At 35.8% G+C, this 65,889-nt stretch overlaps 7 protein-coding genes, 1 long non-coding RNA gene and 1 pseudogene across 9 annotated transcripts; 5 read left to right on the forward strand and 4 right to left on the reverse strand.

Moving 5' to 3' along the window:
* Positions 1 to 476: 476 nt before the first annotated feature.
* Positions 477 to 18,952, forward strand: LOC117212673. The gene is made up of 3 exons (XR_004488510.1): positions 477 to 488; positions 746 to 749; positions 18,918 to 18,952. It is a non-coding gene; the product is annotated as an uncharacterized LOC117212673 (long non-coding RNA).
* An 8,956-nt stretch (positions 18,953 to 27,908) lies between these two features.
* LOC117212674 lies at positions 27,909 to 29,610 on the reverse strand (annotated as a pseudogene).
* A 2,355-nt stretch (positions 29,611 to 31,965) lies between these two features.
* Positions 31,966 to 33,061, forward strand: LOC117212675 (acanthoscurrin-1-like). Its single transcript, XM_033457625.1, has 3 exons — positions 31,966 to 32,227; positions 32,599 to 32,731; positions 32,916 to 33,061. Exons 1-3 carry the CDS (start codon positions 32,216 to 32,218, stop codon positions 33,059 to 33,061), a joined length of 291 nt encoding a protein of 96 aa, XP_033313516.1. The 5' UTR covers positions 31,966 to 32,215.
* Positions 33,062 to 33,416: 355 nt separating this feature from the next.
* LOC117212672 (40S ribosomal protein S12, mitochondrial) lies at positions 33,417 to 38,826 on the forward strand. Its single transcript, XM_033457624.1, has 5 exons — positions 33,417 to 33,586; positions 33,875 to 33,922; positions 34,043 to 34,090; positions 37,759 to 37,977; positions 38,526 to 38,826. Exons 1-5 carry the CDS (start codon positions 33,523 to 33,525, stop codon positions 38,657 to 38,659), a joined length of 513 nt encoding a protein of 170 aa, XP_033313515.1. The 5' UTR covers positions 33,417 to 33,522; the 3' UTR covers positions 38,660 to 38,826.
* Positions 38,827 to 45,455: 6,629 nt separating this feature from the next.
* Positions 45,456 to 47,650, forward strand: LOC117212667 (hepatic leukemia factor). Of its 2 annotated transcripts, none has more exons than XM_033457619.1 (2): positions 45,456 to 46,082; positions 46,707 to 47,650. In XM_033457619.1, the coding sequence occupies exon 2, from the start codon at positions 46,707 to 46,709 to the stop codon at positions 47,631 to 47,633; it is 927 nt and encodes a 308-aa protein (XP_033313510.1). In that variant the 5' UTR covers positions 45,456 to 46,082; the 3' UTR covers positions 47,634 to 47,650. The 2 variants fall into 2 exon arrangements, with proteins under 2 accessions (XP_033313510.1, XP_033313509.1); XM_033457618.1 differs by having other exon boundaries at positions 45,456 to 46,056.
* Positions 47,651 to 48,161: 511 nt separating this feature from the next.
* Positions 48,162 to 49,344, reverse strand: LOC117212669 (zinc finger protein 511). Its single transcript, XM_033457620.1, has 3 exons — positions 49,059 to 49,344; positions 48,769 to 48,970; positions 48,162 to 48,698 (listed from the first exon to the last, which is right to left on the reverse strand). The coding sequence occupies exons 1-3, from the start codon at positions 49,196 to 49,198 to the stop codon at positions 48,249 to 48,251; spliced, it is 792 nt and encodes a 263-aa protein (XP_033313511.1). The 5' UTR covers positions 49,199 to 49,344; the 3' UTR covers positions 48,162 to 48,248.
* Positions 49,345 to 49,471: 127 nt separating this feature from the next.
* LOC117212671 lies at positions 49,472 to 59,454 on the reverse strand. Its single transcript, XM_033457623.1, has 3 exons — positions 59,279 to 59,454; positions 59,148 to 59,213; positions 49,472 to 49,881 (listed from the first exon to the last, which is right to left on the reverse strand). The coding sequence occupies exons 1-3, from the start codon at positions 59,375 to 59,377 to the stop codon at positions 49,789 to 49,791; spliced, it is 258 nt and encodes an 85-aa protein (XP_033313514.1). The 5' UTR covers positions 59,378 to 59,454; the 3' UTR covers positions 49,472 to 49,788.
* LOC117212666 (golgin subfamily A member 6-like protein 22) lies at positions 50,428 to 53,953 on the reverse strand. Its single transcript, XM_033457617.1, has one exon. It carries the CDS (start codon positions 53,498 to 53,500, stop codon positions 50,627 to 50,629), a length of 2,874 nt encoding a protein of 957 aa, XP_033313508.1. The 5' UTR covers positions 53,501 to 53,953; the 3' UTR covers positions 50,428 to 50,626.
* LOC117212670 (cold and drought-regulated protein CORA-like) lies at positions 57,357 to 59,137 on the forward strand. The gene is made up of 3 exons (XM_033457621.1): positions 57,357 to 57,368; positions 57,924 to 58,141; positions 58,619 to 59,137. The coding sequence occupies exons 1-3, from the start codon at positions 57,357 to 57,359 to the stop codon at positions 58,788 to 58,790; spliced, it is 402 nt and encodes a 133-aa protein (XP_033313512.1). The 3' UTR covers positions 58,791 to 59,137.
* Positions 59,455 to 65,889: the final 6,435 nt, after the last annotated feature.

The following is a 65,889-nucleotide window of genomic DNA, read 5'->3' on the forward strand; positions in this document are numbered from 1 at the left end:
ATAGTTGTTTCGTAGCCTAACTGCGAAACACATATCTCCAACGCAGCGCTTACATGAATCTTTACAAACGTAGAACAAAGCCTACGTAACGCAACATCCATCTCCCACACAACGATTACATCGATCAGTACAAATAACGTACAATAATTCGCATCCCTACTGGCATCATTCGGTATCAAACACACATTTATCGAACTTGGAATGAAAGGAAGAAAATGTAGCTACTGACACTGTATATACCATTTCGTGTCTCGCAGAAGGGACATACGAGTCGCTGTACTAAACTAGCTATCGTTCTATTTTTGCGACACTGTAAGATATTGAAGATACTGAAAAGTTATAAACTCTAACGTGATCTCAATAAGTATCCCTTAAAAATGGGTAAACAAGAAAATGCCCGATGAATCAGATGATAAAGGAAAAAATCGCGGCGCGCCCGAAACGAACGAGATCGCGATCTCTCGAAAGAACTAACAAACCTACACGACGTACCCCCGTACACGAGATAACCCCGAGGTTCAGCGGAAAGCCCAAGAATTGACCGTAACTCGATTCCTGTTTCGCCGTTCGAAACTTACACGAGTCGCGGTCGATGCCGCCGACCGATGATGCTAGTGATCCACGGGTAATTCAGCCATGGATCCAGCACATAGGCCAGCAACTTAACACACTCCAACTGAACATGTGGAACCCGGGGATGGACCGCTGAACAGGATTACGAAGGCAAGAGGCCTCAACTGAACAGTGGGGTCCACTCACGGGGAGGGACCGCTGAACAGGATTACGAAGGCATTGACCTCAACTGAACAGTGGGGTCCACTCCCGCGGGCCCGAACAGAATTACGGAGGACGTGAAGTTGCAAGTCCCTGGCCGAGTACCGAAGTACCAATCGGACAGGACTGCAGATTCACGACTGAATCCCCAACAGATTCGCTAGCATCACCGGCGCGACGACAACTCCCGCGATCCGATGCGAACGTCGAGCAGTCGTCGAGCAGTCATCAAGACAGAGGTGTCCTTGGGGCGACTTACGAATCCAAAGAGTTGTCCAGTGTACGTTGACCCGCACGTACCCGGAATACGCACGAGCGAGTACGTCACGCTACGGTTTGAAAGAACTGAGTGATCGCGAACCAATAAATCGCGAGTACAATAAGTACTGTGTGGTAAGCGAGTGAAGGGAGACGAGATTTTTCTTTTTTTCGTTCTAAGGTGGATAAATGTCGTTGTACAGAATGAGTTCACAATGCACTTGACATATGTATCTACCTTACGATTAATTAAGACTAAAACGTACGCATCCCACGGTGTCCCACGATGTCCCACGATGTCCCACGGTGTCCCACGGTGTCCCACGACGTCCCACGGTGTCCCACGATGTCCCACGGCGTCCCACGATGTCCAACGGTGTCCAACGATGTCCCACGTTGTCCAACGTTGTCCAACGGTGTCCAACGGTGTCCAACGGTGTCCAACGGTGTCCAACGTTGTCCAACGTTGTCCAACGGTGTCCAACGGCGTCCAACGGTGTCCAACGTTGTCCAACGGTGTCCAACGTTGTCCAACGACGTCCAACGACGTCCAACGACGTCCAACGCTGTCCAACGTTGTCCAACGGTGTCCAACGATGTCCAACGGTGTCCAACGTTGTCCAACGACGTCCAACGACGTCCAACGATGTCCAACGATGTCCAACGGTGTAAAACGATGTCCAACGACGTCCAACGGTGTCCAACGCTGTCCAACGATGTCCAACGGTGTCCAACGTTGTCCAACGTTGTCCAACGATGTCCCACGGTGCAGTCCAGTCTAGATCATCCAAAATTCTGTTGGAGGCTTTTGGAGACCCAAACTAGACCGACGGTATCCCACGGTGTCCCACGTTGCAGTCCAGTCTAGATCATCCAAAATTCTGTTGGAGGCTTTTGGAGACCCAAACTGGACCGACGGTATCCCACGGTGTCCCACGTTGCAGTCCAGTCTAGATCATCCAAAATTCTGTTGGAGGCTTTTGGAGACCCAAACTGGACCGACGGTATCCCACGGTGTCCCACGTTGCAGTCCAGTCTAGATCATCCAAAATTCTGTTGGAGGCTTTTGGAGACCCAAACTGGACCGACGGTATCCCACGGTGTCCCACGGTGCAGTCCAGTCTAGATCATCCAAAATTCTGTTGGCGGCATTTGGAGATCCAAACTGGACTGGTGCGTAGTTCTTAGCTTGGCATCGTTTTCCAAAGATTAATCAACTGATTAATTTTTGGAAAAGGACGCCAATTACCAGGTCTCACCACGAGGAGGTGACTACGCACGAGACCCGCCCATGAATTATTTAACACTATGCATCGGTCTCGACATTCAACCTATTGGCAAGAATGTCGAGTTCTGACTCTACTTGATCATGGGCCTGCGTAAAGAGATAGTTATTTCGTAGCCTAACCGCGAAACACCTATCTCCAACGCAGCAGGTACACGAATCCTTACAAACGTAAAACAACATACATAACACACCATCCATCTCCCACACAACGATTACATCGATCAGTACAAATATCGTACAATAATTCGCATCCCTACTGGCATCATTCGGTATCAAACGCACATTTATCTAACTTGGAATGAAAAAAGGAAAATGTAGCTACTGACACTGTATATACCATTTCGTGTCTTGCAGAAGGGACATACGAGTCGCTGTACTAGGCTGCTTAACGTTCTACTTTTGCGACGCTATAAGATATTGAAGATACTGAAAAGTTATAAACTCTAACGTAATCTCAATAAGTTTCCCTTAAAAATAGGAAAACAAGAAAATGCCCGATGTATCAGATGATAAAGGAAAAAATCGCGGCGCGCCCGAAACGAACGAGATCGCGATCTCTCGAAAGAACTAACAAACCTACGCGACGTACCCCCGTACACGAGATAACCCCGAGATTCGGCTGAAAGCCCCAGGGTTGACCGTAACTCGATTCCTGTTTCGCCGTTCGAAACTTACACGAGTCGCGGTCGATGGCGCCGACCGATGATGCTAGTGATCCACGGGTAATTCAGCCGTGGATCCAGCACATAGGCCAGCAACTTAACACACTCCAACTGAACGTGTGGAACCCGGGGATGGACCGCTGAACAGGATTACGAAGGCAAGAGGCCTCAACTGAACAGTGGGGTCCACTCACGGGGAGGGACCGCTGAACAGGATTACGAAGGCATTGACCTCAACTGAACAGAGGGGTCCAGTCCCGCGGGCCCGAACAGAATTAGAGAGGACGTGAAATTGCAGGTCCCTGACCGAGTACCAAAGTACCAATCGGACAGGACTGCGGATCCATGACTGAATCCCCAACAGATTCGCAAGCATCACCGGCGCGACGACAACTCCCGCGATCCGATGCGAACGTCGAGCAGTCGTCGAGTAGTCATCAAGACAGAGGTGTGCTTGGGGCGACTTACGAATCCAAGGAGTTGTCCAATGTACGTTGACCCGCACGTACCCGGAATACGCACGAGCGAGTACGTCACGCTACGGTTTGAAAGAACTGAGTGATCGCGAACCGATAAATCGCGAGTACAATAAGTACTGTGTGGTAAGCGAGTGAAGGGAGACGAGATTTTTCTTTTTTTCGTTCTAAGGTGGATAAATGTCGTTGTACAGAATGAGCTCACAATGCACTTAACATAGGTATCTACCTTACGATTAATTAAGACTAAAACGTACGCATCCCACGATGTCCAACGGTGTCCCACGGTGTCCCACGATGTCCCACGGCGTCCCACGATGTCCAACGGTGTCCAACGTTGTCCAACGTTGTCCAACGTTGTCCAACGTTGTCCAACGGTGTCCAACGGCGTCCAACGGTGTCCAACGCTGTCCAACGGCGTCCAACGGTGTCCAACGCTGTCCAACGTTGTCCAACGGTGTCCAACGTTGTCCAACGTTGTCCAACGACGTCCAACGACGTCCAACGACGTCCAACGACGTCCAACGACGTCCAACGACGTCCAACGACGTCCAACGATGTCCAACGGTGTCCAACGATGTCCAACGACGTCCAACGACGTCCAACGATGTCCAACGATGTCCAACGATGTCCAACGATGTCCAACGACGTCCAACGGTGTCCAACGCTGTCCAACGACGTCCAACGGTGTCCAACGCTGTCCACGGTGTCCCACGTTGCAGTCCAGTCTAGATCATCCAAAATTCTGTTGGAGGCTTTTGGAGACCCAAACTGGACCGACGGTATCCCACGGTGTCCCACGGTGCAGTCCAGTCTAGATCATCCAAAATTCTGTTGGAGGCTTTTGGAGACCCAAACTGGACCGACGATATCCCACGGTGTCCCACGGTGCAGTCCAGTCTAGATCATCCAAAATTCTGTTGGAGGCTTTTGGAGACCCAAACTGGACCGACGGTATCCCACGGTGTCCCACGTTGCAGTTCAGTCTAGATCATCCAAAATTCTGTTGGAGGCTTTTGGAGACCCAAACTGGACCGACGGTATCCCACGGTGTCCCACGGTGCAGTCCAGTCTAGATCATTCAAAATTCTTTTGGCGGCTTTTGGAGACCCAAACTGGACCGACGGTATCCCACGGTGTCCCACGTTGCAGTCCAGTCTAGATCATCCAAAATTCTGTTGGAGGCTTTTGGAGACCCAAACTGGACCGACGGTATCCCACGGTGTCCCACGTTGCAGTCCAGTCTAGATCATCCAAAATTCTGTTGGAGGCTTTTGGAGACCCAAACTGGACCGACGGTATCCCACGGTGTCCCACGGTGCAGTCCAGTCTAGATCATCCAAAATTCTGTTGGAGGCTTTTGGAGACCCAAACTTTACCGACGGTATCCCACGGCGTCCAACGGTGTCCAACGGCGTCCAACGGCGTCCAACGGCGTCCAACGGCGTCCAACGGCGTCCCACGTTGCAGTCCAGTTTAGATTATCCAAAATTCTCTTCGTGGCTTTTCGTAATCCAAACTGGACTGTATTAGCGTGGTTCTTAGCTTGGTATTGAATTATTGTGCAATGTTTGTACTTATCGATTTTGTGGTTTTCCAAAAGTTAATCAACTGATTAATTTGCGAAAACGATTACATCGATCAGTACAGACATTGTACAGTAATTCGCATCCGTACTGGCAACATTCGGTATCAAGGATACATTTGTCTAACTTGGAACGAAAGAATGGAAATGAAACTATTGACATTGAGTATACAATTTTGAGTCTTGCAAAAGAGACATACGACTCGTTGTACTATACTTTTGAAAATATCGAAAAGTTATATACTCCAACGTTACCGCAATATGTTTCTTTTTAAAATAGGGGACGGGAAGAAGCCTGAACAATCAGACAATGGAAGAAAAATCATTTGGGTATCTAGCATACATATTTAATATGCTATGAAATTTTCATATATGTAACTGAAATGTACTTTCTGCAAATTGATAAATTTGAAACAAACTCATTTATTTGATTTGGTATATGAAAGAAACAGGTATCTTTAAAACGAGAACATTTTATACATGGAAAATAAACTACTAATAATGGTTAATTATAGATCAAATTACTATTGATTAAATTTTAGCAAATATAGAGAATCATTTGTATCTTTTTAATCGAAACTAGGGTTACGTTGAAAACAAGTATTTTAAGTGATTGAATTTAATCTGAATAAAAAATTCAATATGAAATTCAAATATTTATAAAATTCTACATTACTGTTATAAGATTGAAAATATCGCGGTCGAAAAAATGTTAAAAGTTATGGTTCTAAGAACGAACAATCACCAGCACTAGTACCAATTGCAATGAATTCAATTTTAAAAAATATTTTAAGCCTTCATAGCAACATTAAGATATTTCATTATAATACTTTGTTGCGCATGAAATCCCTCACAGATTCATATATGTAAATATATATATATGTATTATACATTTGTAATAAAGTTCTGTATTTTAGCAGTCATGGTAACGTTAACGCTGACAAAGAAATATGTCTTATAGCAGTATTTTCAGTAATAAACGTGGTAATAAGGGGAGCTGAAAAGGAAACAAAGCAGTAGCCAGAAGGGCTACTAAAATTCAATCGTCTTCCACTCTATATAAACCCGATCAACACGCCGAGAGTGGAACTGAATATTCTTATTTCGCAACACTAATTTACTACTAATATTTATGAAACAGAAAATTCTCAAAATCAAACGCGATGAGTGCTTCGTTATATCTAATCTACCATTAAAAAAAAAAAAGAAAAGTCTGAAAATTCCCGATATTTGATACGCAACTCTAATAAGTATAAATCTACGCACTCGTATTTAAGCAATACGCAACACTAATAGCGAGAGATAGAAGTGCAACCATTTAAGAGGTTGCTGATGAACGATCACACTTGCACAGCTCTTGCAGCTGCACGTGTGATCCAGGAGCAGTGTCCGACAAATGCAGTCGGAGGGTTTGGGCATTTTGTAAACGCAACTCTAGTGAACAAAACGCGATCATTCATTATCGCAACGCTAAAGGGAAAAATTAATAGAACTCGCGATGGACCAATATCGCAACGCTAACTCTTATAGTGAATTTAATAAAAATTACTATTTACTATATAAAAAGCTACTTTAAATATTCTGATATTACTACTTGCAATACCATAAAATTAATTGAAAACTAACACTTTTATAATCTAATTTTAAACAATAGAAAACAGGAAAAATTCTAAAAATTGCAAAAGACAATCGCGATATCGCAATTCGCAACTCTAAAGCAAACGCGATTATCATTTTATCGCAACTCTAATTCAAACCGTAATCATTTTCTCGCCACACTAATGAAAAGCCGCGATGTTATTTCGCAACTCTAATACAACCCGTAATTAATTTATCGCAACACTAATATAAAAATCGCGATTTGCTCAATGGGACGATGGACCGATATATACATCGGCCAAAAAAGCAAACTACTACTACTACTACTACTACTACTACTACTACTACAAATACTAAAAGCGAGCATAGTGACAAAGTAGTAACAATAATGACTTCCCATGCTCTGGATGACCCAGAGGATGGGCAGCCATTAGTAGTTGCCCTCTTGAGTGGCAGTTTGCCGGGCCTCTTCGGCTTATAGCCTCTTCTTTCTTCGGGCGCAATGCCCGCTGAAACTTAAATCTAAGCTCGAGACTTCTAAATCGCAAACAAAAAAAAAACTTGAAAATAAAAATATAAACCGCGGAAGCTGATTGAAGTGCACATGGACTGACCAACGATCGCAGCAGTGATCGTTGCTCACTCGCATGTGCGTGCTCGAGCGATAAACGTTCGTTTCGACCCATTCGCGACCGCGACCGCGAAATTCGAAAAATCGATAGGCAAAACCAGAGGCGAGTGCATGCTCTACTCGTGCCAGTTTCACCGTCGATTTTTCAAATTAGATTTCCAGAAACAGGTTGGTCACACGAAAACGCGCCTACCCGACCAGAGACTGTGCCAACCTGCCCGGCCCTACCTACTTATAATTAACAGACACACCAGAAAGTATACTACCTATCCTACCTAGCGCTATATTTAAAAAATGGCAAAACAGGCACACCAACACACTCGCTCCACGGTTCTCACACAAACGCTCGGGCGCAAAGGTCCTACACTAGAGAGGACGTCCCGGGACGCCTCCGACACCCGAGCTTAACACACACCATGCACACTCTAAGGTACGTACCGTTTTCCTGAAATCGACTGACGAAGGCTAGTGACCATTGCGTAAAACGTGATAAAACACGTCTGAGGAAATGATATCGTTAAAATAAACGTAAGTAAACTTGGAATTATAATTGTAATTTACGGCAATATTTAAAGCGTGGTTACACTTAATCGCGTGGGCGATATTATCACAAATTGTGATTGTATCGAGACGTAAATTGAATCGATATATGTTTCGACATTTTTAATATTTGATGTTTTAACGAATGAAAAAAAGCGACGCAGTTCCACGGCCTAACAACACACACATATAACGTGGAAAATACGTCGTGCACGGTACACTAACACATCGTCAGTCGCTGACAAATTATTACATTACTTAATTCTAGATCATCGTGCCCAGTGTCTTTCTCCCATTCAAGTAGCACCTGGGCACGTGAATGAGATCCTGACAATGGGCACGGAAAGGGTTAAACCTGAAAATCCTGATCTAAAAAGATGATTAGTTTGTGTAATTTTTATTTAACGGACTAACGTTCTTTGACTTTATATTTTACTACTTTGTATCTGATTAAATTTACTTTATTAATTTAATAGTAATCAAGTAACTCTACTTTATTAATTTAATAAATCAGAACAAAATTTTAATATTGCATAAAGGTAGCGTTAATTGAAAAAGACTGTGACTCGATCAAATGGAGTAATTGACTTCAAATATATTACTAAGAAAGAAATAATCTCAGGCGATCTCTTTATCAAAGCATATACTCGAAAGTGCAGAAGCAGTGTTCAAAATTATTGCTTTGATTCAAAAATCTGCCTGTCGCGAAGTGTCTTCTTGCACGTAAAATTTCACATATTCTTGTACGGGAAAAAATGAATTTTAACTCGTATTTTAAATTCTAGCTAAAGTGAAATAAACGAACGTGACTTAATATTGTCACGATTAATTCATTGCTTAAGAACAAGTATATTTATGTCAAACAAGTATATTCGTGTATATATTTGCCATTTGCAAATATTCATACGGAATGTTAACATGCATGCTTATAAATAACACGAATATATTCTCAAGTGTATGTATTTAAACTAATTATTATAATCGCGCTGTGCAAGAAGACCTATCCTAAACTAATAAATTTAAAAAAATAATGTTACTACTCACGGGTATAAAAAATACCCGCGGTCACTATGCTCGCAACAAAATTCTACGTAATACAACCGGTCACCCGTGCCGATTCGGACCTTTCATCCTACGACATGATTGAGTGACCGGAGGAACAAAAATGCATGCGACTCACCGTTCGATGCGGAGAAACAGAGGACGTTACCCTGGATGCTGTGGTATCCCAGCGAATATCATCAGGGAGACTAACATCAGGCAGGAACCGTGTAAAGTCCAGTGGTGGAAATGGTGGTTGTTTAAGGGCGGGTGGGGGGGGGGGGGAAGAAGCGAAACTTCGTTTCGACAATTTTCTTCTTTTTCCTATCGAACGTTTATTTAGAAAATACTGCTATTTTTTTACGCTTAAAAATTATTATTAAGTAATTGGAACAAGTTTGAAAAATATTATTTAGTTGAAAATTGTAAGATATTTCTCGATAGCGAACAAATGCTTACGAATACCGCGAATGCAATGCAATCGTTTGCAAGAATTATACTGTTCGCAATTAGAATATATACTATGAATTTTCGTTATTAGAATACGAAATATATATTCCACTAATACACTATAGTCGCGTGTTATAAATATTGGAAAATATTTGCAAGGATTCAAAAGTTCGCCACTTAAATATACTTAAAGAATACTGCACAAACGCGCGCGAAACCTTGTTTCGAGGTATTTGAATCCAACTGTTACTAAGTTGCAAGTTTATGACGTTATAACTCAATTTGAAACAATAAGATAATTTGTTAAAAATTGGCTTGAAATAAGAGAATGATTTCATACATCGGGATCTTTCAGAAGAATCAATGGACTCGCGCGACGCACTCCTGTGCACAAAATAACCGCAAGATTCAGTGGAAAAAAAGAATAGATTTTTATATCTCGTTCCAAGTCAGATAAGTATATCATTGTACAGAATGGGCTCAGAATGGATTCGACATAGCCAAGACATATCCCACGGTGTCCCACGGTGTCCCACGGTGTCCCACGCTGTCCCACGCTGTCCCACGCTGTCCCACGCTGTCCCACGCTGTCCCACGGTGTCCCACGGTGTCCCGCGGAGTCCCACGGTGTCCAACGGTGTCCAACGGTGTCCAACGATGTTCCACGGTGTCCAACGTTGTCCCACGGCGTCCCACGTAGCAGTCCAGTGTAGATCATCCAAAATTCATTTCGCGGCATTTGGTGACCCACACTGGACCGACGATGTCCCACGTTGCAGTCCAGTGTAAATCATCCAAAATTCTTTTCGCGGCATTTGGTGACCCACACTGGACTGACGATGTCCCACGTTGCAGTCCAGTGTAGATCATCCAAAATTCTTTTCGCGGCATTTGGTGACCCACACTGGACCGACGATGTCCCACGTTGCAGTCCAGTGTAGATCATCCAAAATTCTTTTCGCGGCATTTGGTGACCCACACTGGACCGACGACGTCCCACGGTGTCCAACGATGTCCCACGGTGCAGTCCAGTCTAGATCATCCAAAATTCTCTTAGAGGCTTTTGGTGATCCAAACTGGACTGTTGCGTAGTTCTTAGCTTGGCATCGTTTTCCAAAGACTAATCAACTGATTAATTTTTGGAAAAGGATGCCAATTACCAGGTCTCACCACGAGGAGGTGACTACGCACGAGACCCGCCCATGGGTATATGTAGCACTACACATCGATCTCGACATTCAACCTGTTGGCAGAATGTCGAGTTTTGACTCTACTTGCCATGGGCCTGCGTAAAGAAATAGTTGTTTCGTAGCCTAACTGCGAAACACATATCTCCAACGCAGCGCTTACATGAATCTTTACAAACGTAAAACAAAGCTTACACAACGCAATATCTATCTCCCACGCAACGCAACATTCATCTCCCATACAACGATTACATCGATCAGTACAATAATTCGCAACCCTACTGGCCGCATTCGGTATCAAAGACACATTTGTCTAACTTGGAACGAAAGAAACAATATGAGGCTACTACGGAAAAGGAGCCCCAACAATCAGACGGTGAAAGAAAAACCGCGGCGCGCCCGGAACGAACGAAATCACGATCTCTCGAAAGAACTAACAAACCTACATGACGTACCCCCGTGCACCGGATAACCCTAAGGTTCAGCGGAAAGCCCAAGCATTGACCTTCGCCCGATTCCTGTCACGTCGTCTGGATCTTATCACGGTCGATGGCACCAACCGATGATACTAGCGATCCAGCAAATAGGCCTGCGATTTAACACACTCCAACTGAACATGTGGAACCCGGGGAGGGACCGCTGAACAGGATTACAAAGGCAAGAGGCCTCAACTGAACAGTGGGGTCCACTCACGGGGAGGGACCGCTGAACAGGATTACGAAGGCATTGACCTCAACTGAACAGTGGGGTCCACTCCCGCGGGCCCGAACAGAATTACGGAGGACGTGAAATGCAGGTCTCTGCCCGAGTACCGAAGTACCAATCGGACAGTATTGAGAATCGCAGGTATCACCAGTGCGATGACAACTCCCGTGATTCGAGGCAAACGACGAGCAGTCGTCGAGTAGTCATCAAGACAGAGGTGTGCTTGGGGCGACTTACGAATACAAAGAGTTGCCCAGTGCACGTTGACCCGCACGTACCCGGAATACGTGCGAGCGAGTACGTCACGCTACGGTTTGAAAGAACTGAGCGACCGTGAACCGATAAATCGTGGTAACAATTTTTCCAATGTGGTAAGCGAGGGTATCACGAGAGACGAGAGTTTTATTTTTCGTTCCAAGATAGATAGGTATCTTTGTACAGAATGTGCTTACAATGCACATAACATAGGTATCTATCTTAAGATTAATTAAGGCTAAAACGCTCGCATCCCACGGTGTCCCGCGATGTCCCACGGTGTCCCGCGATGTCCCACGATGTCCCACGGCGCCCCCGCGGGGGGGTCTTAGTCCGGTCTAGATCATCAAAACTATTTTGGATGATCAAGACCAGACTATATTGAAGTAGTTTTTAGCTTGATATCGTTTCTCAAATAATAATACTAATATTCAAAATAGTACTTGGTTTATTATTATTTGGGAAACGATACCAATTACCGGGACCCACCACGAGGAGGTAACTACGCTCGGGTCCCATTTACATAAACAGTTTTTAAGCATTGGGAGCAGAGATGTAAAATTATTTTATAATAAAGCAACATTGTAGCGGCGATATTGTTTTGCGTTATAAATTATAAGACGTTATAAATTAATAGCTTAAATGTTATAAATTAATAGTTTAAATGTTGTAAATTAATAGCTTAAGTGTTATAAATTAATAGTTTAAATGTTATAAATTAATGGCTAAATGTATAAAATAACAGTTTAAATGTTATAAATTAATGGCTTAGATGTTGTAAATTAATAGCTTAACTGTTATTAATTAATAGCATAAATGTTATAAATTAATAGTTTAAATGTTATAAATTAATTGCTTAAATGTTATAAATTAATAATTAAAATGTTATAAATTAATAGTATAATTGTTAAAAATTAATAGCTTAAATGTTGTAAATTAGTGGTTTAGACGTTATAAATTACTGGTTGCAATGTTGTTATTTGATATTTTTTTTTTATTTACCTTATATTTAAATTCTTGTTCGATGTTCACTCTCCGGAATTTCAAGCACAATAGAGCTCGCGCGCGACTTCCGTGTTCCTTATATACCTTGACAAAGTGACAAAATTTCAATCAAACGGCAACCATCTCTTGACATAGCAACGATTTAATACGATATCCATTTTTATCATTTTAATAGTTTCTGCAAACTAAGACTAAATTCACACTTCTTTAATACTAGTTTTCGACTATCAATTAGTTTGAACAAAAAGGGGAAAAAAGCCTAACGGCAATGGATGACGTTACTGTGAAATAAGTTAAGATATTAAATAATCAGGCAGATAAAATTCATACTAAGCGTTATATTATCTTATCTTATATTATATTATATTATATTATATTATATTAGCTAATTAAAAAATAAAATGTTCTTTTTTCTTGAATAACACCTACATCACTGTCTGCGATATTTAAAATTCATACTTAATGCTTACTTAAAAGTCAGGTACTTCTTTGATTCCTCTCAAGTTAAACGAGTAAATTATAGTAATTATCGATATATAAGTAATTTTCGTTACAGTTGTAAGATAAAATGGCTTTTTTTCTTCAATACCGCCTGCATCGCTGTACGTGATACAGTTATTAATTATGTACCGAATAATACGAACTAATTGGCTGTAATCGCGGTTAGGTGTTTCTTCGTTAAATCTATCGATCTATTAGGCTATTAGCGAGAGACTTATTGATTACTTGAAGAATGGTTTGATTCTTATAAATGAATGTTTTAAATTTTATCAATTAATGTTTCAATTGTTATAAATTAATAGCTTAAATGTTAGAAATTAATGGTTTAAATGTATAAATTAATGGCTTAAATGTTATAAATTAACAGTTTAAATGTTAGAAATTAATTGCTAAAATGTTATAAATTAATAGCTTAAATGTATAAAATAACAGTTTAAATGTTGTAAATTAATGGTTTAGATGTTGTAAATTAATAGCTTAAATGTTATAAATTAATAACATAAATGTTATAAATTAATAGTTTAAATGTTAGAAATTAATTGCTGAAATGTTATAAATTAATAGCTTAAGTGTTACAAATAAATGGCTTGAATGTTATAAATTAATAGCTTAAATGTATAAAATAACAGTTTAAATGTTGTAAATTAATGGTTTAGATGTTGTAAATTAATAGCTTAAATGTTATAAATTAATAACATAAATGTTATAAATTAATAGTTTAGACGTTATAAATTAATTCCTTAAATGTTATAAATTAATGGCTTAAGTGTTACAAGTGTTATTAAAATTAATGGCTTAAATGTTATAAATTAATAGCTTAAGTGTTGTAAATTAATGGTTTAGACGTTATAAATTACTGGTTGCAATGTTGTTATTTGATATTTTTTTTATTTACCTTATATTTATGTTCTTCTTCGATGTTCACTCTCCGGAAGTTCAAGCACGAAAAAGTTCACGCGCGACTTGCATGTTCCTTATATAACTTGACAAGGTGTCGGGATGTTAATCAAACGGTAACGATTTTTTGACATAGCAGGAGGCGGTTTTTCCATTATAACAAAATCATATTGTACAATTTCTACTTTCATGATCCATCATAATATTTTATAACACTCTGTCAATTTTCATAACTTAATTCTAAGCATATACCATCGTTCAACAATTAATTATTAAACATATAAATCTAATATGTGCTTACAAGTTTATTTTACTTCCTAATGTAATATATATATATTCGATTAAAACTTCTAGGAAGTACACTTATATACATAAACAACATTTCAAATTATAAGTATTACATCAAAGATTCAAGGATGGGCAGTGGAATTTGGAGTACAGATTGAAAAGTATAAATGAAATATGAATTGATGAGATATGTTTAAACGAGAAAAGCTAAAAATCACGAAGCAGCTTTTCATCCTTATCTGCTGTGAATTATAACTGTAAAATTCTTGTAAAATTCTACTAAACCTTATCCGATTTGAGTTTGTTTCAGATACCATCGGAGAACCAACAAAAAATAGTTTATGCAGAATGGTGCACCACTATATTCTACGAACGCAGTGTAAGAGCGAGCACTCGTCCAGCTGTTTTGGAAACAGATAAAATTTTAAGAGAAGAAAATGCACGACATATTGAACATCTATTGTAATTTGTTATATCTCTTCTGGACACTCGCAGACGGAATAATTTTTTTCTCTCATAAACAAGCAAAATTTCCATCGCAAAAAATTAATAAAATACTTGAAATGCGTGTTTCCTGTTAAATATATCTCAGATATTCAGTGAATATCAGATTTAATCGTCAAACCTGAAATAAATCAGCAATCTCTAAAAAGTCCTCTGTATTTTTACCTTCACCTTTTATCGACATTACAATGAACATAACGAAAATTGAATAATTCTATTCTCCCTGTTATATCCACGAACGAAATTTATATTCTATAAATTTACATTCGATCGTCGTTTTATATTTTCCAATATTGTTGAAATATTAAATATTCGTAGTAAAATATAAAGTACTCATTTATTCATGTTACAGTAAAAACTCATTCTTTACTATTAGCTCTTCTAATACATTTTTCCATTTCATGCACGTTACTGATGATACAAATGATCTTACGAAATAGTTTCAGGTCTTAGTCAGAACTTCGAGAAACATAGTGGATACAAAACTAGATATTAATATTCAAATTTCAAATCAGCAAGTCACCATCAAATTCTCAATACATATAAATACGAATATATCTCATACAAATGCAAAAGGATTAAAAAATACGATTTCAACGAATCGTTCACATAAGTAAAAAATCCTCAAGTTAAGAATACTTACACCGAATAAAGTGAGAAGATAGGTATAAATCCTGGCATATCTTTATCATCACGTGACTCTACCAACACAACGTAAGGGTTAACTATCCGAGTTTACCACCCTCCAAACACGAGCCATTTACGTCGACGTAAAAAATTCTCGAGATAAGGGACCTACTTACCCCGAACAGGTGTCATAGTGAAGCGTTTCATTGTAAGAATTTCTGGCAGGAAGGCATCGAATTCAGAACAAATGTCTCGCTTCGGAGTGTCCCTTTAAGAATCGCGCTCGAGGGGCTTCCGTTAAGTAGCGAAGTTGAAAAGAAACACACCGCCCATGCTCGTGCTAAACGTACCCTATCTGCATCTGTGTACGTTTACATACAGGCTGTTTCATAGAATTGGAAGCAATTTTCAGTAGCACGTAGTACAAATTCAAATAAATAAAAACTCTTAGTAAAAGTAGATAAAAATATCTCCAACTTAGAAAGTGTGCGGACGGTTACCATAGACAACTTTTATATATGAACCTCTCAGAAGCCAATGATTAACTCTACTTTTTAGTGGCTTTTTAATTTCTTTACATATCTTTCATAATTTCAATACATAATTAATATTCAATCCTTAAAAAACAAATAATTTACCACTATACTTCGTTAATTGGCAGAAGACATAGGATAACACCAAGATAAATTTGAGAAACAGTGTTCGTAACGTCATTTTTTATTCAATTTTCAATTTACAGACTTGACTCATGTGACTCCTGAAAGGCTCGCATATCGTTTGTTGTTGACATTATACAAAAACCTTTTGAAATTTCAAATCTAAAAATGTACACCCCCGACCATAAATATTAAAATACGTAATACACATACTCAAAAAAGTTTCTACACGCGTTCATATTTTCATGAACAACTGTATATCGTGATTTGTTGTTGAACAAAAATGAAACAATTTCAAAAAGAACTTTCGTGGGATCTACAATTTCATGTAGTTCTACGATATAATTACAGATACTCTCGTATGTATTATGTAAGATTATGTAATATAAGAATTATATATCTATACTATACAGTATACTATACAGTACTGATCAGACTGATGCTACCTTCTTTTAACTCCGAAACTCATGATATTTGATCCCATGTTTATTAAGACACTTTTGTTCCTTTTGATGAGTACTACGTGTTCTTGAAGTTTGACCAACTTTTTGAAGCATCCTGTATGTATGCACACGTGTCTGCAGAGAGAAAACCACGCAACTCGCAAGTGCATCCGCATTCGGCGACAATGCACACGTATACCGGCCACTTGCGCACCTCGCCCCGTAATGTATACGTTCCAACGCACATGACTGCCTCGTGTTCGCATTTTCGCGAGCCAATGGCTGTGAAATCGAGCGTTTTTCCCGGTTCTTTCTCCGTTTCGTCGCAGGACTCACCCCCTATACCCGCGAAATCCTCACAGCCGCCCTGGTTGGATTTCTCCGTGAAACCGTGGCTGATCAATAATAAGCTTCCGCCGGAACCATCGAACGCTTAAATCGATTTTTGAAATCTCCTCTGTATATCAGAGATAAATTTTCGTTAAACTTGTTCGTTTATTGGAACGCGTATACGGGTGATATTATATGACATGGAGTTAAGAGATGATGTTTGCTTGAGCGGTGGCGCAAGAGGTCTTTTAGATTATGGGAGGTGAGAATGGATTCTGAAAGAGATAAGTTTGTTGGAAGTGTGGAATTTTATTGTATACAATGCGAACTATATAATATGCTTATTTAGATTTGAAAGAAAATTGATTAGCTGTAATTTTAAAGAAAGGCTAGATTCTTTTCTTTTAATAATAAATATAATGATACGTATTAATACAATTATTAAAAGAAGCATTCGTCTCATATAATGTAATAGTACGGACTTACTTATTCACTGCTGTGGCACACTGCTGCAACGAAATATTAGAACATGGTATATAATTTATCATGTTAGTTGATAATATTTATTAATAATTCTTGCTGCATCTGTATCATGTATCATAAATCTGTACGATAAACGTGATTCAATATAATAAAGTAAGTCAATTTACGCTTCTACAAAACTTTAGAAACCTCCAAAATTCTCTCGTACATTATTCAAATTACGCTAGACTTTCTAAAATCGCTTGAATATCACTCTTCGATACTCGATACTCCACACATAGACTGTTCGATTGACGACTCATCCCACTCGCTCAGTCAATGTCAGATCTGGCAGACTTTAATAAACGAGATTCGTTACTGCCGAATGAATCACGGCCGATTAACGAGTCGCAATTCTATTTTTCCTTGCTTCGGCTGAATAACAAAATTCACTACAGATCGCTGGAGATCGAAGCAGAGATCCCGTTAATAATTCAGCATGCCGTAGATCGAGCCACACACCGCCCTCCCCCCCCCCCCCGTCGATAAATAACGAAACACTGAAATGTAAGTCCGTCCCCTTTGAGGTGGCGTTTTTCGCTTCGGTTTCGTGCCGGCGCAAATATTTACGCGAACGTCGCCGGCCGTTTATTAATAGAGACGAGCAGAGTCGCAGGAACGAAGTTGGGAAGAAAAGGCAGGAAGAAACGAAGGGAGGAAGAGTATAGCAAGAGAATGGGCTGGGTGGACGTTTGTGAAATATAAAAGCGATGGATGCGAAACGCGAAACGCTGGAAAGAAAGGAAATGCGATTTCTCAGGCAGAGGCCGTGGACGTTCCAACAGCCATTGGAATCCCGTACACGAACCTCGAAGGCGTACGAGAGCATCGGGGAATTTAAAATACGCTAGCCCGTGTTCGGGGGTTATATTTTCAAGCGCCACGCGGATCTCGCCGATTTCGCGATATACACGCCACGGGAGTTTTCTTTGTAAAATATAGCACGCCATCAAATTGCTCGTAGCTAGCCTGAGCCCGTATTGCAGCTCGTATCATGGCTGATTCTTATAAAGCGACTGATAGGATTGTCTGCGTGCAGGGATGTATGGAAAAATTGCTCGCGATGAGAAACTTCGAAGGGATGCGTCTTGTGATGCTTATGCTTTGTACGGGGGCGGTAGGACAGGGGTTCCCTTTCCTTTCTTTCCTGATTTATTAAACCGGGGTCGAAAGTAACGATTTCACTTTGCAATATGATTTCAAGTTCCCTATACCTATTATTTTTGTAACATCGCACGAGGTCAATGATGGCATAATTGCAATTTTAAAAGATTAGAATATTAAATTATGATGAATGAAGATAAAATAAGTAGAAACGTAAGCGTGTCATCGAGTCAGTTTTTCTGCTGATTCTTAGGGGTGGAAATGGGGAAGCAGTGTTAGTGTGCGCGTCTGACACAGTCTTTCCACGGGTATAATTTTCGACTAAAATGACGTATTGAAAATCCAGTTGCGTCCAAAGATGATAAAAATTGTATTTTTTTGAAATGTCTATTGACATTCACAACTTAAAGGATTAAATTAAATGCCCAACAATCTGTTTGTCTTCAATTGAAGGCATTGACTGCAAAAAGTGATCAGCAATTACACATAAACGAGTGCACTCAGCGCGGTATGGGCGTTGGACAAAATTTTTTTTTTTTTTACGTGGAGGAAATCTTCATAGACACCTTCCCACCCTTGTACAGGCGAGCAGAAGGTAGTGCCGGATTCTTACCGGCTAAAACCTCCACGGACGGGACGGTAGAACCAGTGCGCGAGTTGATCGTCGGGCCCTTGTGTGCTTAAAACACACCAAACACCTTAACCAAGCACTCCCAGAAAGTACATCCCCACAACACACGCAAGGGAGGATTTTTGGCCTCTTGCCTGTTGTATATGACATTTAAGAGAAATTTAACGTCCGGATCGTTAAACATTTCCATATGCCGAGGATTGGAACTCGCGACGCGTCGTCTTCAGTGCTGGGCCTTAACGAGCGTAGCTAGCTGCCCCGCCATAATTCTACTTTTTAACAAACATCTTTTACCAATACAGTAGGAAATTGAGAAAATATTTATAATATCCTACCTATATCTATTATTAGTAATTTATAATTACCAATTATTAAAATTTATTAATATCCATAAATATTTAAAATATTTTAATTCTCTTCGTTTAAAATATAATTACCTTTCAAAATGAAATATTTTTAAATAGATAGTTAGAATACCGAGATAATCTACTCACCCTCTTTATGACAATCGTTTCATAGTACAGAAGAAACAGCGGAAAAGAAAGACAACGTACACAGTAATATTTCAACTTTGCATTTAAAGATACGAATTGGTCCTCCAATAATTTTTTTGCCATTGTCTACGCAGTAATAATCCACATAAATTTCCCGTCGTTCGTTACGTTGCGCAAAGAATAATTATCGTGTAATCTCCGAAGGAGTTTATTGTTCACGGTTTAATTGCTCTGACAAACGACGCGTGAAGTTAAATCTTTTTCGCTGGGTACTTCTAGGTATAGACCCTTTTCCGCTTAAAGTATGCGTCATCAGAAGAACGCAAGAAAATATTTTACAGAGGCTGCATCGTTTGTTTTCAAACCCTCGGGCTCGCTATTAAGTCGCATATAAGGTACTGAGTCAATTAATTCTTAGCATTTGAGGTCTGTTAACGAAGCGATTAATTACGATAATAACGACAAGTTTAACGAATATCGGATAAATTCATCTTTCATTGTGAAGAAAATAAAGAATGGAAATTATTGGTATTTTTAATGTTTGGGTTTCTGTATATTGAGACATGTTTTCTGAAAATATTAAAAAGCAAAAATTAAAATTCTGTCAATTAAAAAGTGTTAGATTTAAAATCTCCAATTCAAAGACTAAAAGTCATAGATTTAAGATCACGAAATTCCAGATTCAAAATTTCAAATATTTCAACGTTCAAAAGTTCAAAGTTCCAGAGTTCCGAGGTTTCAAATATTCGATACATACAGTAATACATAATTTTGTTTATATCTAATGCATTAAATATTTGAACATTCGATACATGAATTTGAAAAAATGATCACACTGTATGTCGATATAATATACATACATATAGATATATCGTATATAAGTATACGGCCCATCTATACAGATTATTATGCTAGATCATTTTCGCGAGGAAACTCTCGCTGATTACAAATTTCTTCGTTAATAATACCTTAATGTAAATTTATTAAGTTCTCGAATGTTTCATAACTGCATAAGACATTCTACGCGTCGTTTCTTCATTCCCTTCATGGCTGAAATACTTCGCGAAGTATTCCCATTCCAACGTGCTCTAATAATTTCGAACGCAGAACGACGAGAAGACTCGATTTACGTAACAGAAAGAATACACAGTTTTGTTTGAAGAGAACGACAGATGAATTATTGGACTCGTAGAAGAGGTAGAAAAGGTCTCAACTCCTATGGAAGAGTCAGACTTGCCGAAACTACTTAACTTTTTTCTTCTAACATTTCTCCTTATCTTGTGACGAAAAACAGAAAGGTAATTTATTTCGAATGACTTATTGCGTTCCAGTAAATAGACTAAACTGTACTCTAGTACGTGATAACACAGCGAAACAAATACAGAAAATGATCATTCTACCTCGACGTGAAACGTACATCATGGCGGAAGGAAGTCATTCCCAACAATTCGCTTTGAAACGAGAGGAAGAGTAATATCCGCCCCAAGATCGAACCTCTATGAATTTCTAAGAATTTCTGTACATTTTGTTACAGGCGAAAATTATCGTTTAATCTTTCTGTCTAATCTACATAGATAAAGTTACTATTAAAAATTAGATAGCTGCAAGCTTGATCTCTTATTTCTTAAAAAAATTATTTTATTAATCACGTAACACAATTTACAATTTTGGAAACTTTATTCATAAAATGAGATAGAATACGGACCAGAGGTTTAAAGCAAGTATGGTACTAGATAACGAGGAACAAATATTTTGAAAAATGTTACGATTAACGATAAACATTGATCTACACGTATGTACATATAATATTTATAAGAGAAAACGTAATGTACTAGAACAGAAGGAGAATTCTGTGACGTCGATCGTATATAATTATTGTTACAATTAATTTTAAACAATTTCCTTAAAGTTCTTAATGAAATCTTGTTCATACTTTGTTGGGAACAGTTTCTGTAATCCAAGCTCGGCATTTTCCAGTTTCGCATCTTTCAATGCGAAAGTAGCGCGGACAGCTTTATCAAGTTATGAAAGACGTCGACATTCGCCCACAAAAGAGGAATATTCTCATTATCGTCACGTTCACCTAACGCGCTAATTTTCACCATAGCGGTAATGACGTGCACCGAAACAACTACCCCCGGTTAAATAAACCAATCGATACTCGACTAATAATAAATTTGAACGACAGATGCACTCTCTAATAAACCGATACTTCCTCTAAATTATGCACCGTGCTGGAAGAGCAGCGACGTGTGCGGTCGAAACGCGCGAGAAAGACGTCCGATAATTTTCGATACTCGCGCTCGTGCAGAAAACCAGCGAAGTCGATAATGCATGAGGTGTGAATAAGTTATGATCAGATATTTTGCAAACTGACGAAATACATCAGACATAGGGGTTTCCATAGGTGTTAGTTGTTATATAAATATTTTCTTTTTTAAGTTAGGAATCCCGCGTAAATTTTGTATAAAAATCAACCGAAGGCCAAAAGTGAGACATATGATAAAGATTCTGAACCAATTTCACCAATGAAAACTATCTTTTCATTTGATTCTCAGATTAAATACGTGTTTTTATCACGATGTTGAATATCGATGATGTTAGTTACACATATCGATAGATAATAATTAAGTTGAACCATCGCAAGTATTTGATCAATATTGTTCATTTCTTACAAAACATCGTACATTTTTTACGTGCGAAAAAATTTAAAAAATGAACGAGATAGAAAGCAACGAGGTTAAAATTAAGATTTTCTTGGAAAGAAATAGCCATATTTTAATAATAACGAATATATCAAAATAAATGAGCGAAAATTCTTTCCCTAAAAGAGATGTATCTTTGTACTTTTGTATTTAAAGTACTTGTTTTAAATGACAAATTGGACGCCGAGAGACAAGAAGAATAATTTCAGGAGAGAATCGAGTTGGAGAACATACTTGTATGAATTACACCTAAGAGCATCGAATATAGAACTTATTCTTATTCCCAATATTCGGTATATATTGTGGAATATTTTGTAACGCAGATTGTAACGTGCCATAATACGTGGCAAGTTCTGATAAAAAGAATCTAACAATAAGAAATTTACATATCTACATTAATGTTGTAAAATATAAAATATTTGGAAAACGTGTATAAAATCCATTCTCATAGCGATTATTTTAATACTTAGTATTATAATACTTTTATCGCTAACGTGAAAGCATTAAAAATTCCAACAAGCTTTTTTAAACAACTCTGATTAATCTGCCAAAATTCTCAAAAGAATTTAAGTCAATCTCGTGCAAAATTAGCCGTTTCAATCACTCCTAATCACCATACTCGGTTCTTTCACACAAACGAGAAGCCTCGCACACACCCATTTTCCCATCAAATCGCACGAGTTCTCTCATCCAGGTGGTCCAGACACCGCGTAATTCATTAACACCCTGTATGCAAACGTCGCGTTAGAGCGGCTGACGGGTGCTGTGCGAACGGCCGTTTTCCATCCGGCCAGTAATTCGGTCCTTTGTAGGCTAGCCATCAGATTATTAACTATCATCGGAAGGTAAATGTAGCGTGGTGCAGACGATCGATAATTCATGCGCGACTAAGTGTCTCGCTCTCGAAAAGGATTAATTCGGGCATACGAGCCCGCCCGTAACCGGCCATCGATAGACTTCAACGTCCATTGTCGTCTTCCAACTACCCCTTTGCATCCTCTTTCACTATTCAGCCATCCAACTTCGACGTATTTATAAAGTTTTCAACGGGAAAGCCTTTCTCAACCGGTTGAGTGGCCAGTAGATAGGTCTCTTCCTTCTAACGGAAGATTCGCGGAAGAAGAGCAGTGCCGTGAAAAGCGGCGCGATGAAAACTTCTTAATTCCAGGCCTGCTCCAGTTTCCGGGTAGAGAGGCTTCGTGATTGGTCCAGACTGCTTCTTTCTCCCGTAGACCTCTTATACGTGCACAGCGTTATTACGAAGCAAGGAGAAAAGTTCCGCTTCACACTCGACTGGCTATTAATGGTGGCCAACCCCCGCTGTCGTTAGTTCGCGACACGAGAACGTTAAGTCGTGCCGCGCCACGATAAATGCACGCTGCCCCGTCGTAATCGGGAAATAAGTTCACCCGGGGAAACAGTCGCAAGCTGATTTATTTCGATCGCCGCCAGGAAAACAACCGACCGCGGGAGAATGTATCGCGTGACTATGATTTTATTACCCACCGCCACGACGTCACCGGCTTCCGGCTAATTTACCGTGAATCGAGCAATCGCCCCGGGAGCTGAGAAATCCTATCGGCTCATTTTGGCCGGTGAATGCGCCGTGCTTATCGGAGGATAAGTGACGTTGTAATTAAGTTTCGATTTTAGGGTGGGTTTAGATTAGACTGTCGGAGACTCCAGGTATACGATATCGATCTTTGGTAGGTTTGGATCTACCGAAGATGAGAATTAATTTGGACGATCGAGAGTTGTTTGGTGGATTTATTTTGTATACAATTTGGATCAAGAGATTGAAATCATCTTGTGATAGGGTTACAGGTGAGATAGGGAATGAATTGATCGCTCGTGTTATTATTATTCATATTCATACCACATCGTGGTATTGTTACTCGTTACTATGTATCTCTTTTGTTCTATGTTTAGAATGAAATATTAAACTTGTGTTAACAAAGCAGGTTTGGGTTAATGTAATTTTGGTTTTGTGTATGTTCAATGATTTAAAACAGTCGGGTGTGCATGAGAGGTAAGAAGTAAGGAAATAAATTGTCTACGGTATTGCAGCACTGATGTCATGTGTTCTTAGCTAACGTAATCAATTTTATAGTTCAGATCCATTGATTCAAAAAGGTTATTACGTATTACAAAGCTCCAGAAACTTGAGGAAAACACGAGATATATTGTACACGTTATAACGTGTACAGTGCGCAAACGTAAATTAAACAAATCAGAAGCTAACTACGTATCTTCTTCTTCATATGAATGTATAAATTCTCAGATTCTCAAATTTTCAAGTCTTCGAATCGTTAAATCGTCAAATTTTCGAATTCTTAGATTTTAATTTTTTGCAGATTTTAATCTTTTTAATTTTTGAAAATGAACAGAAAATTAATTTTAACCGCCCCGTATATCCTTTAGAAGTATCACCAGCGTTCTCTGTAAAACATTTTTCTGCAAAGTCTAGAATAACGTCTGCGCTTAAGTTAATCGCTCATAATATCTCAGCTTGTCACATCCTGATTATTCCTTATTAATTCTAAGTACAAGCGTACTTCACGATATTAACGTTTAAGCTTTTAACAGCTTTTATATATATTAGATGATGCATTTTTGAAAATACTTTGCTATACTTTCATTAATGAGCCTTGACTAATCGTTTTAATTGTGCTATGTATAATCTATAAAAAATCGTTTGAAATATTACAGGTTTCTACATAGAAGGATTGCTTCTAAAAGATTTTATATAAATTCGTTAATGTGTAGAACTACAGCTTGTTGCTGTCTCGACAGATATAACCGTAGGAGGTTCCCTCTGTAAAAGTTATCGTTTTCATAACTCATCTCGTTCAAGGAGGGTGGTTCACACCAGGGGTTGACCGACCAATGAAAATATGTCCCTGTTACGAGAGGATCAGCAAGGATTAGCTAGAAGATTTAGGACAGTCTCGTGGCTACTGTTCGCTAAACGTCTAATCCGAAAATATGATTATCTTTCTACCGAACGCGCCTTAAGCACATTAGTACTCTATAGCATAATATTTTTAGAATCTACCTTATAACACAACCATAACTGTGAATCACTAGACATCAAATACGTTGAATAATCGCTTCAGCTGTATTTTCTATTCTGAAAATCTTAAAGCTAATAGTATTATGCGGAATGTTTTCGATCTGCCTGTCAACCTACAAGAGAATAATTATACATAAATGAAAATAAGAAAAAAGACGTTATATGAAGCTCTGCTTGATCGTAGAGTTATAAATGAATATTGAACGTAGTTTGAAATACATGTAGCAGCGGATTCTGCATCGTAGGATATGAAAAATCGACCGTGTGTAATATATCTGCATTTACATAATACTATTACGTATAAAATACAGACTGCAATAGATTAAAAATTCACCTATTAATATTCAGCATAATTTTACTATAATCTCTTTCTTAATTTTACTTGTAAATTATGATTCTATACTTTAGCAACAAAAATTGAAGATATTGTGTATACGTATGTCTTGAATAAAAATACGTCATATCTTTTTTACAGTCGTAAAATGTATTTTTTCTTCTTACTTTATGTATATATAAAATAAGAAGAAAAACATACAATTATATATGTATAAACATACAAATATATATATGTATATATACGTTCTTGTATATCTAAATTTATCATAAATGCATAAACATCCGCGGTCTAATACATTAGTATGCATAATTTTTCGTTTCAATGTCATGTTAAACATCTTCCTAAAATATTGCAAATGTTTGAAAGATCGAAACATAAAAATTTAAAAATCACGTCAGGGTTAAAAGTTGTTGCCACAATGAATAAGGAAAACAGTAATAGTATGTGAGCTTTATCCATGCTTTCATTCATGAGAAAATTCAATTTCACTCCATGTCGCCACTCTTTACGGTAAAAAGCTTTCGGATGATTCACTTTTCTCCATATCATTCGAGAAAGAAAAGGATAGCATACGGGGCAAACAAGTGTCTCATCCCCTCTGAAAGAAACATAAGAATGCAAGATAGTACGGATATGCTGAATTCAGCGAATTCGTGGTACACCCTTGGCAATGTAGACGACGATGAACAAGAACGAACTTGTGTTCCGGCTCATCGCGTGCTGAGATTACAAGTTGGCCGAGTTGCCATCCACGCAAAGAAATGGAAACAGCCTTCTTATCTTGGGACAACTACGTAAATCTCATAAGAACGCTTTTCATAATTTCAGTCGAAATAGTTCCAGTTTCTTGTGAAGAAAAAGATTCTCAGCTACAAAGTATCCTCCGTGATTTTCTTCGAGCGATCGTTTAATTAATTCAAAGGACAATAGAAAATTACACGTCTGTTTTATCCAAAAGAAATAACAATTGTTTGGATTTATCTTCTTTTTATCTTGAAACTGGTGCAAAGAACTTTAGAATGTATTACACTATTCCACAACTTAAAATGTTAACAAATACCCAAATGTGAAAGGTTTGTCGTATTTATTATTGAATAATTATTATTATCTTGGTCTTTAAGACCATGTTTCACTTTATCTGTTATTTTAATCTCTTGAATAATATATTCAAAGTTACTGCCGTTAGATCTTCCATTATATTAAACCTTTCACCCTTTATAATCCGTTGAATATTTCGTAATGATCAAAATGAACGAAAATTTATCAATGCTGAGTCCAGAGAACAGAGTAAATAACGTAATAATCTTCAATTACATTCTTTTAAATATTTATCCAATATAATTTTTGTTATTTGTAACCAAGAATTATTGTTAATATATGAAACAGAATTCCTTTCCGATTTATTACTTCCAATCATTTCTGTATTAATGCTACTTGTAATTCTAGTTACTAATTATAAATTTCATTAATTACCGTTCTAATAATTAATTTTAATGTAAAATGAATAAACAGCAGCATTATTATCCCGAAATTCCATGTAAGTATCGTAAAGGTACCCGTGAGATTATACGCACGAATACGAGCAGATTAAACGCCAATTAAGCAGCAAACAACACAACAAAATCGCGTCATTTCGTTATCAGCTTATTCGTAAACAAGCTTTTCGACGTCTGCTGCTGTAGTTAACTTTTGCCATATGCCACGCTAATCTGGATGGTCAAGAATTACTCGAAAATTCAAATACGGCGAAATACAATGAAAGATACGTTTCCGCTACATAGCTTCAGCATTAGTTTACGGTTCCCAGGGGCATGCGAAGGGTTGCGCATCATGCTTATAAGAGCCTGTAACGGGGAGTTGGGCAATGTCGCGCCCTACGGAGGGTGGCTGGCTCCAAGTTATAATTGCTATATGTTAACCAACGTAGACAGGTGGGGAAACGACTCCGTACGTATGGAACGTTCTTGATACCTTTCGTAGGTGGGCTCTGTTACGATTATTAGCACAGCAATTTATGGCAATTTATATTTAAACGATAATTTTCGAGAAGAAGATATTATGTAATAACTTTTGTAACTGATTGGGATATTAATAGGTATTTAACATATTTAAAAGGCACGAGGAATTATTTGGAAAGATAGCGCTTTTTATATAGATATTTAAAAGAAAATTCATAAGAATGAATTTTATTATGAAAATCGTAATTTAATTATATTTTCAAGATTAAATATTATGGGTTGTTTTTTCTGGACATTCTTTTATGCAATTTTGTTAAATAAAGAGAAATTGATTCGCACTAATTTTCATGCAATTTGTTTGAATGACTATTCTACTTTGATATCACAAAAGATTATTTTTTTAAATAATGTTGATAAAAAGTTAGAGAAGTTGTAATATTAAATGGAATTAATATAAATTATTAGGTTTTTTATTTTTGAATAAGATAACAGTACAGAGTATATAGCAAGAAACACCTTTCTCTTTTTCGCTGCAATAAAAGAATTCTCATCTTTTATAATGATTTTATTTATGCAAAAATACTATGAAACTTGTTCAGTGAAATATATAAGTAGTATAATATGTACCATATTTTAATTTACAAATATAAATTAAGTATTTAAACTACCTTTGTAATAACTTGCATGAAACTGTTCCAACTTATTCAACCATTCTCTCCATGCTATTTGTAAGGCATCATCCTTCAATTCATGAATACTTCACCATTTGTATAAGCAACAATAACCAAACCTTTATCTATCTATTAGTGCAATTACATAATTTGCATAAAACTATTTGGATGTCTTTATATATTACTTCTAAAAGGTTAGTTACCTTAAATGAATATTCATTAAAAGCATTAATAGCTCCAATATAAGCAGCAACTTGTATAGGTGCATCATAAGTTGTTGCAAGCAATGTTTGCCGTTTCCCTGACTTTTTCCAGTCGATTAAATATGTCTTACCTCTAAGCAAATACTATTTTAAAGTACAAAAATGTAATTTTCAAATTAAAAACTAGCGTAGTATACTGATGACCACATGATAAGTTATACTTCCTAGTAACGATAAAGGCAATCTCTGTTATACCTAAAGGAAGCAATACAATCTATGACACTTTTGTATCCCAATGTTGGATGTATCACATTTGTCTGAGTTCTATAAAAAATTTTCATATCGTTCAATAATGGTTTTATACTAAGGTATAATGATTTGATAGAAGGTGGAATTTCAATTTCTTTCTTTGAAAGCATCATTTGTATATAAGAATGAAATAATTTACCACTATTCAATATACCTAAAATACATAACAGTCATTAATATCTAAAATTCTCATTTTCATCATACAAATGTTATACCTTTACATTATGATTTAAAACGCTCTTCTCCATATATATCAATCATATTTTTCTTCCACCTCTCTAAAGCAGCTTTTACTTTGGGAAACATGGTTTTGCTAAGAATGTGTGTTACAGTTGGAATTTTTAAATCTTCATTATCTTCAATGCATTGAATCCACAATTCTCAACTGTCTCAGAACCAAAAATAGATACTGATTGTTACCATTGATATGTTTACCATTACTTTAAACTCATTTACAGATTTTAATTTGTTTGTTTTTGATAACTTAGAATCTCTTTGTTACTCTTGTAACATAACTTTCTTATTTTTTATTTGTTTATGCACATCACCCGTCAATATCAGAGTCTATAGTATTCTGTAATTTAGATGTATCTTTTGTTTCTACTGTTCCACTGCTTGTCTTTAAATTATTCATACATTTGGTTAAAAATCTATTTTCGTTGATGTTTAATTTTAAAACTGCTCCATTTACACTTTGTAGAATACCCAATCGTAACATATTTATAGCAAAGTAGTACTCAAAACAAATATAGCTTTATTAATAAAAGAAATATATGTATAATCTTATAAATCAATTTGATAACATTTCATACGTTATAACTATGACTATTATTTCTTTCTGACACTTATTAAGTAACTTCAGAAAGGTTAGCACCAATACTCTAGCACTATTTTCAATACCTTGTCGTGCCATCTATCGGTCATTGTGTTGCCTATTTAATGAGTATTCTTTTCTGTCGATAACAAAATTTCCACTAAAAATCATTATCCTCCTTTGACACCGTTGTATACGTATTACATACCCTGTTATCTTATATATTTTCTTATTTTCTTTATAAAACAAAAAATATTTTCACGATATTAAAAACGAAGGTATTCATCTCATATTAACTCATATTAATTCAATTCTTAAAAATAATTCTTAAATATATCACTTCTTCCACATTTCATGTGATTATCATATAAAATGTATCATTTAAATTTGTAGTCAAGTCACGTCAAATGAAATGTATTAAAAATCTTTGAAAATATATGTACTCGTAAATTTATTAGAATCTGCGTACTATAAGTTTAAATTATCTTCGGATGGTCGACTGGCGTACTTTAAGAAGAAGAACGGTCCCAGAACCCCAATGGCTACACATCACCACAGCCAATGAACGTAAAACGTAGCCGTAATTTATCAGGCTTTACACGGTTCGGTTCGTTTTAGCTCACGATTGCAATTTCGAAGTTAGCCGCTTATCAAATTACCGGGTATCAATCTAATGATGCGGAGTGCGACCCTCTTCATCGATCTTGCACAATAACCCTGTCCGCGATCTCTCATATCTTTCGAAACTTACTTAGTACTTAGTAATATGCACATGTGTAAACTTATAAGAAATTTGTTCAATTTCTACCGGCTGCGTGCCGTTTACGTAATCGTAATGGTATAATTACTTTTACAACGAAACAAACGAGAAAAATGCCGATTAAATCAACCTACCTTTATATCTTCTGCTTTTCAGATTCCTATCGAGCTCTAGAGTTGAGTCACATGATATTAAAACCGGCGATGCATATTGGGCGAGCCATTAATCAATCAGAAAATATTGCATGGATTCGTTCTGACGGCAAATATTTATTGCATTTTGAAAGTTGTTTACAAAACTTTGAATAATGAAACTTTTCCTTTTCATTAGGTATTCTATTCTCTATTTGAAAAATCGTCCTCTCTTATATTGAAATTCAAATATATATTTCGATGAATTTAGGGGATCATTTTAATAATTATTTTCTGAACTTATGATATAATATAGGTGCAACTGGAAATCACGAATTCATTCATCAATGTCCTTTCGTGATATTGAAATGGACCATGTCTGAGATCCTAATAGTGCTTTTAGATGGCATCCTATATATTAAATCGCTAGCGCTTCTGCATGATGATATACGGGTTCGAATTTCAATTTACGAAAATATGTTTGAACAGTATAAACTTGTTCTTACCATAATCCTTACAATAAAGGGTATAAAAACTCATTTTATATTAGATAGTGTAAACTGTAATAAAACGTGGCGGCAATTCATTTAAAAAGTCGTGTTAGAAGAAGGATAATCGTAACAAAGATTTCTGATTTGATGTAGGAAATATTTGCAATAATTTTTCATAGAGAGTGCAATTCTTTGATAATAAATTCAATATATAAATAATGATGTGTCACTTCAATATCCCTATTTTTCATACGCAGAATATTTAGTCCAATTCGCTGTTACTCGATGTCCCTACGCAACACTCAAGGGAGGAAGTGTAACCATAAGATGCAACATAAAAATTTGCATTCGTAATTTTACGTAACGATGCAACCGAAAACCGTCCTCTTAGCACGTTGTAACAGTGAAAGTCACACAGTATAGATGAAATTCGAGATGCGCGGAAAATACGAGCTAACGTCTCGTATTGAAATTCTTGTTAACCGACGTGCCAACTGGATCGAGTGAGAAAGGGTCATCGTACACGCGACATGTCAAAGAAGCTCATCCACTTTTGGAGCATCCGATGCCATCCTTAAGCTAACCGTAAATATAATACTATATAACAGTAGAAGAACATGATAAGCTATCGCTTTAGTTTTTACGAGAGTATTTTACAGTTGGGTACTTTGTCGCACGTGTTATCAAACTTGTCTGAATACATTTATTCCACTCTTCCCGTAATTTTAAAAATATTACTTGTCATAATATTTTATAATAATAGTAATAATAATAATAGCACGTGGTACTAGGCATACGAGAAGTTTACTCGGGAAAGGAAAATAATAAACGTAACACTTGGCGATTTCTTTAATTAAAAATTCGTGTGCGCAAGAGAACCTGTATACGTTACTGTCTAAGTTTGGTGGTAACGACTGCTTGAATTTCGAGCGGTCAAACCGATTTCAAAACCAGGAAGAGTAACAAATCTATTCCTTTCGCGTATGAATGACGATTTCGTTATGATATCTATTACTAATCTTCACAATTGACCTATTTTATTCCAACCGAATTGACGGTACCGTGCGGCTAATATCATCGCGGTGGCTGGTAGCCTCGCGTTGAAAAATTTTCGTGACAAGACAGCGACGGGAAAACAACGTATTAGAAAGGCGTGTAGACAAGTGCGCACACACGCGTAATTCAACTTCGCCGGGATGCGATACCGCAAGAAAAAGGCTCGAATAGTATAAAAGGGGTGTATTCTATCCGACCTGCATCAGTTTCAGTCGCGAACCAACCGTCGCTACACATTACATTGCACTAGCAACATGAAATTTCTCGTGAGTAATTCCTTTGAAGTTGTACTCTTTATCTTTTTATACTACCTATTCATAATAATGTTAAATTACTGCTTCGCTTTAATTAGTGGTTAAATGTATATGGTACTTACACGATGTTAACAAATAAGGGTCTAATACCTGGAATTTACCCTAATACCTTGAATTACTCATTGAAAGCAGCAAGAAATATTTGATTGGTATTAAACATAATTAAACAAAGCTATTAACTAACAAAATTACATTTTCGAAGGAAAGCATAATTTTATATTTTACGAGGAACTTAGGTGTTTACGTCGAAGTATATAGGCTAGACTAGTATTACGAAGTATACTTGCAAGATTATCACATACAAGTTAACTTTCTATTTTCAGATTGTTCTTGCTATCTTCGCTTTGGCATCTCCCTTGTATGCCCAATCTGAGGAAAAGGTAATCGAGAAGAGAGGCATCAGCTATGGTTTGGGAGGTGGCTTAGGTCATGGAGGTGGCTTAGGTCATGGAGGAGGTGACGATACAGAAAATTTTACTCTAATCTTATATATTCTAATTTCTGCAAGGGCTACTCCTGTTCTCTAAACAATAGGATATGTTTGATAATTCCTATATTTATATTATAAAGATGATCTATGACTTGTAACTTGTCAGTTTACTAATATGACAAAAAATTCTTTTTATTTTTTTACTTACAGGACTTAGTAGTGTATCATACAGCGTTCCGGTAGTCACCAAAAGCATCCGTATCTCTAGCGGTGGATATGGAGGATATGGTCTTGGAGGACATGGTCTTGGAGGACATGGTCTTGGAGGACTCTCCAGAGGACACGGTGGATGGTGAAAAAGCCAGTGTTAACTGGCTGATCTGATTTCTGATCTTATGGTATTGCGTCTTTTCACATATTTTATGGCGAAAGGAGCTTTTGTACTGCAAACCATAAAATAAATTTTTAATAATTTTGTAATCAGTGTTATTACTGTTTCCCTGTTATACCCCATACGCTATATGTAATTAACCGTTAAGTAAAATTTTGAATATATATCATAACCTACTTTAATAAAATTAATTTTAAGATTCTTGAAGCTTTAACGAAAGAGTTGATTATTTTTATTAACATTTTTAATGAACAGTCATAGGGTTCGTGTCCCAGATAAAGATAATGTAGAAATGGGTTTTATCTACCCTCACTCTGGTGACGTAACGAGATTCGATGTTTTGTCGCTAGATAGAATTGTAAGAGTGTAGATGCAAAGTTGTATTTTATAAATTTGTGTGGTTATCAATTAAAAGTTAGAACAATCATGAATTCCTTAGTAAGAAGTATGGTGAGCGGAGCTAGATCTTGTCTTACAAGTTCCACCGTAGGTACGATTACTATATCAGAGAATTAACTTAACCTAACCTAACCTCTAACCTAAATTATCCAAATAAAAAATGTCACAATTTTTGTTTACCAATAATAATTCACATTTTTTTATGACTCTAATTTTATATACATACCATAAATATTATTTAAAAGTAATTAGTTCCTGTTGTCAGAAATAAATCCTTGTATCACTCCAAATTATCAATTTTTGCTTGCTATTTTAGCGTATTTTTTAATAAATATTAATTTTATACATGATTTTAATGGAAAATATATTTGTTTCACAGCTAACAAACTACAGTTAACTAGATTATGTGCAAATCCTGGAATTCAAGGTATTATTCCCCTAATTAACAGAGTTCTAAGTATATATTATAAGGCTATGATTGGGAAAAATTAATTTAGAACATAATTTATTGTAATAACATAAAAATAATATTCTTGTTTCTGAATAGGAAATGTGCTGACTACTACTAACTCATATATTGGAAGCTTGATACAAGGTAAGCTATATTTTATAAATCAGAGACAATATTACATATATAATATATCGCAGAATAAGATATCTATCAATTAATAAGAACTTAGTAATCTCTCAATTTCAATTTCCTACTAAATAAAAAATTGCTATTAATAGCTGTTAGTAAAAGAATTCGTAATCATACTGTAAGCAAATATCAAAACCCTAAATATTTAACAAAAATAATTGGAACGCTCGGAAAAATACAGCAGTTTTTCGAAATATCGATGAAAAGGGCTTTGCTTGAAGCAAACCAAAACCAGCATTGACCCATTTACGTGAAATCGTGTGAAGGTCCATCAGTATTATTTGCACTTTCCATAAGTGTAACCAGGCCAGACAATTTCATAGGAATTCGAGTGACATCTCGAATTTCCGTAAGCCTTTCCAAAAGATCGGTATCTCCGTTTTCTCAACGGAGTAAATGCAGTAAAAGGGGTGGTCGACCTAAAAAGGGACCACGATTTTCTTCCCTTATTCTTCGTCCGCGAAAAAGCGCGTGGCATGCAAAAGCACACGCAGCGCTTTACCTCTTTGATGCCTACAAATAGAAAGAAGAGACATCTCAAAATGCAAAAAGGGATCCGGCTACTACACAAGAAAGGACACGAATGAGAGAAAGTAAGCTTTTCCTCGGCCAACAGCGAAAATCGCTGGGAATCGGAGGGGTGACGTGTCCATTTGTTGTTGACCAGTTGTCAGATGTGATCCTGTGAAGGATGCAGCCTGCAGTAAGACTGTTATCCGCATTTTCCCAGTTTTCGCGACGATATAATGGACCATTCGTGGGATAGTTTCGTTCTCGACAATTAGGAACGGATGTTATCATTGGACACATTTTTATTTTTTTTAAATCATTGCATGCAATATTATCTTTTTAAATATCGTTGTATATGTTATATAGATTATTATCATCGTATTCATCTTCTTCCATTTTGGGTGCAATTTTCCATTTTTCAATTTCCTTACTAAATTTGTATTTCTATGATAAATGCAAAACTATAACTATAAAATTTGCAAACTGTGGTAAAAAATTACTCGTACAATTATAAGTATGCTTTAGTTTACTCAATACAAACATCATGAACAAACTATTACAATTTCTACAATATTCTTCATTAATTTTATTAAACATTCTCACGTTTCACTATCTTTCTTCCTTTTCTAATATAAAAAACGTCTTTCTATTCACTTTTCACTGTTTTCCTTTTTTCCATAAATGAATGAGATCCTTAATTCAAACTAAACTTGAGACTCGACTAATCCCAATATTTCCAGATTATGGACAATGTTTGTTTTCCGAGCAAGGCCTTCTTATTAGCTTCCAATTACACCAGTTGTTTATTTCATTCACTAAACAGTCGCAACCGGAAAGATAAGCCTCGAATTTAGCGAGTGATAGATTCTTGGCACCGTGTATGCAACAAAGGCGCAACTACGACGTTGTGAATTTTCGCAATGTAATCTTGCGTATTGATTTTCGAGAAAAAGGGTTGCCTTCCATGCATAATAGGTTCTGCTGGTCTCTTGCACTATTTAAGTCCGAGTTAGGTTGGATTAGTAGCAACAGGCTTGGACATCTGTCGTGTTGGAGAACGGTGGTCAGTCAGATCTCGAAATGAACAACAATGGCACATTCTCGACTAACAGACCCTGTTAAATCGTGGACTTCCATGAACGACCAAGGAAATATCACGAAATTGTCGTGTCATCGTTGATATTTTACTTCGACTACGAATCTCTCGGATTTAAGAATGTTTTAGGCCAATTTCTTCGAATTTCTTTCTTACGACTGTGAACAACAGATTCTGCACGATGATTTGAGAGTGTTTCGAATATTTAGAATCTTTCGTGGAAAATTGAAATGTTCGATGTAATTATAGGGAACTTTTTATTGATATTTTATTATTGCTGCTTTCTTTGAAAAATTATAGAAGACGCTTTAACATATCTTCTCTGTTTCTAAAGTATCTTTCACTCCTCTATGTAATTTCATAAAATGATTAAAAATTTCATAAAATGATTTTGAAGACTGGCATGCAGGTGGTAATTTATTATTCATAATACTCTTCTATTTTAAAGTATTTTCGCCTTCTGATATGAATTTTTTCCAACAAATTGTCTATTATCTCCAGGCAACATTAATTGCGTGTTAGCCTATAATCATTAGTCTTGTGACTGTAATTACTACTTCCATTTGCATACATACATAATATCATAACTACTCGACTTAAAGAATTAGATAGAGGAAGACAATCGAAGAATTTCATCACTATGTACTGTTCATTTTTTCCAATTTTGCAAACAGTAAATTGTTGTTCATTTTCAGATTACGCGATCTCATGGATCGTAGCGTTTTGTACAAAGATGGATGGACCTTGCGTCGTAACAATGTTTCTTAATAAGCTTATACACGCTTCAGCGAAAAAGGTCTAGACTTGGACGAGCGGCTTGCAGATGTCAAACGTCCGTCATATTTGATATTCCATCAACTCCGGCAACCCTCTTTTCCCTCGGTTCGTAAGATTATTTGCGAAAGAGTTTTCAGTTTCTCCGTACTGTTACCACGCAGTGGGTCTCCTATTTTTCCAGACTTCGTTGACAATAGCCTTGACTAGGATATGGTCATCCTTGGGGACTATTTCCTTGTCGTAATCCTTAGTCATGTTGTAGGATTTTTTTCTCATACCATTCACGCAATTCTCGTGAAAATTGTGTCGAAATTTTTGAAAAGTTATCCCGAGAGAAATAAGGAATTATTATATGAAGACATTCAAATAATTATTCTCAAAGAAACTGCATTGAGATCTTTCTAGAACTGTCTCCAAAAAAATTTTATCGAGTATTTTGAACAATTATTTTCGAAGAAATTATGTCCAGATTTTTCTATTTCTTTTCTATTTCAGATTTTCTATTTCTTTTACATGTAAATAGTTTCTCGCGAGGCAATCATTGCTCAACGTTTCCTAATTTATCGAGATCGACAATTAGTTAAGAAGTCGTGTCTCTGGGCGTAATTTCGTCACCGAAAAGTAGGCTCGACGCTAATTGGGCCCGGTTTGTCGTTACGTAATCGAAGAATTTCCAGTGAAAATCCAATTGTACCCATTCACCGAGCAATTACTTTCCCTTTACGGCTATACATGTCTCGAAGATAAGAGAATCACGCCTGTAATTGCTTCGCAACTACTCCTTTTATTTCCCTCAGACTTTTTTGGGAACCAAGGGTGTTTCCTCGGACAACCACACGAAGCCTAATACGTCCTCTTCGTTTGGTAAATACAGGTTTTTATCTTTGAAACTTTGACAAAGGAACGCGAACGAGAGAAAGGCAAAACTGCACAAGAAATGGGGGGAAAATAAAAGTTACGTGTTACGCTCTACAAAGTTGTTCGTAGTCACAAGCATTCGCAGATATTTCATTTTTATTCAATCAGAATATTTATTGGAAGGGAAAAGGAAAAACATACCTTAATGTAGTAAACAGTAGGAGTCTATCAATTTTTAGAATATATTGAATGAGAGAGAAATTTGTTTCATATTAATAGCTTATTTGAAAAAAAAATTCTAAATTGTTTTCCTAATTTGTTATTTTTACTTTATATTTGTTTTATCAAACTCACGTTATAAGTATGTATTTAATTAAATTAGGCTTACAGATAAGATTCGGATCATCATTAAGAAGGTTGCATCTATTTGGACCGTACAAAAAATATAAGAAGAAGAAAAATCCTTTAGATGGGAAACCATATGCAAAAGGCGTAGTCATACAAACTGTAATTCGAAAGCCAAAAAAACCTAATTCTGCGAATCGAAAATGCGTTATCGTCCGCTTATCAACCGGCAAGGAAATGGTCGCTTTTGTACCAGGTGAGTACATTTTACATTTCATATTATAGAACTACTATAGAAATATGCTAAGCACGAGAAAAAAGATATTTATGTAGCGGCACATGGCCGTAGAAAAAGCTTTAAGTTGAAATGGAAAATTCAAATTTGGCCATATTATTATGCCTTTGAATACAAACGTTGTGTTTTGGGTTACAAGGTGTAGAAACAAAAGAACATTGAATAGATTGTTATTGCTGTTTCTTCTAATCTTTAGCCAGAGTTACATAAAAAGGTTGACGTTTTGTGGTAACATCTGTTGATATAAATGTATGAACGTGCTCCCTATGATATCAGTATTATTATCCTTTCTACGATTGGTATGATAGCATTGAGCGAGCGACAATTAAATCTATACACTATCTCTATATTTGTACTTATACTTATTTTAATACATCTGACTATTACAAATTCATCCACTCGTTACTTTATTAAATACACCTACACGTTATAACCACCTCATTAAATATAATACATCCTAATCATTTTATATATCAATATTATAATAATTATGTTTCTTATTGTTTTAGGCGAGGGCCACAATCTTCAAGAGCATAACGTCGTTCTGTGTCGGCCAGGAAAGATAAAGGATACTCCAGGTGTTAAAATCAGATGCGTTCGCGGCAAGTATGATCTACCTCACGTAATAAAGAAAACTGCTTAGTTACACAATTTATCGCAACTTTTGTAAAAATCTTCTCTTTCTATATTATACTATATAATATGTGATAGTGTACAATGAATGATAATTAAAATAAGCTTTTGCAGTTAATTTAAAACAACAATTTAATTTGATTTATAATTAAAGATCACAGACGAGAAACATGCCAACTCCATTTTTATTGATTTTCTGACTTGTATGCAATTTGGTTAACAAACAAGAATAGTTTAATGAAATATATTTAAAATATTTTATAAAAAAAAAAAAATAAGAAATGCATTATCATATTTTCCTGCTGTGATCTCAATCCTAATTCCAATTACAGATAGTTATCAAACAGATATCGTAAAAATTTTCCTGATACTGTCACGAATTCAATCGAACAAAGACAGAAAGGGTTCGTCGAGATCACGGTTTTAGAATCTAGCGGCCCACAAATTGTGGCCTTTTGACACACATTTTCGAGTGCCGTTCCTTACCTTACATTTACCGTTAGCTGAACCATGCGCCGTCCTAGGAGATGGGCGAACACCAACACAATGTATATTCTCCTATATCGACATGTCACAATGCGGAAAGAAGGGTCGTAGCACAGTTCCCTTCTTTCCACGTTATTACGGAAGGGTTGGTCTGCTCTTGCATCTGCACCCTGCATCCACCCACGCGGCCACTGGCTATTGGCCACATGACATGCTGACCAACATCCCGGTATTTTCAAAAGAATGGTTCTCAACTTTGCCTCGCCTCAAATAGTCACCAGGAAAATATACTCTTTCTCATCTTGTCGATAAACGCAAGTGGTAGGCGTTACACGATTATGAATATATATTTGTGATAATATTATTGGACATAAATATGAGACTTTTTTTATAAAATAAGATTAGATTGGGAAAGAAATATACTACAAGAATGGAAGAGTAAATGAAATGAGAACCTGAACAATGGTCAACGATTGAAGGGGTTGACGATGGTGCAGTATGGATCCTAGATTCATTTCCCATGTATGATTCGTTCTTCGGTAATGTGAAAGAACGCGAAGAGCTAGTTGAGCTTCTGCATGTTAACCTTACTGTTTTTTCTAGACCCGTATATCCCAAAACATAAATAATTTTTAAATATTTAGTTTTAGCATTCTATATAGTTTTACAATCTTCTGTGAACTCTAAGCTTTTTATGAGTAGATTATCCCAAAAGGAAGGTACCTGAAGAAGAAGTGAAGAAAACGGCAGGCTAAAAAAAGAAAATGCGTGGAAAGCTAATTAAAACCTAAACCGGCAACAAATATCTTAAATATAACCGAAGGACTTCGTAAAAATACAGTTCTTACCTAATAGGTAATTTTATATTATATAAAACTAATAAAAACTACTCTGCAAATATTCGAAAGGAACAAGCTATCGTAAAAAATAAAAAATGACGGGTTATTACTTTAATCCGTACACTAAAAACCCTGAAGGTAGCGAGAAGTGTATTTTTGCTGCGTAAAGGTGCTATTAGGTAATTTGAACCATTTTCAAAGTTAGACGATGTTAATTCATTGCGATGTAATTGAGTTTTCAAATTCTTACAGTTTTTCTCTTCGCTTTGTTATGAGGCAACTCTACAAAATATAGTAAAAACAAATTACATCATTATATTTTTGATGATGTCGTTATGAAATCGTATGCAGGTAATCCAAAGTTTCATTGTGTAATTTGCGTCTACCTAGCTCTAATACAAGAAAAAATTCCTTATTACCATTTGGTAATAGTTAGCCCTTCGTTTCATATCGTGAAATCCGTTTTGTTATTTTTGTAACCATATCAATTGATTTATAGCTATTAGTAATAATTATGCATTTTTTGTCACTTGCGAAATGTCCTGATAAATCTCTTTTTAATCATTCTTTTTTCTGTTAAAAAATTGGAAAGTATTTGCCAGGTTGGTGGAGCCCAGGTCTTAGACAGAGAAAGTATGGAGAGAATGTTACTAGTTTATAAAAGCTTATGGAATGGGGAAGGGGGGGAGCGATGATCTTCGTAAGAGCGTAAACAATACACGAATATTATTACGACAGCGTTATTTTTTTCGAAGGCCTCTTAAATAAATAGCATGTAAACCTTTTTGACCTTTTCTCTTTCTAGAAATAGAGAGACATTCAAATCTTTTTTGTTTGTAATTGTACAGCTTAGTAATGAGATACCGACCGATCTGTTCGTAAATGTTTCTGTCCTCGAATACCTTGTTTACTATTATTATTATACTTACTATTACTCAACTAATCTTGCAATCGGTGGATATTTCCATACTTATATTTTCTAAAAATTACTACCGTATACATCGTAAAAAATAATGTTGTAATGAAATATAAATTTGAGGGACTGATAAAGTTTATTAGAGAAAGAAGAACTGTTTTTAATCCTCCTATAACAAAAGCTTTGTTCCACCTACAAGCTAGTTTCTCAGACATTTGCTCAAACTCAGGCGCCCCTTGTCGTAAATAAGACGTATTGGTAATGTGTTTATAGCGAAGGCTATTCATCTGAAGCCATCTCTGAAAGGAGACTACTTGGTCAATGAATAAAATTCCTTGTAGAAGAATCTGCCCAAAGGCGTGTCTCGTGATACAGTGAGAACGAAATGCAAAAGCTTTCGTGGAAAGAAAAGAGTTCTCGCGGGGGAAGGAGACGTGCCGAGGACCGGATGCAAGCAAATCTTGAAAGTCTGTTGGCTAAACTTGGTCGGTGGTCCGACCGCAAGATAAATTGAGAAGTAATTATTGCGAACGACATTCACCGCATACATCTTCATGCATCTCTCTTCTCAAAAAGCTTTGGTGTCGAATACTATTAAAAGGACTAATGTCTGTTCGAGAACGAAGTCACACCCTGAGATCTCCTACCGAGAGGATTGTAAATTTCTTCAAGATTCTTAATAAGTCGAGATATTTCCCATACAAAAAAGAAAAAAACCGAAAAAGTAATCGTTATATATCTATTCTCGTTCTATATTTATATAAAAAATTAATAATAATCTTGATTCAAATATAAGATGAAATATCTATTAATAAATTTTTTATAATTTTTAAAGTAATATATAACATATATGAATAAATAAAAACTGAATAGGAATAAAATTTGCATTATATGTAACATAAATATGTGATAACATATGTAATATAAACGTTTATGGTAAAAGCTTCTTTCGAAACAATTGTATTCGGTGGATAAGATCCTTAATGTCTAATTCTGAACTTACTTCATATGCAATTTTCGACTATTCTTAGTAACTTTATTAAAATAGCATCGTTTTATAGAGTTGACGATGAGGTGCATAGGGTTGAATATAATCTTGAACGTTCCTCGTGCGATATTGTACCCTTCTTAAAAATTAGCAAGCTTGACACTTTTAACGAGCGGTATATACATGAAATATGAAATATCTTATTGCATTTTATTGGATACCTATATCTTTTACCTGCTAATATTACTTCTTCTACTTCTATTACGTAATATAATATTATATATTACTTATATGTACCTCTTCTACAATATTGTATTGGGTATTATTCAACGAAAAACAAATACAATCAAAAACATCACGTAAATCCGATTCTAAGAACTATTATCATTGTGAAACATCATGGTCCTCATAAATCTGAAAAATCTGTGTGAAAGTTACAACCATACCAATTTGTGTTCAAAGATTATAATTGTCTGGTTTATCAGAAGCTTTCTACTAGCTATTTGTGTTATCTACTAGTACATACAAACAACCTGACCATAGCTATTGATAATCTGATGATTGTGTAATTGATGTGCCCACGAGCGATTTAGAACGTTTAACCGCGGAAACTCACGTAGACCGTGAATTTACTGATTCTAGACATTAGCCCAAATTTATTAATGTAATTGCTTTAAGTGAACGAATTTGAAGTAAAAAGTTATAAAACTAAAATAAATCATAGGAAAATTGAGTCATTCATATTCAAGTATTACTTTTACATTGTCTGAGGCTTCCAAAAAATTTGAAGAAACTTCTGAGGTACTCCATTATACAATCTTTCATTAAGTCAAATGTTTAACAAACTTCGAAGAAAAAAGATTCAAGACTGAAGGTTGGACTACTGGCTTATGGACCGCTCCGTTTGCTCACGAAGTATTGAAAGGAAATATCATAGAGGAACAGAATCATAAAGAAGTAAAAACATCAAAATAGAATATTATCCATAATAAATAAAATTTACATCCGAATTTAACAGAAACAATGAAGCTAAATCTATTAAAAAGAAATCTTTGGAATATCATCCCCTCCTTTTATATTACTTTTACACTTTACTTTTACCTGTTTTTGTCCGATGATCGATATATCTACTACATGAATTGAAAAATTTGTATTTCATTCCTTGTTCGTTCGATTCTCCTTACACGAAAACTGATTACTCACAGCGGGACTATTTAAAAAACGTCAACGATGCCGGTGAATTGAGACATTTTCCACATCGAATCATGGCGAAAATTTTGCATCGACATACCGTTATAGGGTTTATATACGTTTCGGTGCGGTAGGAGCAGATGCAAATACGGGGATCCATTCATCTGTCGTCGGATGATGGCTACAGAAAATATCGCAAATAACGGGTTGCAGTTGCTCCTGCACCATAGAAATGTGGGTTATGTGGCCAAAAGAGCAAAAATTTGTATACGAGAAAGGAGGCGGTGCAGTGAATTGATCGCTAGGATGCTTTTCCATGGACGGCACGTCATTTTAACGGGGATATGAAATGGAGGACTAAATTTGGCGTGATCTTGGGACCAAGACATAATGAGACGTCTACGCTACCGAGCATAACTGGACACCTTCGTTGTCCATCATCTTTTCCCTATTTTTCTCACACTCGAATTTCTATGAATTTTCTTGGGAATTCGGAAGAAAAGAGAGCAGAGAAATCTTTCAAAAACAATTGACAAGCTTACAATGCATGCTGATCTATTCTACATATTAAAAAACGAAAAAAAAAAGATGATTATGTTACAACTTACTTTGGAACTTACAATTATTTATGCCATTTTCTTATAAAGGAGGTAAATTATTTATTTTTAGAGAAATTTCTTATTCTAATGATTAAGATAGAAGGTAATAATTATTATCAATAGATAGGATAGTACAATAATAAGCAATACAATAGTGCAATGAAGAAGAGTAAAATGATATAGTGACAATCGAAGGAATGAAGGTTTGTTAAATATGAAATATGAATGAAAAAAGTATAACTTTCAAGTCATATGGCATTGTAGAGCCTTAAATATGAATTTACAAAAAATGAAATTAATCATTATAGTTTTGTAATAAATTCTTGCCAGAAATATAATTTGTGCAATCCAATCACTTTTTAGTATGATATAAACTTAAGTAATTTTTAAAGTTAAGTAATTTTCAATGACATACTGTAAATGTTTATGTTCATCGTCTTAAGTAGAGCTCAGTTAGTCTTATGACAATATGTGTAAATTAAAAATATTAAAAGACATTAAATTTCCAACAGATTTCCTCAACGATTCTCTCGATGCTATTCTCAAAGAATCCCGTTCTACCTAAGAGACAGTGGAATCCATCAAAGAAAGAAATGCTACGGGAGGCTCAAATGAAAATTGAAGTAACGATTAACTAATGAACTTACATAGTCAGCCATAAAACTGAACCATTAATCAACACGAGTCGAAGAAAAGAGTAGGTTCATCTTCCGGTGACACGCTCTGAAAATTGCCATGTGTTGTCCAATCCTAACGAGCCACCAGGACCAAAGAAATCCATCACGTATAAAAAACAATCATCGTCAAGTACAGACGTTTTCCTCATTTTTCTTTGACACACAAATTTCGAGCAAATTTCTCTTAGTCGCAACACTTTCACCGGTTAATTTATGAGCACTTTATGCAAATTCCGCGATTTTCTTTCAGTAGTAGCGATCATAAATCATGCAGTACAAAGCAGAAACAAAAATCACTACGAAATATTACGGAAAATTGTCAAGGAAAGGCTCACGAAAGGGTTATGCATAGTAATTCTATACACGCTATTTGTACGGGTAAGCATTACACGAAAAGATGCCTCAGGTCTGCCAGTTGAGGGTCGCCCTTGCAGCTACCGATCGTCGAAACACTTAACCCTTTGACGAACTAGTTGTTAGAAACAGAATATGGTCCCTGACGTTACACAGGATTTGAGAGAAAAGGTTCAATTGGCACTTGGAGTTTCCAAAATCCTCGTTAGGTAAGAGCTAATTCAGTGCCTGGATTAATTTAACGAGGTTCCATTCCTATTCCGAATACTGACCGCTGTAATTTATTTTGTGTACAACGACAGGCAACAGCAGGTAAGGTGGTAACTAATTACAAAAGTATCGTAAATATCGACATAACTTTTGATTTCATAGGATGTCCAGTACTTTCCAGGATTATACTGGTTAACTCGACGTAATAAACGAAAGATTTACTTATTTGAAGGAAGACTTATGTAATTTTTGTATTTAAAGTTCGATTAATCCTCACCTTAATTTCTTCTTTTTAAATGTAGAAGTGTTTTTCTTTTTTAAATATATTTAATGCGTGATTTTCATTGTATGAATTGGTTTTGAACGACAGAAGATTTATAATAGAAAGAAATAGAAAGATAACAAGGTATAATAGAGGTAATAGAAGTACTAAGAAATAATCAGGAAATAGATTAATACATGAACAACAAAATGAAGAAATAACTAACAAATCTAAAAAAAATGAATAAATAATTAATAAATCCAATTACTATAAAAATAAAATTTTTTCAACTCTGATACTATCATTAATTCCTTCCTAACTCATATTTAATAAACTACCCTCATAAATAAAACATTTTGAGTAATAACATTTTTCCATTTTCGAAATATTAAACTAAAATGTAAATTCCCTTGTAAGATCCTTTTATTACAAGATATACTATATAAGCCCAACAAAATACATATACAATCAATTACTCGATCATAGATAACCCAACTCATTTTCTTACGTACGCGATTACGTAGTCGTAATCATGTGAACGTGTCGTCCTATAAACATTTCGGGATTAGGTAGTGGCGAACGCGTGCCAGTCAGACCCCAGCATTGTGGTCACCAGGATTGTCGTTCCCTACCATTTTCTAAGGGATTCTCTCCTACCCCAAGTTCTTACAAGGGTTGGGCACTATATAAGCGAAACTGCACCCCCTCTCGTTCTAAACGGTTTTGAAGAACCGTCGTGAGAGCATATTTTACCAAAAAATCGATTCTCGAAATTCGTTAAAAAACTATTTTAGTTTCGAATAATTACTGCGTGAAGATCTTCAAGAAAACGTGCACAATTTGGAACTACGATAGAGTGATATTGTTGTGATACATCAGTGACCGGTGCGTGACCTCGGATTAACTATTAAGTAAGACACATGTTCTATGTTAATTGATAAACATAAAAGAATTCCAAACTTTCGTAATTAACGGATACACTAATGTCTATTCGACGACACGTTGTCTATATTTCGATTTCTCGTCAAATTAACTGTATTCCTCGTTAGACAAATTATACTTCGATTTCGTATAATGTAAATATTGGCTGATTTATCTTGGAACACGTCGAAATAACAAATGTTATTTAACTACAAATTAATGTTTTGACTTCATTAACGTAATATTCTTACTCCTCAAAATATCGAGATATAATTTGTTACACTCGCTTCCCGTTAGTTTCCCACGTTTTCAAACGATTGTTATCATTAATTCGAGCACGTGAATCTCTATTTAGCCGCTACACATTTCATTTTTGTGACTGCCACGTGTAGTAATGTATAATTGATACATATTTGGAGAACTGAAAGAATTGAAAGTTAAAAAGTATCCATTTATATCATTATCTATTTATTATTATTTTCATTTTTAAAACGCTCGGAGGATAACCAGTAAATATGCAATACTTTTCAAAACATAGCAAACAAGTATTTGCATTTGCATGAAAAACGTTCACAGAAATGTTTTTTTCTTTTCATTCAAACTTTTCGTTTTAGATGATGATAAACTGCAGAATGAATCCCTTTTTCCAAACGGTGGTGGATAATGTACAAGCAAAAGAATGCACTTCTAACGAAGATACTAGCATGCAATTTTCTGACTCGATACTAGACTTGTCTTTTAAAAAAGCAACAATCTCGAAGGAGTCAGAAAATTTCAGTTTACATTCAAACTCACTCGAAACAAACACAACGCAACAAGATCAAGTTGAGCGTTCTTCAAAAACTGAAAGGAGTCCTTTGGAGGTTCGAAAATTTATAATAACGCCACCTTCCGAATGTGAATCATCGAAAAAAATTGAACACGAGCCAGCTCACAATCTTACGGACGCGCCATCGCAAAATGGTGGTTTTTCCACTTCGCCAATGGACATTTCGGTTCCATTCATTCCTACTATATTGTCAACATTATTGAATCCAAATAATGAAACTATTAATTCAAAGCAATTTTTTAGCCCCCCCACTACGTTGATTGCAGATTCTAACAAAAATTCGTTATACAATTTGCCTATAGATATTGCAAAAAATACAAGACCGTTTAAGGCTTATCCAAAAGATCCATTATCGCTCACTATAGGAGGAACCGAATTAGTGTACGATCTAGAATCCAGCGAAGCTTATTCGGAGTTTCGAAAGCGAATGCTGGAAACGATGAAACAATCGAACGAAGGCATGATAACAAAGATGAGAAAAGTCACGAAAAGTCCTGTGCCAACGAGCACTGTTGATGAGAAAGATGCAGCTTATAGAGAAAGAAGAAGAAAGAATAACGAAGCCGCAAAACGCTCTAGGGACGCACGAAGAGCCAAGGAAGATGAGATTGCTATCAGGGCAGCTTTTTTAGAACACGAAAATAAGAGACTTAAATATGAACTTTCAGTACTTAAAAACGAAACAGCCAAGTTAATGGCTTATTTCACCTAGGCTACTTTTATATTAGTCGTCGGTGATAAAAAAAAGAAAGAATATGCAAAGAGTCTGCACAAAATTTGTCTAATATGCTATAAGTATCATGTTTTCTGTAATCGTTAGCATAATTTAATAGTTTAAATTCGCCTAGATTTCGCCTTTAGTATTTGATATATAGCAACAGAAATATTATTTCGAAAATATATACACTCATATATATAACAAATATAGTGTAAGGATTTAGAAGGAATATAAGTATACAAATATACATTTTGTATATTTTATATTATATAAATATGCTTACTGTTATAATGCCATTTCCAAGATAATGACAATTGTGCTAGGTAGGATGTCTGATAACTTTGCCCAAAATTTTTTTATATACAATTTATTGCAAAAGGTATTCTATATATAGTAAGCGACTTGGAATAAATAAACTTAGAGGTTTATTTGTATATTAAGCAAGACTAAAAGTGCAGATATGTAAATAGAAGAGAGGATAAGATAGGAGATATGTGGCATAACGAAATAAATTTTCTAAGGTCCATTGTACATACAAAGATTGTTATGATATTTAAATTATATTTATGATAAAAAAAACGTTAAACCAAAGTTATACATTATTTTCAACTATGTATTTGGTAATGTATTAGCCAAGTCCATCATACATCCTGTTTCAAGCACATCTTTTTCACCAGATTGATTTTTAGTAAGTATTTTTGTATATGATTTATGTACTTGCCTAGGGATAAAAAGTAGCGAAGTAGCTCCTGCATTATTATTTGAAGCGTTTAATTGACTTTCACAGATAATGACATTTGTCGAGGTTGTAGTTTTTGCTGTAGCTATAAACATTTTAGATTTTTGATTTTTATTTAACTGTATTTTTCTTGACTTGGATTCCTTCCACTTTGGCTCTGGTTCATCAATATCCATTTTATCTTTTGATTTATCTCTTACGCAATGTGGAGTATTATCAAATCTAAAATTCTTTGGATATTTGTGTACGCTAACACAATGATCTCTTCTTTCAAATGAAGTATTAAATTTTAAATCACACTCAGAAACATAACATTGATACTAAAAGATATTATTAATATTAACAAACAGTATGATATACAGTATATTGAAATAAAATGATTATAAATACCATTGGCTGTTTCGTTGATAAAACTTGGAAAAAGCTATCATGGGTTTCTTGAATATGAATATCTAAGAATCTAGGATTTGGTAGACATTTGTTGCATTCTGCACAAACATATCGATGATTGCTATTGTAGTGCATCTCAAAATCAATTAATTTATTGAATGTTGCTTTACAACCAGTAATGTAACAAGAGAATTCTTTTATACTGAAATTGATAAATTATTTTATTAAAATCAGTTATTTGTAGGTTATGCACAATGATAAATGTTTATATAAAAGAAATCTTTATTTACATATCATGACATAGTTCTTCATCATCCTCAACAGTAACACCTTTTCGTTGAAAAATCTTGCAAATTCTGTATGAATCTTCGAAAAATGGATCATCAATAGATCTTAACCCTACGCCTATATTTTGTAAGAATTTCTCCATCCTTGTAATATTCTAATTGTCAAATTTTAAAAAAGATATTACAATCTGCAATATTTAATTATTTAATGTTATACGTTCTATTTTTGTTCAATAATTTATTCTTTAAACCACCAAACAGTTTTAACATAGTAACAACACAACGACAGCATTGCACTCTAATGGCGCAATATTTGAATGGAACTTGGTGATTCATCTCGATAATTCAGTTCGATAATTCTACATATTTCGATTATCGAAAGCAAAATTTCAGTTTCATTGTATCAAATGTCGTCCCCTGCACGTCGTAAATTAAAATTACAATTTCCTTAAATAAAATCGAATAAATTAGTGATATAGTTTCAATTATGTGATAAGTGAACTAAGTGAATAAGTTCTAGTCATTCTAGATATGAATTACAACACAGGAGGACAAAAAGTTGGTAAGTGATTTATCTTTGTACGTATTATGTATTTCTTATAGCACGTTGCTAACTCGGTAATTCAGTATTAATAATTTAGGTACTTAATCTCAATAATATACTCATGCAGTGAACTCATTAGTTATTACAAAATTAAATCAGAAAACGTATAAGTATACATCTTGATAGGAATTACTCGACCAGCAGCCGGGTTTTCAAATTTTCGAGAATTTCCGTCATTTTGTGTTCCAATTCACTGCGTCTTTGCATTTCTTGTCGCTTGTCCTGTAACATACATGCGATATCATAGAATATTTCTGTAATTGCCATACGTTCATCTCAATTATTATGTTATACAAAGACGATAGAAAAGAGGTTAAGGAAATAATATTGTTTTCAAATTACCAAAAAATTAATATTTTTTTTCATCTTACAACACTTTATTTCGAAACTGAGTATTTAACATTTTCTATAGCAATTTCTATAACAAATCATATAATATCTTTTGACGTATTAATTATTTATGTATATATATATATAAATTTTAACTCGTATATATATGCGAGTAGTTTAAAAAATCAATGTTTTTTCGGGTTCTAAATAATTTTAAATATACACTTGAGATTTTCAGTTAGGCAAATTATTTTGAGTATTATATATTATGTGTGATACACAAAATACATATGTGTATTTGTAGGTTAATTTTTAGTAAATATATTAAATTATAATTACTATATATACGTGATAAAAGGATCATTTTACAATTTCCCTATCATATTTTCCAATTATTTAGCACAAAGCATGAAATATGATTGATTTCACTATATTATAATGTAACAAATGTTGAAATTAGTGAAAAAGTATTTCAAATGAATCATATAACAAAACACTGATAAATATTTTAAAAATTCTTTTAAATTCCTTTAATTACTATATTTAAAATATTTCTAAATTCGACGTGTTAAATTACTAAAAAACGAAGTATTGAAAATAGATCATATTGCACAATTAGCTTGAAAGTAATAACAAGTTATAAAATATGAGAATAATCGACATAACTAATTGGTTCATTCGGATTGATGCGTTCTTGTGCTACTATTTTTATAGTGGTAGCACCATTCGCGTAATCTCCGACTTTCTCGCTTCTGCTTTCCGGTTCACTGGTGAATTTCGTTAAACTTTCGTCATAGCGATACACGTCCTGTTGCGGCGTGGTCAAGCCAATTATTTCTACGTTTCCAATTTTTTTATTCCCGTCAAAAACTCCGGACAATCTGTCGTTTCCCCTGCCATAATTGAAATCATAAACACGTTCACCAAAATTGAACAAATTATAATTTTCTCCAGGTTTGAGAAACATCGTTGATTCAAACTTCTGTCGAGAAACTGGAGTATCTTGCATTATACGATTTTTAACATTTGTCTGCTTTTTATTTTTTGAAGATGGTTGATTTCTTTCAATACTGCGTTTCGAGGATTCAAATTTCTTAGAATTCAATGAACTCAGGTCCTGCAGCTCTGGAAAATTTTTTATTTCGATATTTGGTCGTTCTGTGAATCTATAATTATTATTTGAAATATACTTATAACGCTTTAAAGAATCTGGTATTTCTTTTCTATCATTATCATTTTGATTAGATTTCACGGTTTTCGTCTCAAAATGTGTTCTATTTGAACTCACAGTATTTATAGGCCTATTCATCATCAGTCGTTTTCCAGGAACTGTTCTAAATTCGAGTTCCTTTTTAAAACCTTGGTCATAAATATTTTCAGAATAGTCATACGGTCTTTCATTTGAATTATCAAGTTTTACTTGACTTTTCTCTTCTCGATGTCTTTCTTTCCTCATTTTATTAGAAGATTCAAATTTTCTACGATTTTCTTGACTATTCGATACCTTAATATTGTCATTATCGTTCGAATTTCTTGGAACAATGTTAGTATGTATTGTACTATCGAAAATAAAGTCGAATGGCGGTGGCCACATTTGCACTTCCTTTTGTTCACCCTCGTGGAGATTTTTCGCTGTTTTTCTTTCTGCAACACCTATTATCGGTTTCAAATTTTCCTTTTTTGATCGCTTTGGCTCTTTGGACGAGACTTTTTTTGAGGCTTCTGCTCTTAAAGTATTATCTTTCTCTGATTTTTCATTTGTCGATGACTTCAATTTTGTCTTTCTTAATTCTTCAGGGGCATTCAAGTACCGAACAGGAACAATTAATGGCATAAATTTACTGAAATCCAATTCATCTGCCACATCCCGTTCTTCGGCGGAAAAAGATCGATTTTCGCCATTCGATTGATTATTGGAAATTTTCATTGGTAACTCAGAATTATCTTCGTTAGATCCTTTTTCATCTTTCTTCCTGTTATCTGTATCTTCCTCCAGAGTATATTCTTCATACTTGTTTCTTGCTGGAACATCTTCTTCTCTGCTCCTTTCATCACTTTCATTTTCATCTTTCTGATTACCACGCGAATCTTCCTCCTCTTTCGAAACCTCTTCCTCCGATTCAGCAGGCACAGACGAGCTATAAATATTGCTCAATGGCTGCTTGAGTCTTCCAAAAAAGTTCACAAATCCATCATCAATCAGTTCACGATTGTACAGAGGTTCCCCATAACTGTTACGAAGATCTTCAGGTCGTCGTTCCTCATCATCTTCACTCAAAGGTAGTGGTTCACTATACTGTATACTAGTATAATTTTCACTAGTTTGAGGCGTGTCTTCTTTATAAACATCATCGTTCCTATAATACTCTTCTTCTTCACTTTCTGCAGGTTGTTTTTGATTCGTAGGATATTCACGAATCCTTTCTTCACTCTCATATCTCTCTCTCGACTGATCTTCTTCTTCTCTCAACGGTTTTCCTTTATCGCTTTCCTCTTGGTTTCCTCTACATCCAGAATCTTGATCTCCGTGATCTATTTGCTTCCTTGAATCACCATCTTCCTCACCACTATAATTATCATCCTTCTGACGATTTCTGTACCATTCTTGTTCCCTCAATCTCTTCGCATGCTCTTCCTGTTTACGCTCCAATTCTGCAAGTCTTTCTTCATACTCTTGTTTCCATCTTGGATCTTCATTATAAGAAGGAGATGTAGGTGAAGGATCATGTATCATTGGCGGTTGAACTAACATTGGAGGAGGTGGCGATTGAATATCCTTTGCATTATAAATTGGCTGATTTTCTATTGTCACTTTTTCAGTGCTCACGTTCTTTCTGTACACCATTCCTTGTTCATTGCGAATTGAACTGATGTACGGTTCAGGGTAGGATAGATTAATGAATTGAGAAGGAATCTCAGGAAGAGGTGGTTGAGGTACTGTCGGTAAGGAAGGCTCCGATATAACTGGTAGAGGGATCTTTACCAAGAGAGGAGGTGGTAGTGGTTGATTAGGAGTCTGTTTCCTTGGATCAATCTGTGGTGGCATCGTTGATGATGTTGAAGGCGGTTTGGAGGTTGTAGAAGATGAATTACCATGGAAAATATTCTCATATTGTTGCAACTGAGTTAATACACCTGTTCCATTACTAAAATTCACCACACCCGTGAATTTGATCGTTTCTCGCTGTCTTGGAGCTAATGTAGTCGATTGAGTAGAGTTTGTTTGAGTGTTGTTAGTAGCTCGTGCCTCGTCTGACTCGGAATTAGGATTGGGCAACGAGGCTATTTGCAGAGGGCTTACCGTGTAGCCAAAAACCTGCGCCAAGCCTGAGAGAATCAGGCCTAATGCCCGTTTGTCTCGCGGATTATTTACATTTAAAAATTCTGTTGGATCCTGCGAGCCTGAGGAGGGGTTTGGTGTGGACTGGTTTTCCCAATTTGTTTTCTTAGACTGAACGAAAGTGTACAGTACGCACACGTAACATAGGAGGTAGAATTTCCTAAGCTTCATTATAGTAGGCTTGAACACTTTCTGCTGGGAAATTTCACTTTATGCACCGAGTGATGACGAGATAGCGACCATCGTGTTATCTTCAGTGGCGTCTTCTTTGTATCGTTGATTGCCACATGATATAACCTTCATGCAATACTTCTAACAACGAACTGTTCTTTCAATTTTTGTTAAACTATCGACACAATTTTGTGTTAAATATTAGATTAATTTGCGAGAAAATATCAATTTTTTCGATTAAACTTATTTTTGATTGAATATTGAAGAGATTCACGATCAAATATCGAAGCAATTCACGGTCAAATTTTGATGAAAAATGTAAAGAATAGAGAGATATGTTTCATCGTGTGAGAAAGTTTTACAAAGTGGCACGAAGAGTACTTTTGTGCCTCGAGATTCCACGAGGACTGTGCGATCAGTGTCGCGCTCGAGCGTCGTTAAACGAAACTTTAGCTGGCGGGGATGGATTTTTGCATAACATCGGAAAGAAATGTCGAGTTTCACCTCAATTGCACAGAGCCGCTCGTTGATTTGCGACAACTGAAGCGGCACGTTATAACGCGGGAAAAGAACGTCGCGATATTGCAAAAAATCGAACGACAACAGTTCGCTAAGACGCGTACAATACGTTCGATGTGGTCAAGCGCTTAATTCCACGTATAGCCATGGAATCTAATTACACAAGCCAACGATGCAGAGTAGAGGTTTTTTAATAAACAAAAATACGACTTTTAATCGTAATTGAATTCAATTTGAAAAAAATTTGTTCTACTCATATTTAGTTACTAGAAGAAGGGATTTATAAGTTTATTAATGGATTGTATTGAAGAATATGTATATGTTAATAATAGGATGTAGATGATAAAGGACATACCAGTTTGACTGCTTGCTTTTTAGTTTAATCCTTTTATTAAGAAAGAATATATGTAATAAATGTGTTTCATTGTTACATTAATCGAACGTAATCGTATGATGTTTTGAATTTTTTTGGAAAATTATGTTGCAGAGTTATTAGAAAATTTAGAATATTTCTGTTGCTAATAGAAATTTTTGGAAAATATAGGAAGAAATGCGAAATTTGGAATTTTGAAAGAAGGATACAATTTTATAGTTATATCTATGTCGATATCTATTAATGTTACAATTTTGCCACAATTTTGCTAAATTATTCAGGAAACTGGAACTCATTAGATTGTATAAACACATTCGGTATATTGCGCTTTATATTTTCGAACGAGAGGAATATACATTATTATTCAAATACTTCTGGAAGAATTTCTACCGTAACTAATTTCAGTGCGGCTCTATACGAGGCATTTTTTGAAGAATTTCTACCTAGTTGTACAAAACCGTTGAACGATTATCTAAATATTTTGGTTGAACGATTAAAACGATAAAAGTCAATTTCTTTTGAAACTTTCTGCCTTGACGATTATACTACCACAAAATTGTGCTATTGTTGCACAACGTGGGAAGTCAATTCATTAAGGATATCGATAGAGATCAAGTTAATCGAGCGATACTGCAGAACAAGTGAAAATAAAACTGTTTCTACGTACGAGACTGATCTTTTCAAAAAGCAATCGGTTAAATTAATTGATGGTTGAGAAATTGAACGATGAAATAGATTACTATACCACTTTTGATCGTAATAATTTACGGTCACTAGCGGGAAAATATGCTAGTCTCATCTACGATAATTATACATCTAATTACTAACATGAACAGAAATAGAAGTCTGACAAGTCGAATCTTACAGTTAGTACGTGCGTATAACGAGTACAATCATTTAACGCACAATTCTATGACATGTACGGGTAAAGGTTACAAGCATTGAAATAGATTGAAGTAAATTTAACGAAGGCTAATTAGTTCGAATGCAATCGATCTTGAAGCCATTCTTGAATGATAAATTTTCTTACCGTTATTTTCTTAAAATGAAATAGCGTATTACTTTTATGTTACATTATATGAATAGACAAATAAAATAGATAAATAGAAATTTATTTTACTTATTTCTGATATTTTTAACATTTTTACTTCTATGCGTATTTTCTATACCTTTGGATCTTTTCCATAAATGCAAAAAGTACTTTTATGCTACAAATGCATTTTGTGTTTCAACACCTCTTCGATATATTTTCGCAGTTGCAACGTTTCCTTTTTATTTAAACAATCGTATTTACCTACATGCGATAATGTCCGTCTCAGAGTAATCCGAGTTATTTGAATACGTAAGAAGTAAACGAACCTTTACACATTACACACGATCAGTTAGGGCAATGATCATATTACCAACGATACCGATTATGTCACCGGACAATGAGCCGAGTTTAGATATTTACCAGCTGTACTTTCATAAGTATGTCGATTATGTCACCTGTTCTCCACCCAGAGAAAGTCCAGCGGCAAACGGTGTCGCTGGTTCGATTTCCTGGACTGGTGTGACAAAACCTCCTTAAGGGGACAATTACGACAAGAGGAGAAAAATATTAACGACACGAGTTTTCAACGCGACAAGGAATAGGGAGAAGGTTCAGGTTTTTATATAATAAACGCGAGTTCCTGTCGGTGGACTCCTCGAATGGTAGTCGACTCGCTTCGAGTACGCTTCGATCGAACACTGTGTCTAGCTAATTACTTAATTACCTTGTCTGGCTAATTGCACGACACGCGAAACTCCGCGAAATTACACGCATCTTTTGAGAACGTTCCCAGCTTCGTTCACCTCATTAACTCGATTTTTTTTTTCGCGAACAATGCCGGATTGCAAACATTATGGGTGGTCGGATTACTCGGACGCGTTGCGTATGGTGTTTTACAATCGGCGAAATTGCCGTGAAATTGTCAGCACACACGCTATATTCATGTGGTGACTGTTTAGATGTGGTTGCGCTTGATTATTATATGTTAGATCGAGCTGCTACTTTTAGCTTCGAAAAAGAGATACGTGCTATTTTAGAGAACAGAGATTGTGATTATGGTAGTTGAATACAGACGGCGGAAGTAAGATATGCTATGGAATAGGAGAGTAGTGTTGGGTACTAATTGATTATGATTTTTAATTTGATTCATTGATAATGTCTATGATGGGAAGACATTGATTGTTAAAACTGGAGCTCATCGAATGGATTAAAGAAATTAGTTAATTGGTGATTATAACGAATTATATTTTGAGAGATATTCTAAGAGAAATCGAAAATATTCTTGCTGACATTCGAAGTATTTCCTGCTCTGCGATCAATTTTCGAATTATCATATAGTAAGCGAAATTATTCCAACAAAAGTATTAAACGTCTGCTCTTGAACAAATTATGAAAAGAGAATTCATCTTCAACAAGTTCGAAACGAAACATTCCTTAAATATTTTAACAACTTCCAAAATTAGTCAGAGAAACCTTTTAACGACAGACGTCTAATTTCATAAGCCGATTTCATCGCAGTTAACCACCCTTCTTTCTAGATATTTCCAATAATAGATAAAAATCGCACACCCTGTATATAAAAACTTGCTTCAAGGAAACGTATACTTGCCATAAAATACTAGATCAAATTCAGTTAATCAATGACCAAAACAATAAAACCAGATTTTGATTACATGCTCGCTTTTCCATTAAAGAGTTTGTGCTTTCGTTCGATCCAGATGAATTCATGATCAATGTATGTAACTAGTTATGAGATGCGATTATCCATAGATGGAAAATGTAACAGAGACTAATTTAGGCATTAGAAAATAGTTGTGGATCGAGAATTCAGTAGGTATATGTAACACGGTAAATAATTTCTGAACTGTATCAGGTATAAAAGAACAGCCCACTCTTTGGATCACACAGTCGTATTGTGAATCAAGTTTAACATGAATCTTCTGGTAAGAATAATCGACAAAGTTTCCAATACTCACGAATTTAGTCTATTGAATTAACAAACAATGTTTCTTGATTAATTCCAGTAAGAAATCAGTGTTTTAGTGATAATAGAACTCTTTCGCACAATAATTTACCATCTAACGATATCAGTGAATTGGTACAAGTTACAAATTATAAGTTATTAATTTTCTCTCGTACAATTTTAGAATTTTAAGTTCAACAAAATAATCAGACGACTTAAAATTAATACAGCTCACTCATAAAAGTTCATTTAGTTTATTATCAAACTTGTTACTGTTATGCACAAGAAATCAATAATACTACCAGATTATAAAGATTTAAGCAAGTTCGTGTTTTTACGAATACAACTAAAAAGATGGAACTTCAGCAGAAATTTGTTTCATTTATTGATTATTATAACGAGTACCCAAGTCTTTTTAAATTTTTCATAAATACAACAAATTCCTAGTCTATTAACAACCTATGATTTGTGACTTGTAAAATTTGACTAATAATATTAGTCCATTCGTACAAACGAATCTTGATTATCGTTTTAGTTATTGGTATTCTTGACCATTTTCACCTTGGGAACAGCCACTGTGCTCCCAAACAACAAACTTGAAAAAGTAAAGGGCGATAGCGACGTGTCAGGAAAAATAATTGCTGACAATCAGGCCGAGCCGAATTCTCAGGATGCAACTGAGGATAAAAAAGTGGCAAAAAGAAGTTACGGTTGGAATCCGTGGAGTTACATAGGATATAGTTACTGGCCCTGGTATGTAGATTGTCGTAAGAAATTGTGACGAATCTAGGAAGGTTTTGCGGAAAAAATAGCCGCTTACTTCAGATATTCTTGCGGATTTTGTAAGAGGAAGTCGAATATTTTGCGTTGTCTTAACAAATTTCCTGTGCTATTATGGAGTTTTATGTTTTAATTTGGTTCTTAGTCATAGGCTATGAAGTTATTTAATTGCTTCCTCCTATTTTATTTTCAGAAAATTGTACAGATTTTAGTGTATGAATCGAATTTAAAGAAATATTTACCAGGAAACATCGATGACTGGTACAGGCTGATTTTGAAAAAAGAGTTGCACAATTATTTATTGAATTAATCTAATGTACAATCTATATATAATATTTAGAGTGTATGAGAACTTTTCGTTCGATTGTTATACAAGAATATTTGAAACAGTTTGATTCTGAGGGTAGTAAGGCATTCGTATGTGCAGATGTTCACAAAATACAATTTTAGGTATGGTTTTGGATGGTATCCAAGTTGGCCTCTATATTATAGTCACGGATATAGTGGATATGGTGGATATGGTGGATATGGTGGGTACAGTGGATACGGTGGACATGGATATGGAGGATATAGTGGATACGGTTATGGATATCGCAGCCACGGTGGCTGGTACAAGGGATAGTAAACTAAGAAAAAATAAAAAGGATAGAAAATCGTCCAGGGGATTTCTATAATTTTATAAATATTATTCACAGGTTTTCTTACTATCTCACATATAACTTTTTGCACTGAGTAAACAACAGGCTACACTTGAATTTTAATTATATCTATATTAAGTATTACAAACCTAAGACTGAGATAAAACACTTACAACTTTCGATATTCATCACATATGTAAAACGTAAGTTCATTCAACATTTATTCAATTTTATTCTCAAAGTTATGTATCGTATATATTTGTACAAATACCAAGATGTTCATCAGTGAAAAAGAATAAATGATTCATATTAAAGGAAGGGTCAAATGATTTTGCACATACCCTTAGTCGTTTCCTTATATAAGTTGCCAATATTTCTTCGCAAACAGTCAGATTTTCGTCTGTATCCTGCGGAACAAGAAGTATGTGTTATACAATTGTAAAATAATCCTCAAATTTTTGCGTCAGTCGACCTTTAGAATTCTCGTCAGCTCTTTGATCTTCTGTAGTTTAACTTGTTGTTGTTCAGATAAATTATTATTGCACACTGGTCGTGGATTGGTTGCGTACATCTCAAAACGAAACAGGAAACGTGTTACTTTTTTCACTTTCGCATTAGTAATCCATAACACTTTTGGTACGTCGTAACACTTCGTATGCACCTGATATGCGGCGTAGTGTTGCTTGGAGACAAGCGAAACAACAAACGTTTTATTGGATTTTTCGCAGAATCTTAACGTGATTTTGCTTTATGTAAATTAATTTCTTTTTTTCACCAATTATTAATTACCCTCATCCTTAAATATGTTCTTGAATTTTTGTTAAATTTCGTGTCTTTTATTCTTTATCATACATCCCACGAATGGAATCTGTATTATCTACAACAGATGCTATTCTGAAATGTCTGAATTTCAGACCAAGTATCGAAACAGAGTAAGCACCTCGTTGCTAGCCCCATTTAAAGTCAGGGCTATTCTGTCAAGCGTGATCTGAGCGGTTTGAACCATTTATCTTGTGTTGTCAGAGTAGAGTTCTACACAGTTTCGAAGCTCTTTCCTACAGTTTGTTATGGAATACACTAGGGGGCAGATTAAAGGATTGAAGAATCGGAAGGTAAAATTTCTTTGGCGGGAAAACTTTCAAATACATACACCGAAACATTTTTACATCTACGATCTATGTGTGTCATTTCACGAATTCCTGACATGATATAATTTTCTGTATTCACATAAAGAAATATTCTCTAAACACAAACCAAAATTCGAAGCAGTACTATATTGCAAGAATACTTCAATTCCAATATCCAATTTCTGATAAGAAATAATTCATTTAACACATCATTATACAATACTTACGTTTATACATATTAACTATTTCCCTTAATAATTTCGAAACTTTTTGAAAAATGGCGCGTAGGTAAACATACGTACAGATAGATAATAAACTTCTCTAAGAGAAATCGATCGTGGGGAGACGCGATCGGGAGGAAGCGCGTCAACGACGGTCGTAAATTCCCGTTACGATTCTAAGAATCGACACCGCGAATCGATCGATCCCCTGATTTCCGTTAAGATAATAGGGGTGGTTGTTGTGGTATATTGCTGCGATTAACAGTGTTATAAAATATGTATTTCCAACAACTTTGTACAATAACACAAGTTAGTAACTCCGCTGCTTAAGATATAGGTGACGAAGAAATGGATTGCTCTGATATGAGAGAATCCGGGTAGATATGTTGACTGATCTGAAGACCGAGATTGAGTACGGGTAGTTAGGTGGTCTTCGAAGAAGTCTTGAGGGTTGAGCGTATTCGAGCTGAACTGGAACTCGAACTCTATTCGTACTGAACTCTATTCGAATGGTCTTGTAATTGAACTGAGAACTCGAAACTGGATTGGATCTCACTGGTACTGTAACTGTTTGAGTATTCGAACTGTCCGCTCTTATATACTTCCGGAGGAAAGGTCGGTATGTATGTAATTATTGAACGAAGGGAGCTGATTCGTTGTTCACACTTTTCGTTATGAAAGGTGATTCCCATTGATTGATGAATGAAGATAGGAGGAGTAAGCATCTTACCCACATGGCTCATGGGTGACATTGTTCATGGAAAAATCCAGACATTTCCATTAGGTAAATATCCGGGTTTCCCATTATATAATTACCAGCTGTTCCGTAATTTCTAAGAGCGCACAATAAACCTAAGGACCTTTTAAGTACCATCTATAAACCGAAAATATTTCCAGGATTACGGGTTTCTGCAAGCTAATAAGATTTAATTTATGATAGGGCCTTAGGTTTGTTGAGGGTGTACATAACGGTCAGCGGACCCTTAGCGACCCAATACCGAGGGACGTCGCACGGTTTCAATCACGCGACGTAACAGAAATTATAATTAATAATTCAAATTTAGCTGATTAATTTACTCAATTTATCATCTTCTCTTATGGGCACCTTTCCCACATATCTCCTCAATTGTTTATCCACAAACGGGACACTATTCTTAACCCCAAAAAAGGGGAGTGCTTTCGATGATCCTATCCCAACAAGAGAGGCAAAGGCTAACCGGCTCTACGTTTTATAGTTCGAGTCTATTGCTCTTAACTAGATACTGACCATTAAATACAAAGGGATGCGGCAGCATCCCCCTTCTAGTGGACCAGTTTTCTGTCAGCGGAAATTGACCGAAACGATTTCAGAATAAGAGTCAAAGGCTAACTGGGTTCATTTTGCGGTTTACCTTCGTCAACAATAGACAGTGGACAGTGGCCATTGTTACGGAGAGGCGGCAGCATCGCCTTCCTGATGGACCAGTTTCCCAACAGGATCCGCGAGATTGTTGGAGAGGACAGGACCTCTCGCCACGCGAGCAAACAGGTTCCGCTGGAAGGGATGAGACGCTATTGACGAACAAAAATGGATCGTGATCCAGATCAGGTGGAAAACTGGTCCATCGTTCGCAGACCCTTTCAAAAAACGGGAGCAAGTCGTTTACGTGTTATTTGACCGCGAACAAAGATCAGAGATCAGAAGAGATACAGAAGAGTGGATTGCAGGTTCATGATTCGCGAGTAGGAACAGGTTGCTTTGATTTTTAATTGAATTATATTAGAAGTTTCGTTGCGTAAGATTTAATTAGCATAAACGAATTGACGAAGACACGACGATGATTCTTTAATCAATTTTTTCTGATTTTGATCGTTACAATTTCTATATTTATTCCTGTATTTCATTTAATAATTTCGTATTCTTTTTTTGAAAACATTTGGAAATTTTTATTCTAAAATTAATACAAATAGTTTTAAATATTAAAGGTCTAGATTTATTTACACGTATAATACTTGTTGAGTACCCAAAATACCTTGCTCATGTACATAAGGATTTAAAGTCTTTACACAGTAGCCTCATATCTCGAAAACATGGTTAAGATGCAAAAATATTCTTCGATTTAATGAAAATTTAGTATTTCAGAGATTCACAGAATCTGAACAATTACAAACCTAACAATTACAAAAATAAAATAGATTCGATATAATAATTTAATCAGAAGATACACACAATAGAAAAATTATTTGGTTAATTGGCGAATTGAGGCAATAATTGATTTTTATCAGCAGCGGGTAACGTTTTAACGTACAGAGGTCCTATATTGGCCATCCTTTAACACATACTTCCCATTATCGTCGTAGAACTCGTTTTCTTGGATTCTCTAGGTTGTCTGGCTCAATTTCCTCGGGTTGTCCCAAAGAAAATTCTCGCCGGTATTAAACGAACTGGCTTGAAAAAAAAGAGAAGAAACGAGGGTTCGAGAAGCGTGCGGACAAAAGAGCCGGAGCACTCGATCAAAAGTGAAAAAAAACAAAGGCCGGTGACGTGTGTGTCACATGAGACGCCGAAACCAACCCACATTGGCCACTTCTTTCACCTGTCCATCATTCGTTGCCCTCCAAAGAGGACGTCTCCGTCGCTGAAAGAGGACATTTGCGTTTCTGTGCTCGTACCAGTCATTGTGCGCTTTTATCGGCCGTTTCGCGTTCAGTTTCTACCGGGGATTTCGTGTGCTCCTCGTGGTGAATACTTGAAAAGGGAGCCTACACTCGTAATTGACTGCTTTATTCCGGATTCCAAGCCAGAGGTACTCACATCGATACGTAATCGCGCCGGTAACGTCGATACGCGACTTGATGCCGATTATGATCCTTCTGATTTTTCTAAACGAAAAGATATATATATGCTATGGAAAAAATTAAAAAGTTAAAAGGTTTGTTAATTTATGTTGTAGGAATTTTTATTATATTATCTTCTGAAGGGTAAAAGGACAGGGGTTGTAAAAATGGCTTCAGTATCAAAATTGTAAAATATAAAATATAATGCAACGTAAAATAATAATATTCAACGGCGCAATATAATGCAAAATAACTCGGGTCAAAATTACAAATATTTGTATTGCGCGTTTAGTCACGGTCATACAAAACTTTAGATGGCCATACACTTTCATTTTGATACATGTTTCTAGGACATGAAACATTGTCAAAATCTGCTCATCATCGATGAATAATATGATCTATGTTGATCAGGCATCTTTTATTTCAAGCATTTTGCGTCCTCTTTCCTCATAGATTCTTTATAGAACCATTTTAGAGTAACGTGACAATGAAGCAAGAAATCACTTTATATATCCAAACAAGGAATTTTGTTAACCAAAGCAAATTTATATCTCGACAATTTAATTAATCGAAGTTATGTACCACACAATTCATCTTTAAGCTAATCCGTTTAAATCGCATAATTATTAGATTAATCAGATTTCCAATATTAATTTATTAAGCAACCAATCTACAAAAAGATCACTAGTGTCCCAAATTTGAAATTTACTACCTTAAACAGGAAGACAGTATCCATACAACTTAATATCTACGTAAATCAAATCACAACACATTTAAAATGCTTTAACCCATTCAATGCCAACTACGAGATACCTCGTAGTAAGCGTATGTACCAAGACTGCCGACTACGAGATATCTCGTAGTTTGCTGAGTCGGGACAGGAATTTTATTCAGTGACACCAGCTACGAGTTATCTCGTAGTTCTTTCTCATTTTTAAATTACTGTAAATACCATTTTAATACTATGTGTATTCAACTAATAAAATTTGCCTGGCAGTGAATGGGTTAATTTATCTATCAATAAAGGAACATATTAGTGACCTGCTAGAAAAAACAAAGTTAAAACGAATACGAATACTATTCCAGAAAGGCGGAAGTCAAAGAGAAAGAGAACTTCGCAAGAATTCGTAGAAATACTGTTTCATGCCTGCATCGTCTTCCTCTCTCGAGTTAATTTGTTTTTCGTTTGTAAAGACGCGTGTCCCGGAGGAGGTCATGAAAAGGTTTCACTGCGTACACGCTGCATTACCTCTATTCGTATCAGTAACGAGGACCTCCTTCTACGGCATGGGATTTTCGTCGATGCAACGTGTACGTCGTGCAGACGTACGCGGTATTGTCGGGACACCCCGTATATAGCGAGGGCGTATTTGTTTTACTGCCTGGCTGCCGGCATTGGTTGAGAACGTGCTCCGCATTCTTGAAATCGTGCCACCCTTGTTACGGCATAGACTCTCCACCGCCATCACCTCCTTCCCCTCCGAGCCGTCGAACATCCCGCCATCAAGCTGGCTCTCTTCTTTGCTGGCACTAGCACCAGGATCGACAGGAGGATCGTCATCCCTTTCCCCTTATCCTATCGTAAAAATTCTTGACTCCTGTAATGGTCACGTGACGAGGCTACGGGGGTATGTGACTGTTCGCCAGTTTCTAAACAGTCGGAGAAGTTTGAGAAAACTTAGAAGAATCTCAGATTTTGTGATAACAATTGCGTCACGGAGGACTGCCAGGATTCTTCTTCTGGGAAATTGTGTGATAGGTAGATGTTCTGGTGTTCATGCATTTTTGAGAAATTGAACATTTTTTTTGTTCAACTTCAATTTCAATGAATTATTAACGATTGTTACTTACAATATATAAATCAATTACTTTCCTTTCATTGTAATATACAACTTCGTACTTAATATTCTGTTATCTTCAACCCGAAATCTATTACATTCCACATTAAGCCAAGTCCACCAAAAAATCTAAATAAATTTCCTGAGTTAATCGTTTAATGGAGTTCATTTTTCTCGTGGGCAATCGTAAAGTTCTTATCTTCCGTGACAACCGTGGTGTTCCCCTCGAATAATACTTGTATCTAATTTTCTGCTGTGCAGCGACAAAACAGAGGGTGGCAGGAAGTAAGTCGTCACAGGATAGTGGACTAAGTTTATCACCGTTAAGAATCCTGAATCTGGGGACACGGTAAAAATATTAGAACTAGGATTGGGAGGAAGAGAGGACGAAAAGAAGGACACGGAAGAAGAGTCCGGCATTCTATCGATCCTAATTTACGGCCTGGATTTCAGGCGTTTATGTCTTTCCGATAAGGTCGTTCACGCAGATGCTGTGCCTGCACCGATGGATATTCTTCTTCGTTCGATGCATTTTCTTCTTCGTGCTTTCTGTAGCCCGAGATGCTCTTTTCCTTCGATTCTCTCGTGATGGCTGACTATAACGAACCCCGTAGTTCGAGGCTGGTTCTTTTCGAAACATAAAACGAAACTTAAATTCTGCAAGCATTCGATGAGTATACCTCGATACATTTCAAAGTGCAGTATCGGTTATAAGTATGGATACTTGGGTGATTTCTACACGATGTTATATAAACTATTGGCAAATTCTTTTTAACAAACGATTTAATGATGACTCTCAACCGTCAGATAATCATTAAACTACTTGTTCTACTAGTATACTACGTTATTCAGCTGTGAAATAAATTTGTTCTGTTTTTGTATTTGTTAAAATATGTGTGATATATTACCTACAGAAACTTGTAACTTTGTATGTGTGATATATAAAGAAATTGTTATAGTTTTCATCTGAGAAGATTCCTTTTGTAAAATAGTAGCAGGTATCGTCCGGATCCAGAGGATATTGAAAAATTAACTACCTTTCCGACTGTTTTTCCATTACGTAAACACAGTCGGGTGTTT

The sequence above is a fragment of the Bombus bifarius genome, unplaced genomic scaffold (assembly GCF_011952205.1).
Source record: "Bombus bifarius isolate JDL3187 unplaced genomic scaffold, Bbif_JDL3187 scf7180000008354, whole genome shotgun sequence".
In the NCBI taxonomy this organism is placed as follows: domain Eukaryota; kingdom Metazoa; phylum Arthropoda; class Insecta; order Hymenoptera; family Apidae; genus Bombus; species Bombus bifarius.

What these genes read in the sequence shown, in the direction of transcription:
- LOC117212675 (XM_033457625.1), top strand. An exon ending in TGGCTTAGGTCATGGAGGAG is followed by an intron (nt 32,732 to 32,915) that starts GTGACGATACAG and finishes TTTTACTTACAG; the next exon opens with GACTTAGTAGTGTATCATAC.
- LOC117212672 (XM_033457624.1), top strand. Translation starts at nt 33,523, where the DNA reads ATGAATTCCTTAGTAAGAAGTATGGTGAGCGGAGCTAGATCTTGTCTT. An exon ending in TCTTACAAGTTCCACCGTAG is followed by an intron (nt 33,587 to 33,874) that starts GTACGATTACTA and finishes TTTGTTTCACAG; the next exon opens with CTAACAAACTACAGTTAACT. An exon ending in AATGGTCGCTTTTGTACCAG is followed by an intron (nt 37,978 to 38,525) that starts GTGAGTACATTT and finishes TTATTGTTTTAG; the next exon opens with GCGAGGGCCACAATCTTCAA.
- LOC117212667 (XM_033457619.1), top strand. Translation starts at nt 46,707, where the DNA reads ATGATGATAAACTGCAGAATGAATCCCTTTTTCCAAACGGTGGTGGAT.
- LOC117212669 (XM_033457620.1), bottom strand. Translation starts at nt 49,198, where the DNA reads ATGGAGAAATTCTTACAAAATATAGGCGTAGGGTTAAGATCTATTGAT. An exon ending in GAAGAACTATGTCATGATAT is followed by an intron (nt 48,971 to 49,058) that starts GTAAATAAAGAT and finishes TATCAATTTCAG; the next exon opens with TATAAAAGAATTCTCTTGTT. An exon ending in TATCAACGAAACAGCCAATG is followed by an intron (nt 48,699 to 48,768) that starts GTATTTATAATC and finishes AATATCTTTTAG; the next exon opens with TATCAATGTTATGTTTCTGA.
- LOC117212666 (XM_033457617.1), bottom strand. Translation starts at nt 53,500, where the DNA reads ATGAAGCTTAGGAAATTCTACCTCCTATGTTACGTGTGCGTACTGTAC.
- LOC117212670 (XM_033457621.1), top strand. An exon ending in GGATATAGTTACTGGCCCTG is followed by an intron (nt 58,142 to 58,618) that starts GTATGTAGATTG and finishes ATACAATTTTAG; the next exon opens with GTATGGTTTTGGATGGTATC.
- LOC117212671 (XM_033457623.1), bottom strand. Translation starts at nt 59,377, where the DNA reads ATGTACGCAACCAATCCACGACCAGTGTGCAATAATAATTTATCTGAA. An exon ending in AGCTGACGAGAATTCTAAAG is followed by an intron (nt 59,214 to 59,278) that starts GTCGACTGACGC and finishes CTTGTTCCGCAG; the next exon opens with GATACAGACGAAAATCTGAC. An exon ending in ATATAAGGAAACGACTAAGG is followed by an intron (nt 49,882 to 59,147) that starts GTATGTGCAAAA and finishes TGTATGTTACAG; the next exon opens with GACAAGCGACAAGAAATGCA.